The sequence below is a fragment of the Phragmites australis genome, chromosome 10, assembly GCF_958298935.1.
Source record: "Phragmites australis chromosome 10, lpPhrAust1.1, whole genome shotgun sequence".
NCBI lineage: Eukaryota > Viridiplantae > Streptophyta > Magnoliopsida > Poales > Poaceae > Phragmites > Phragmites australis.
Genome location: NC_084930.1, coordinates 32,444,900 through 32,514,448, shown reverse-complemented (window position 1 = coordinate 32,514,448; position 69,549 = coordinate 32,444,900). Strand labels below are relative to the sequence as shown.

Below are 69,549 nucleotides of genomic sequence, written 5' to 3'. Positions count from 1 at the left end.
TGGTTCTTATCTTTTGTGTTACCAGGGACAGAGAGTGGCTACCATACAGAGACATCAAAGGTACTCCCAATGATTCCAAATATAAGTTTATTTGGACCTGTGCACAGGAAATTAAGGTGTACAATGACCAAATTGCCTATCAATCATTCTCATCATTCTACTAAAAAAATCATTCTCATAATTCCGCTAAAAAATCATTATCGTCATTAATGTGGATGGTATGCTTCCTTCATTAACTGGGCTGTATTTAATTAGGGGCAAGACAGGGAAGAGGAAGTGAAAAGGTGCTTTGAAGTTGTTGATGGACTCATATTTTATCCATAGAAAACTACATGGACTTATATTAGTAATCAGAGGGAGTACCAAAGATTCAGATGTCCATTAGAAAAAAAAAGGTTCAGATGTCCAATATGCAATTAACTTTACAAGAGATCAATGCACTGTCGAAGTGGTGTCAACAACAGAATCAGTACCTTCTCATATGCCTTATCGATGCAAAAAAAAAAAGGAGGAAAAAGAACATGAAGCTACAGAATCATGTGAATATTGCACATACACCTAAGAGGGTTGTGTTTTTTTCAATTCATGCGTTTGATCAAGAAACACAATAGGTAACTTGGCAGTAAAGTGAATAGTTTAACAGCAGAAACACTAGCATCAGTAAACGAACACTTCAAATAGCAGCAATAACTTGTTGAGAAAGCCCATCAGCTAACAATACCAAAGATGCATGCCATGAACATTTGCCCAGGAACGGTACTTACAATCCTTTCATCCCGAGGTAGGTTCCTCTCAATAAAGAAGTCAGCCATTAATACATCATAGCCAACCTGCAGAGGGTAGACAAATATATCCAAATCATGTATTCAGAGGTAAAAACAAACCTTTGCAGCTCAAGTCTCCACATATGATGATTTCCGAATTGCATAAAAGTTGACATAGAACATGATTCGAATTTTAGCTAAACAGAGTAACTACCTTTGCTTCCATCGAAGTGACTAGACGCTCAAACTTCAGCTGAGGATAATACCTACAAAATTAAAAACTGTAAATGAACAGATAACATGTGCTATAGTGCTAATGTATGATTCAGGATTTGAATAACCGGAACACATGCAATCAAAGATTTATTCAATTTGACTTTTGATAGCCTACATAATTGAGAATGTGCTGTAACAGAATTCATCTAAACAATTGACCTCCAGCTCTAAGTATATTTGAATATCTATTCTAATTGTGAATCTAATTGCGGAAAATATGCAACAGTGATGTCAAATTTTCAGATCATTTTTCAGTACATTTTGAACTTCAAATCAGATATTGAGGGTTGACATATAACTTTGAACTAAAATTCTTTTCCCTGTCAAAGAGCATTAATATCGTTTTCTAATATTTAGACATTTCATAGCAGTATTTTGAACAAGAAAAGCTCTAAGAAAAAAGGTCTTCTAATCGCAAATTTTTCATATTTGGAGAGCATGTGCATGCGCGCGTGTGTGAGAGAGCTATTCTCTACCTTGGCATTATTTTTGAAATAATTTCAAGCACAGAACTGTCATTAGCTGTCTGGCTCTGGCCAAGGGATGTGCAGAAGTTGCCAGAGAGCTGCCAAGAAAAAATATATATAATTAGTCAAGGTATATTTGACGGCCAAGCCACTAACACCACAAGCATGGACTCAAAATACAACAACCACTCATGGAACAATAAACATTATTTTTTTAAGAAACAAACATTACAGGCACACCTCATTAGCCATTCTGAGAATGTCTGTGGAATCTGTAGGTTGAAACCAGTTATTGAAACAAGCATTCTGCAAAACAGCCTGCGTAAGTTACTACCTTAGTACCGTTGGTAGATTAACCTGCATATTATGCCAGAACGATAGACTTAAAAGGAAAATTGCATAGCTCAGGGTTCTGGAATATAAATATATAATATAGAATCAAAATATGCACAAAACTCTTCTCACTTGAAACAACTCCAAACAAATTGTGGATAAACAGTCAGAAAATTAACAGAGAACATGGTAATTTTTGCCTACAGCATAAGGGCATGCCGGCATAGCATATTAAGCATTGGGTTAAAACAGTACTGTACATACAGTTATGCTACAAAACTATTCTTCTCAAACTCTACAAGTCAATATATGTTTGGAACTCTGGACGTGGAAATAAAACAATCTGAGCAAAGGAAATAAAATAATTTGGTTCCAGTTGAAAAAAGTAACTATCTGATATCTCATATATGACTGAGAAAGAAGGAAATGTACCTTGCATGATATGACTAGTACCATAACAGAAGACTGTATAAATGGATCTTTCCTCAGATCATATACCTGGCCAACAATGGTAGATTCACATCAATAACATTGGTGGGCATACCTGAATTTGTCAACTAATTATATGATCTCCTTTAATGGTCAAATCTGGACATTTGGTAATTCTAAGAGACATTTGTTCAGTAGCTCACAGATCATGCCAAAGTTGGTAGATGACACTAGCAAATCAAGGATGGACCAGATGGCACCTTGAAAGGGGAAATAATGGAAGAAAAGGTACAGAATAGTGTGTCAACTGGTATGGGAAATCTAGGTTTCCTGTACACGTAGGAATTAGAATGTCAAGAGTATGCTAAGCAGTCACGCTAATTTAAAGGGAACGTATTTCACTTCACTTTCCATATTAGATTATCTATCCATACACAGAATGTGTTAGTAAAATACGTTGTTTTTTATGCTGCAATATTTCCCTACAGTTACTGAACTGTATTTTGACTATTAAACGGCAATGCTTCGATACTTCATAAAAATGTCATGGTAGTTATAGAAAACGCTAACTATCATGCATTCATTGCAATACTAATGTTCATTATAGAAAACGCTAACTATCATGCATTCATTGCAATACTAATGTTGCATTAAGACATTCCACTTTTAGAGTGAAGGTAAAAAGGCAGCTAAGCTTCTACTGAAAGCAAGAAGTAATTACACCAGATAAACATTCCTCTTCTATACTAAATTAATTTTATCACAACTGCTACAGTAATTCATTCAAAGAGTTAATCATTGTAGAAACAGCAATTCAGGTCAAATAATTAGCTTCCCAGCACATAATTACCATATCCGTTAGACCACTACTTGAACCGATCAAACATGCAACAATCGAGTATAATTCCCTAAAAAAACAAGAACGAATTGACTCGTAGACGATGAGAGCAAACGGCATTACCTTCCTCAAAGTGTTGGGTATCTCAACGGCCATCTCAGGAACATCACCGGCCGAGAGCGCGAAGTCAATCCCTCTGCAAGCGCAAAGCACGAAGAGTCGGTACGCCGTCGAGGAACAACGCGGCAGCCATAAACCCTAACCACTAGAGGACTCGAAGGGGCGCACGCGCGGGAATGGCAGGTAGCCCTAGGAAACTCCGAAGCGCAGAGGTGGGGTTGGGGAGGCGAACCTGGCGAAAGCGTAGACGAGGTGAGCGAACTGGGCGGCGGGGAGGACGCTCATGCCGCGCAAGTGGGTCCTGATGCGGTCGCCGATCACCTTCAGGCGGAGCGCATTCACGGCCAGCGCCTGCTGCTGCTGGTCCTTGGGCTGCTGCTGCTGCGCCTGCGTAGGCGGTGGCGCCGGGCGAGGCGCCGGAGCGGCGGCGCTCGCCATCACCGGAGGGTTTTGCGCGGGCGCGGAGCGCGAGCGGCGAAGAGCAGAGGTGGAAGGTTGTTGTGTGTTCTGCTGGTGATGATACAACAAGACGGAAAAAAAATCTCCGCGAAAAAGAAAAATAGCTGTGAGAAATTTCCGTGTAGTGTTGGACAGTTGGGCGTAGATGCAGGAAAAGTACGGGTAATTTTAGTTTTTTCTACTTCTACTCGTTAAAATATAGAGTAGCTAATTATTTAATGAAGAAAATAGTTATCCGTGAGTTAATCTAGTGCGGGTGTGAAAAAACTATATATGTATGTGGATATAGACACGAGGGCACACCAAACTTACAGCTACTATCCAAACATACGCCTACGTCACAATCAATCACCAATAAATTGATAGAGATATTCACAATAGTAATCCAAACAAACCCCATAAATATGACATAAGAAAACCCCTACTCCTTTTTTTTCTTTATCTTAAAACCTCCACTTCTAGAATAACATTATTGCAATTTAATTTCAGTTGTTTGCATTGGATATTAGTGGATCTTATGTGATGACCTTTGTTTTACGAGCCTTATTACTATTTAATTATTAGTGTTAGTCAGTTAGTTGTATTAGATACAAACAGTCACGTATAAATCTCATCTTGCTATATAACTTTAACTACTAGTTGCTTTGGGTATCATGGCTTGTGGCTATTTAATTTTCATTGCTCGATGTGTGATATAAGTCGATCAAATGAAGAGCAGTTTAGATGTCTAAAAATTAGATTCCTCTTCTTAAATATGATATGACCTAGCCTTTGACATGCTTTTTTGATTAAAGGGAGATATAGGTGAGTGTGTTCATATCACATGTTTACAAATAAATTTATTAAAAGCATTCACGTGTATATTTAGTGAATACTAGGATTTAAAATCCTAATAAGTAGAGTTATACCATGGCGCCTCATCACCTATTGTTTCCTCTGGCATGCTTCTGTTACTAGATAATTTTTTCCATCGCATTAAATTAACAGGAAGTTCCTTAGGCGAGGTGTCACGAAGGCGAACTCGTGTTTGCACCATGAAGGCAAAGGAGGTAATTGAAGTAGTGCGTGGCTCCAAGTCCATACTCAAAAGGAACTCGTGTTTGCACCATGAAGGCAAAGGAGATAGTTGATCTACTGGTCTTTGTGTCGCTTCCGCCCGGTTTATCTTCCCCTCCGTAGCCGACCTCTCCGCGGCAAGTAACCAAGGAAATGGCTACTCTCTTGCACCAGCACCGATGAGTTCAAGAGTGTCTGACCTCTTCCACAACCCATCTGTGGTTCCACCTCAGGGCGCCATGGCAGCGCCTCCCCGCTCTCTCTCTCTCTCTCTCTCTCTCTCTCTCTCTCTCTCTCTGTATGAAATGGTCGTGTTGCGACGTGCAAGCCGGACAGAGGACGGAGCAACAGAGCCGGTGGATAAAACAGGACAGCAGATACCAAGGAGCACATTGCATGACACCGTACTTCCAAACTTTTTTCTTCTGCGACTCCCACCAGTCAGTCCTCTTAATCGTAAATAAAACACAGGAGTGCTACTAATATCATAATCGACCATACACAAAGGATTGTCAACGACTCCGCATCAACAGCATGGTTTCAATTGCCTATGTAGCTGGTGATTAAAAAAGCACAAACTACTTAACCGCATTTTCAACGTAACAATGACAGAAAGCATCATCATTCTACAAGGAAAAGGACTTTTAACTGTTAGCTGTAAGGAACACCTGTTCAGACGTTTTCTGCCATCAGCACCAGCAAGTAGACATTCACTACAGCTATCCAGTCATTTCCAGAGTCAAACTTTACAGTATAAAATAGCGTACAAAACAAAACATCTACAGAAGACTACAATCTCCACCCCAAGATTGTGTCCGAAATGCTTCCCCATCCATAAACATTTTGCAAGTGCAGAAGAGTAACAGGAAAAAACCACACGGAAGTAAGGTTTCTGTTCCTCAGTATGATCTCCATTTTAGTTGGAATAATGGCAGGATAGATTTGCATCAGACCCCAGACCATTTAAAGACGGAACCCTTTAAAGACAAAAGGTACACGGATTGACATTTCAACATTGTGTTAAGCGTACCTAAAGTCACCATAAACAAGTTTGGGGATGCTTCATCACAAATTCTCAGTTCAGTTTAGAGAAAATCTGGCTAAATGATATTAATTTTTATCTTCCTGGGAGGTGTTCCAGGTTTTGACATGTTCCCCGTTCCTGCTTTTCCTTTCTTTTCAGAAGGCTTTAGAATCTGGAATGAACATGTCAGTGAATCATCAATGCTCATCATAGCACCAGCATTGTCGAACTCGCCACAGTAGTTGGGTGCGGAGAATATGGTTACAAGCTGGCGCTTTGCAAAAAATTCATAACCATCCTCAACGACCTGCGCAGAGAAGATTAGGATATAAAGCAGCACATGGTAATGAAGGCAATGCACAATAATGAGAATTCACAACAGCATAGATCCACTGAGAAATGGTGCTCAAGATGCCTGAGTTAATTCCTCTAGAGCACGTTTGAGCAAACCAAGAATATCCGATTCTCTTATTCGAGAAGGGGAAATACATCGGCATTTTTAGATTAATAGTTAAAGCTCAAACTGCATGAACTAGACCGTAGCATACCAGACCGTTGGATTGAATTTGACCATTTCACTTTAGTCTTAACCAAGTTTACCCATGTCATCTGGTACTTGGTTCAAAGTTTTAGATCCTTAGCAGAAGTGGACTGCCGACACAATAGATAAAAAAACTATTGCCTGCTGTGTCCAATACCAAACAACAAACTCACCCTACAAAAGGTCATGCATGCAGTTTCTTTTTGTCAACAGCAGGGTTACACTTATTTTTACAACAATGAAAAGCATATTTTGCAAATGATGTTGATGCTCTGAAATAATTCACTGATGCAGATTTCTTTAAAAAATTTACGTGTCTGATATAGGTCATTTGTAAATAGAATCTTTTTTTCAAAAAGAAACCAAATTATATAAATCAGAATGTCTTAAATAAAGGCTTCATAATCAAATGGAGAAAAAAAATCAATTCTAAAGAACAGGTTAGTAGTCGTTTAATCAGGGTTCGAATAATTCTTGATATAATAGTTATTTGTTGCAGAAGCATGATCAACTGAATTGTCACATGAAATATGCACTTACTGTTAAAAGATTAACAAAATCAAAGGTGGGACAGCTGTTCTTACTTGCTAGAAAAATGTACCACAAGATCAATATGAATACCTGATGGGCCCTGCAGACCAGATCTAAATCATGTTTCTGAAGAAACTCAGCAACCTTGTCAGCTCCGAAGGTGTAGGATACACCCCTGTCATTCTCACCCCACCCTTCAACTTCTTTATCAGGGTCAGACCATAGCAGATCACAGAGAAGGCCATGGTCAGGCACATCCACAGGACGGGCAATGTTACGTATCTGGTCCATATTCTTCAACTCAGGAGACAAACCCCCATGCATGCACAAGATCTTATCATCAATAAGTGCAGCCACTGGGAGGCAGTTGAAACAATCTGTGAAGGTTTTCCACAGACGAACATTGAATCTCCTCTTGCATTCATCAAAAAATCCATATATTCGGTTGATAGATGCACATTCATGGTTTCCCCTGAGAAGAAAGAAGTTCTCCGGGTACTTTATCTTGTATGCAAGGAGAAGGCATATCGTTTCTATACTCTGTTTTCCTCTATCAACGTAGTCACCCAGAAACAGATAGTTAGCCTCAGGTGGATAGCCACCATACTCGAATAAACGAAGAAGATCAGAATACTGGCCATGGATATCCCCTGACAATGAGTAAAGGAGCTGTTAAATGCTGAACATGATTTCAAATATTATCTCATTGTACATGACAAGTTTACACAGCATATATTGACCTTAAGGCAAAAGTATGAACCTATTCAACAGAAAACATGTGTTATTGGACTTAGCACACTAACAGGACTCGAAATGAGGGGAGTTAATCTTTGCACTTTATTACAGTCTTCACTGTAAAGTTACCAGTCCTTTACAAGACAATACCATCATATACAATGTTATCAACTCGTAAAGTTGAGTCAAGTCCCTGTAGGGGCGACTTGGTCAACTAGGTGGTCTGCTAGTCGCAACTAGTCCACGGCTAGTCAGGAGGGCAATTTCAGCAATCAGCAATTCAGCACACAAATCTATAATCTACATATATATATATATATACTATTTTGCATCAAACAAAGAGAACACATAAAAGACATCATAGAAATTAAGTAGCGTCGCAAGTTAGCTTAGTAACGAGTTATAACGACAAAAATTTAAGATAAGGACATCAAGGTCTAAAGTTCGCCACACTGCACCTAGGTCCAAACTGAAACAGGAGCAACAGAGCAAGTTGGGAGTCTAGCCTCCCCAAGTCATGGATAATCACAATTAGTAGACAAGTCAGGTGACTTGTAAGGAGAGTCGAGTCGAGGTGCTCAAGTGCACTGACTTGTCAATTAATCGTCGATTAGTCGCGTGACTTAATAACATTGATCATATATTGGATAAAGCTAATTCAAAAGGTGGCACAACAAAACAACAAATTACATCCGGTTATCCACTCAACGACCAAATGTACTTTGAACTGAAAACCTCAGCTGTGAATTTCCAAACCATAATCACAGGGGCCGGGGTCGATGTCGCGACCCCAAACGACCCGGATCGCGGGTCCAGTTCACCACCGGACACGTCCCGCGGGACTCCGCTCGCCCGCCCGCCGCCGTGCCGCTCGCCTGCTGCGCTTCCCGCCCGCTCTATTGAATGGATAAGGAGAGAGAGAGAGAGAGAGAGAGAGAGAGAGAGAGAGAGAGAGAGAGAGCAGCTGGTTGGATAAGGGAGAGAGAGAGAGAGAGAGATAAGGGCGGGGGGAGATAAGGAGAGAGAGGTAAGTGAGAGAGATTGTTTGTGTTAAGAAAAAAAGTCAAATATATCAAATATATATTATTTGTGTTAAAAAAAAGGCAAATAAAAATAAAAAAAGCATATTAGCAAAATCAACCTGGGTCGTCGACCCGGATGAATCGGGGTTGCGTTCCGCGTCACTAATTTGTCGTACCGAAGAGGTATACCCCTTTCGTATCACATTTTTGTTAGATGTCGACCCGCGTCCCGTGACCCATTCCTCGACCCGATCAACCCAAATTTCTAGTGACTATGTTCCAAACAGAGAAATCAACTCTGGATTTTGCATTATGGTGTAAACAGTTTGTCCAATCACAACTTGGAATATGTGAAATCCATCATCAGCAGTTTCACATGCCTGAATGGTTCCACAAGGTTGGAACATATTACACGGGTGATTGGGGGTGAAACCCTACCATTTTACACATTTCTGTCTAGTGCATATAGTATATATAGTATGTGATACCCTAAAGGGTCAGTGAGTTAATACAAACCAAACAATCTTTGACAGGTAACAGCAATTCTCTGAATATTTGTTGACTTGTGAAGATCAGATATTGGTCACACTTCTGGCATGCTACACTGCAAATAGCCAAATACAACACGATGTCTCAGAGAGATCTAAGTGAATGGATATCTTAATGCAGTTACCTTCTGTATAACAAATAAATGCCCCTGCCGAAATTACAAAAAGATGAAAAGAAAAGAAGAAAAAAAAACTAGCTGAAGATACTTCCACAACTTACCCCCCCCCCCCCCAAAAAAAAAAAACCCAACCCAAAATAATAATAATAAAATGAAATAAAAAAAAACTGTCCCCTTGACATTATTTTCTTTGCTATTTCACTGTAAAGGGCACACAAACTTAGGAACTAGTCATATCATACTAGCTCTCATGTTAGCAATTGCAATTCCAAACTAATTATTTTCTTCCACTTGCACCCTTGTCTTCACGCTCTCACTTTTCTCTCTGATCAACAATCTCAAGCGTGGTATAATGGCATATGCACATATTAGGAAAACCGCTATTACTCCACTGTCTTTCTATGTTATATATATGCTATCATTAATAGAAAGAAGTAGCAGAGGGGGGAGTTTGCAAGCAGGGCGGGCTTGTGGGGTGTAAATGCCACAAAATAGATTTGGGATGTTTAGGACTGTTTTTTTTGGGGGGGGGGGGAGGGGGGTGTTCAAACTAGTAGTGAAAAGTGGGGGTGCTCTTGCAATTTCCCAAATGTTTCTAAGCAGATTATCCAGAGAATTTTGAATGAGAACATGTGTGCAATCCATGCCAAATCAAGAAGCAATGATACAGAACGTGGTACTGGTACCTTCAGTTGACAATGAAATCACAGGTCTATCCAGAGAGTAAGCAAGGAGCTGATAGCTTTCTGGAAAAGTAAAGCTCATACACACATGACGGTAAGGAGGTTTAAAATGTCGAAGTCGCATATTCTATTATTCTTACGTGGAGGTTGGTTTGAGACAACCTCGCATATTCATGGTTCATTCTTGTTTGATTCTCACTTCGGAACACAATACTAGCCCTCCTGCTAGAATACCTTCGTTTCCCCCGACCTATTTTGTGATTGGTGAATCCCTATCGAGACTGAACAAAAGAATAACAATAGAATCACCGAAACTAGCAGTAATAAGAAATCCAAACAGAGCGGTTCATAAGGCAATCATACATTTTCTTTGAAGTTCCTACCCGCGTTACTCATTCCAGTTACTAATAGAGCATGTCGACACGCTACGGGATTCCAAGAACATCAAATCCAGAGAGCCCATCCCAATAGCAACAATTTCTCAGACGAAGAAGACGAAGGCCTGATAGGCTACTAAGACGCCAATCAGGGTTGCTTGGAGGCCGCCCTTACCGCATATCTTGATGGGGGCCTCGAGCTCGAGGAGGTTGGGCTGGGAGAGGAACACATCCTTGGCGGCGGCGCAGAGCCTCCGGATCTCCGCGTCCGTCACCTGCGCGTTGCGCGGCGTCCGCCCGCCGCGGGCCTCGAGGAGCCGCCGGATCACGTCGTCGACCGCCGCCGCGTCCATCGCCTCGCCGCGCCGGGGAGGGAAGGGAAACCCTAGCTCAGCTGCCGCCGCGCCTCGCCGAAAAACCCCCGCCCGAAATCGGGGACCGCTAAAACCCTAGCTCTCTCTTAAAGCCTCCTGCGCCGATCGACGAAGACGACACGGAAAGGGAGGGAGGGAGGAGGGGTGGACGTGCAGAGCGGCGAGCCGGAGTGGTGGGTCGCAGAGATTATTGCGTCGAGTCCCCCTCGGGTTGCCCCAGGAACAGGTGTGTAACTTGCGAGATGCAACACGTATAATTTATCTTAGTTATTTATCTATCTGATCTAATATTTATCTATCTCTTTATTTTTCTCACATATCCTAATAACTCTTACCACCTACCTCTAATACAAGTCTCAACGCAAACGAACGGTTCAGATAAGACATGTGAGTAAAGGTTAGTGAAAATTTCACATTCGTATAACTTGGTTGATTTACATTTAGATTGGGTTTGATCAAGCAGGACTGACCTATTAAAGTGGTTAGAGGATTGATCCATCAAGACTAGTCAAAGTAGTTGGAGGTTTTAGTCCAAACTAAAAAAGTTGTTAGAGACTCCCATTCTAATTCATTGAGGAAGATTTTGAATTTGCAATTTGCATTGTTCTCTAATGCAACCTGTAGATAAAAAATTCGAAAAAGTAGCATCGAGCACCGGTGTCATTGTGACTGCTCTTGGGAATACATTATTAGTTACTGATTCCAATTGTAATATATACTTCAACATGACACGTTTAATCTAGATATTCATAATAGTAGGTTGGCCAAAGTTAAATGGATGCAATCAACCTTTTCAACGCATGAGAGTGTTCCGTTACTTTATAATTGCTAACTCTGGCCAATAATAATCCAATTTTACATGAAAAGTTCCTGGGTATATAACATATATTTTCTGCAAAAAAATGGGGTTGATAGCGCTATTATGTTGTACAACAATATATGATGTGGATTGAAATTAAAGTGACAATTCTTCGGAGTTGCTCCTAACTTTTTAGGCGTGTATAAGAACTAATAGTCACGCACACTATTAGAGACATGTTTCTAGCCATATAGACATGCATTTGGCACGAATGCAATCAACCAAGCCCAAAGAAAGTGCACGTTAGAATGACGAATTGTGTAATAATAACAAGATACCATATTGTAGAAAACATGTGAGAGGACGTCAAGCAGATGGTCGAGGAGATCTAGAGAAGGATAGGAGAAGATGGCAAGCTTCAAACTATTTACAATATTCAAGTTTACAGCTCGGTCTTTTGAGATACATGCGAGTAGTTTAGCTAGGTTAGGTTTGGTCCATTTGATTTTTTAGGTAAATTCTAATACTCTATCTTGGCTTATGTCTTATATATTCAATATATGTTCATGTAAGATGAAGTCTGATGTGGCAAGTGATTAAATAGGAAACGAGAAGGAGCAAGTGTTTTATGGAAGAAATAAGCTAGGTTTGAAATAAAAAAACAAGAAACGAGCATAGATAATATGTATTAAAAGTTTGTTTCTTATCATATGTTTCTTGTATTCTCTTATAAGAAATAGTTATAGACGTCATGCATTGGGTTAGGTTGCCATCCTATCTTTTGATGTACATGTCACCGGAACTTGCAGCCTCAACGCATCACCTGTTGGCTATAAATACTTGTCATGGTGTCACTTATATATAACAAACATTGTTTCTTTCACCAAAGTCTCCAATCGAGCATCATAGATGTGTTTAGTGAAATGTTTTCTCCCCTCTCCACCGCCGTTTCTTTGGTGCTACAAAAGAGGTGGACTGTTGTAGTGTGTGGTTCAATGTTTTTTGCTGGTTCTCTTAGATCTAGTTGTTCTGTATCACACGAGGAATTTTAGGAATCAGAGTGCTAGAGCCATTTGTATACGTGATATTGTCTTTAGAACCCAGGGCGGATCCAAAGTGGCTGGGTGAGCTCAAGTCCCCTACTTGCTAGAACACCATTGAAAAAAGAGACGGATGAGGAGAGAGGTAAAGAAGGAAAAAGAAGATGAGAGCCTGTACAATTCACTCCACGTGCGCCAGTGTTTGGAAGCATGCCAAATCGTAGTGTTAGCGTAGGCACACTTGTATCTCCTTTTGGTTTAAACTCGTGTATAACACGAATCCTAGCGTAAGCACATTTGTGTTTTCTTATGGCTTAAACTTCAAATCTGAGATTCAGGGGAGACAAAAAAAGAACAAACGAGAGAAGAAGAAGACGCTCCACCACAAAGACAGGGACGCAGAAATCGACAGTGCTGAACTCAGAAACCCAAGCCCACACACAACTGAAAGCCAACATAAATGCACACCCGCTGCACGGGCCCCAGAGAGAGGGATGAAATCATGAAAGCGACCAGGCCGCGCTAGGCGCTCGCTAGCTGATACGGCGCGGCGGGAGGGCGAACCGGCGAACCCCCAACCCCACGCTGCACGAGCCGCGCACGGGAAAAAGACGCCAAAACCCCGGTAAAAGTCTCGAAAAAACAAGCCCAAAGCGGGCGGGCGCGGGCGGGCAAGCAACCGGCCACCCACCGAGCTCGGCTCCGCTCAGCAGCAGCAGCAAGGCATGGGCGCAACACTAAAAAGAAGGAAGCGGCCGCGCTTCCAACCCAAACCCACCATCTTCTCTCTCTCCTCGCTTCCTCCCCCGGCTCTTCCACCCCCTCCTTCTCATCGCGGTGACGCTGCGCCGCGCTTGGCCTTGGCGTTTGCGGTTGCGAGGCGCGGGCAGGAAGGATGGATGAGCGGGGGCTGGGTGGGTTCGGCGGGCGCCGCGCGGCGGTGCAGGACCACGACCACCACGGGCGGGAGGCGATGCTGCTCCTGCAGCATCAGCAACAGCGGCGGCGGCAGCTGGAGGAGGAGGAGGAGGAGGTGCGGCGCCAGATGTTCGGCGAGGTGGCGGCGTTCCCGGCGGCGCTGGGCCACGGCCAGCTCGTGGACTGCGGGGAGGAGTCGGGCGGCCTCGGCGACAGCGACGTGGGCGGGTCGGAACCAGAGCCGGCGCCGGCGCGGCCGCGCGGGGGGTCCGGCAGCAAGCGGAGCCGCGCCGCCGAGGTGCACAACCTCTCCGAGAAGGTGGTGGCGCTGCCATTTCTCAAGTGTTCCTCTTGCTTTCGCGCTGATTTCTCAGTGCAAGTGCTAAAAATCGTAGCTTGGTTTCGTTGGCAGAGGAGGAGAAGCAGGATCAACGAGAAGATGAAGGCGCTGCAGAGCCTGATACCGAACTCCAACAAGGTCAGTAGAAAGCGAGAAGGCCTATATCTTTCGCCATGAATTGAGGCTTATTGAGTTGTGGTTCGTTCTGGAATCGAACTTATGGGTTTGCTTTCTGGTGGATTTTTTTTTTCGGGGGGGGGGGGGGGGGTGCAGACTGACAAGGCATCCATGCTGGACGAGGCCATTGAGTATCTGAAGCAACTGCAGGTCCAAGTGCAGGTGAGCAAATAGCACATGTCTGCATGATGCGAATGCATCTGTCCGATGCAAACTAGGAACATTAATATAGAGTTGCCATATTATGGCCTGATCCTTCACCCAACCCGTGACAGACTTGGATGATGCGTGATGCTGGTCGTGTTATTATACCTAGCAGGTGGCCTTTGCATGATGCGTGATAGATGCTCCATTAAGTTGCATATACCCTTCATTTTTATTTGTTCACCCATGATTTGGTTGACGGGATGCTTTGTCTTTTTAGGTGTTAGACTGTTACTCCACCATGGTCAAATTATTCATCAATGCCAAACTTGCTTGTTGTTTTGTCAAGTAAAAGCGTGTCACTGTCTACTATGTTGGATGGCAATTTGGGCACTAGATTCTTGTCAAGATATATACTTTTCTAACACATAATCTCATCAGGTTGTGGGACCCCAAGAATAAATTATATTAGTAGTGGACTGGAAGGACTGCCATATGTCACAAATCCATATTATGCTGCAATACATGTAGAGAAAAGATGGGCACAAAGATGGTCTGCAACAGCCTAAATTGCTAAATAATCAATATGCTAAAGCGGTTCTGGGATAGTGTCCGTGATAGACTGACAATATGCAGCAATGTATGTGGTTAGTGTTAAGCCAAGAATGCTGCCTATTTCCTATACTCCACATTGTCCACAATAACATTATACTATTTGTGGTAGTGAGCACCTAGTATCAAGCCAAATATTAATATGCTATATTACTAATTTCCTAGGGTGAATGCATTTTGTGATGCGCATGCCAGTTGAGTAGTTGACATACTATTCTAGTTGTACTCTAATTATAGGCATTAATTGCTGAACTGTAATTACAATTTTGATTTTTTTTTTCCTACGGATTTGTTACAGATGCTGTCTATGAGAAATGGTGTTTACTTGAACCCACCGTATTTATCTGGAGCACTTGAGCCTGCGCAAGCATCACAAATGTTTGCTGCACTTGGCGGGGGCAACATCACAGCATCAAACTCTGGGGCAGTGATGCCACCTGTAAACCAAAGTTCAGGAGCTCATCAGGCATTTGACCCATTAAATCCTGCTCCACAAAATCAACCTCTATCTCTTATCTTACCAAGTGTTCCTGACAAAACCATTCCAGAGACTCCATTTCAATTGGAATCATCACAGTCCCATCTTCGATCGTTTCAGATGCCTGAATCTTCTGAGGTAATCCTCTTGTTGGCTCCCAACAGAGCAGAATGTTGATCCAAACCTTACTGTCTTTTAATATCGCATTGCAGTTTCACAGGTTTTTTCTTAACTTGCATTTTTTCTTTGCAAGATGATGCTCCGGGGGGAGATAATGGCAAAGCATCAGCTAACTTCAGCTCAAGCAAGAGTTAATCTGCCAGGTTTGTGACAATTTACTTCCAGCGTGCTCCACACTCTCTTCTCATCCTTGCCATTTTGCTGACATTTCCCTTTGACCTCTTATAGGAAACGATGTGAACCCAATTAGGCAAGAACCATCCATCGTGAACGCTGATCATTTTGATGGTTGCTCACGTAGCAAAGAGTGATCACATGATATGGTACCAAAAAATACAGGACATGCGTAAGTAAGCTTCTCATTTCAAGTTCGAAGAGATATGTGAATCCTACCATGGTCAAGTTTAAAATAGGTGGAAACAGATGATTTGAGTATGATCACAAGTTCCCAACATAGCATTACTCTGACACCTTAACCTTTTTTTTAATCTAAGAAGTTGGGTTGTGGTTCATTATTGGTTTGAGCTGGATTCATCATATTTATTGGCGTTCTATCTCATGTTTGTTTAGATTAAATATGTTTGAAAACTGTTGATGTTTCAAGTCTGAGTCCTGAATTTAATGTCAAAAATAGTAGTTCGAGGGTGAAATTGATGTGATGTTTAGAAATGAAGTAGGTCGACAAGAGTTCATTGGCCTTGCAATTACAAGTTAATTTGTTCCATGGCTTCAGACATAGCATGAAAAAGCATATTCCTTCATATAGATGAATTAAGTGAACTAACCACTCTAGCTCCATATCGTGAAGTTTATAGACACTCTCTACTATTACTTCCATGGATATGCCTGCTTCGATTGGCAAGTTAGATTAATAAGAACAAAGCACGCCAGTAGCGTACTTTCTTCCTGACCCAAATTGGTATTTTTCCGGTGTTTCTGCTGGTATTGTTATCATTTCTTTTTGTTTCAATCTTGGACAGCTTAGGAAATGGCGGCTGATGAGATTGAAGTCAGGTCTGAAGGCAGGATGACATAGTTCAGGAACCCAACTGCAATGCAGGCTTTCCAAATTATTTACCTCCGTGACCACAATAGTAACTTTTTATTTTTGAAGCGGCCTGGATGCTTCACTTAGCAGGGCAGTATTGACAGTAGAAAACCATGTAACGTTATTGCTGCACATTTCGTGGTGTTCTCCCACAACCCTGAGTTAACTACGACAGAAGCATACGAATGACGAAAGACGGAAACGACCTCTGTTATTGTTTGCACCACACAGGGGTTGTTAGCGCACGGCAAACCAACAACATAGACTACTACAGAAGCATACGAAAGACGAAACAACCTCGACAACTGCTCAGAAAACACAACTACAAGTTTACAACTACTCCCGAAACCCTGAGTCCCTCCTGGCTTCCATTACCACCACCAGGATCATCACCGTACTTAGCCAAAAAGAGTACTTGGCTCATCACCGTACTTAGTCACAAAGAGTACTTGGCTAAGTACCTGTTTGGTTTGCTACCACTCTTTGCCAGACTTTCTATGGTAACTGTTTAGTTCGTTGTCACAGTTTTGACACGCTATAGTTTTTCAGCCTTACTCTACCAAGAATTCTTCATCAGTAAGAAATCTGCCTAGAGGGGCAGCCGAACCGAGTGATTCTTAGAGACTGTCCCCAGGTAGAGACCTGAGTACGATCCCTAGCTCCCACCCCCGTAGGCATCCCTCAGCTTCTTTGTGACTGGAGGTGTGGGCTTCCTTTGTGAAAAAAAAGTAAGAAATCTGCCTCTCAGGTGCAGGGATCTTGGCATCAGCCGGTGCTCGGGAAGCCTGGCATCGAAGAGTAGTCTCTTCCCGCCGCCATCCACCAGTCTCATTTGGCAACCCTGGCATCGAAGAGCAGGCTCCAAGGTAGAAGCGCTCGAGAATCCTCAAGCACGAGCAAAGCATGCTACGTTAGAATGCAGATTACATAGCTTCAGTAGGGAAAAACATGCTGGACGCCCTCTACAGACACCTTGTGGCCGCACCATGGTAGTCTCTGGCAAGTTCTCATGTTGAACACCCACAATCACGGAAAGGGTTAGCACCAAAATTTTCCTAATCATAGTCACGCATGAGGTAGATGCAATCCTCTTGAGCTCTACATTGAGAAGCAGGGCCAACAAAGAGTGCTTGGCCTGACAAAGTATTGACCCTTCCCCATAGACCACGAGAATCGGCGACCAAGTCTGCCTCAAAGACTTCAAATGAAAACGTATGTGTATGTTCGGCTCAGCTGGCACAGTGGACAAGTGAAGATCAACAATCCTAATATAGGGTTAATACATTTTAGTGATTAACGCAAAAATAATGAATGTGACTAACACGGTTTGCTAGTGTGCAAATGTTTAGTTTTATGGATGCTATATGATATAATTAGGGTATCAAACACCATAAAGAATTAAACATGAAAGTTAAATAAGAATCTATTATTTAGACAAGTGATCATGTTGTTAAGAGTATCACTTGTGTTGAAATGTTTATTTTATATGGTCGTACTACAAACAGAGATTTGAGTTTAGTAGCTCGATATAGTATCTTTAGGTCAGTTATCTAATAGTGACGTAAACAAGACTTAACTAAGTTCTAATAGATCAAAAGAAGACCCAAAACATCCAGGAAAAAAGCTATCAAAGTTAGGATAAAGTTAGATTAAAATGGACAAAGTTTCTATTATATTACACTTACCGGATGATTTAATGTGAACATCAGAAGTTCTGATGTACACCGAAAGATTATACTGGAATAAATTTCTAGACAGAGATGACGTGAAGAAGTTGTTTGACGATATTTTGTTCACAGCCTTCAAATATGAGCATATGTGTTGATATGAGCTCATATGTGCTATTCACGAGGCAAGAAAGAAAGGCAAGCAGCTGCATGAGCCTTCACGTACATGTATTATAAGCCAAGCAAGACCACGTGCCTGCATATGCACTCAAAAGCCATTTATTTTCCTCTCTCTCTCTCTCAAATACATACATGCATACGTATAGCTTGATTGGGCTGCAGGATACCTTACTATGATGCTCCGGGTACAGATAAGCATGAAGCAGTTCACAGAGCACGGCTACTCGTCGCGCGCGGAACGCTCGACGGTATTTTCTCCTTCACGTGTTGAGCAAACTGACTGGTGGGCTTCCATCGGAGTAACCCCACACTTCAGTGAGCACGGGCCAGCGGGAGCACGACGTGAAGAAAAGCATATATAAGCAGTAGCCAGGAAGGAGATGGAGGTCACGTCGGCCATGGGTGAGAATGTGTTTTGATGTTTTCTATCTTTCTTTCTCCCTCAGATAGCATGCATGGAACCACGGCCTGCCCTTCGCCACCATGATGCCAAGTCCACCATGGAGGACGCCGTCGAGAGCCTGAGCCGCGCTGATGTCTAGCTGGCCGCCCTCCTAGTGAAGGATATCATTGTGCTCGCGGCTTGGGCCGCCACAATCATTCCTAGAGGTGCTACTGGAGTTCGCCCTCATGCTGACCATGGTGAAGTCCTCCACTACTGCAACCTGTTCGTCACATGAGACGTCAACACTCGCCGTCCAACCTACCGCGTTCATCGCCAAGTACAAGATGGTGCCATCCGACGGAACAGCCGACATCACCAAGACCGTTTCCAGGAGATCACCGAGATCGATGTCGAGGCCGCCAAAGATGTCACCAAGACCGTCAAGGTTACCCGCAAGTCGCCGCCGACGGCGCTGAAACCACGACACTACCCCGTCACTTATATCACCTCACCTCTCAGTATCAGTTATATACTCGTCATAGATAACAAATAATATGTGACAGATCTAATATTACCTGTCACCTATAACATAAGTAACAGGTAATAACTAAATCCGTCACTTATGATTTAATTATAAGTAACATGTCTTTTTGCATCAGTTGTAAGTGACAGATCATGTTACGACCTGCCACTTATAACAAATAATAAGTGACGGGTAATATTATCACCGTCACCTATTACTTAGCTCTGTTTAAAGAGTTGGCCAGCCACTATGTAGGCGAATAGTTACTCAATAGTTCTGCCAGCACAGAGCTAGCAGTTTTCACCGGTTTTGATAGAGATTTTCTAATATCTTGTTTATTTGAATTTTGAATTGGTGCTAGGTCTTTCAAGGTTTGCATCTTCCTTTTTCTTCTCATTTCCTTCTCTAATCCTTATTTGGTAGATTTGTTGTGCTTTAAGTTGTAATCGACCATTTTACATCTTTATCCAAAATCTTAGTACCAGCGAGTTGTATTTATGTTATATTTGATACTAGGTTTACCCGATCTACCGTGATATGCAACAGATCTAGTATATTTGTATGGATTTTTTAATCGCATGCTGAACCACGAAATTAAGGTAATTGTTAATGAAGAATGAATGTTTTTATATTAATTGTATATGACAAACAAAAGTTGGATGTACCTTGAGACCCGGACTTGTTCAGAGTACCTGAGCGGGGTGAAACATTTCATGAGTGCTACCTTGGCGGATATGAAAGATCGTGGTAAAACGACAATGTATTATCCATGTCACGACTGCAGGAATGATAAGAAGTTCTCGAAACTAGATAATATCCATACACACTTGGACATACGTGGATTTAAAGAGAATTATACATGTTAGAACAACACATGGCGAGGGAGGCCTTAACGAGAGAGAGTTGGAAACCCGCGCATGCCCCATCCTTTTACCCATAAGGCCATAATCATGGGGGAGCGAAACCGCTCCCCACAACCCTCCTACGACGAGGCGCCACATGCCCCCTATCACCTAACAAGGCGCCACCGCCTACTAACTGTAGGTCACATTTAATACCCCTTTCACAGGAGTCATCGGACGGTCAAATTCCAAACTAGCTGGGCGGGACCTTCCAAACGATTTGCATGAAGACAAAGAGCCGCAAGCCATTGACTGTAGAGCCAGGGACCGCCAGGGGCCTTGCTCCAAAAAACTGTGGGGTTGGCCGCTTTGCTGGTCGTCCTCGCCAGGGGCTACTGTTAGGGTCGTCATTAAGTACCCCCGATGCTCCTAGTCCTGCTAGCCTGCGCTTGCGGACAAATAGGTCTTCGGAGGCTTTGCAAATCAACTGGTTCGAGAACCCTCCAGAGCCCTGGCCTTCTAGAGCCCCAGTCTTCGGAGCCCCTACCCGTTGGAGTCTGGGTAGGCTTTTTGAAGCCCTGGGGTGAGTCATCAGAGCTTGGAGAAAGATCAACCGAGGGGGCTCACCAGCCGTCCTACATCTGCAAGGAAATGACATACATTTAATATGAGACAAGTGAAGGTCATTATGACATCCTCGATGTAAGTAGAGGCCATCCTAACATCTTGGCAGTGCGGCGCCACAAAAGGCGACCGGCTATGCACCACGCCCTGACCACTTGCACTACTGTGTTGCTGTAGTAGAGAATATCTTCCGATTAGGAGTAAGTGCATCCCACCTAGACCCATGCTATGTGATTCGACCGGGTCTAGACCTGTGCAACATGACGATATTTGTATCGCTATCTTTGTAGAAGTATAATTGTATATTTCTCACCCTACTAGTACTATAACTACATATCCTTGACCATCAGACCAAGGACCGATTCTTTTTACCATCAACATATTTAGTGTTCATCCATCTCTACTTATTCTCCAAGTTCGAACCATTCCTATAAGTGAGCTCTCGCTGCACTAGTTCATGCAAGATATCTTCTTGTGCCAACAGAACTATAATCGAAGAGTGGCTCAGGACCTACTTCTGTGAAACACGTTGACTTTTATGGATGCTTGAAACAAAAGTGTCTCTGTAGTTTAGAGAAAATTACCCGCAAATACCACTGATATACCCCTTCATCCGCCTACACCCCACATGCACACCTCAGACTCACCGACTCCACGCCTCCTACCCTGCCGCGCCTCCACATTGCGCAATGGCTAGATCTTGGTTATTGCCCACCGCGTTATGGCTGGATCCGACCGCCTGCGACGGTGCCACAGTTGAATCCAGCGTCCAGGGTTCCACTCCATCCCCTCTCCCTCTCCCTCTCTCCTCTCTTGACGGCTCGATTCAGGCATATTTGGGCTAAAGGGCCGCTGTTATTTCAGATCTAGCAATGTTGGGTGCTGATGCAACTAGCAGCTCTGCCCACCCGGGAGCGTCAGATCCGCACCTCTGGCCAAGATCTATAGCTCCGACCGCTAGGGACCGGATCGAGATCCCCTGACTTCAACGTCACCGTGACTTCGTCACTGACGTGTGAGCCTGTTCCCACGCACCAATGATGAGCAGTGAAGTCAGGGGATCCTCATCCTAAGGACCACCAGCTCAATCACCTCCAGGCGTGGGCTTCGTTGTAGTCGTGGCTAGGAACGGCTCCTCCTCTGAACGCCGCTGGAGACGATGCTAGGGACCACCAGCTCAGTCAACCCTTATTTGATTTGCCAAATGGATCTCTTGTATGAATGTTGTGTAAGAACTGGAGATGAAAATGTGTATGGACAAGTGCCTTCGATCGTCTAGCTGCCGAGACTCTATTAAGGGTTGTTTATTCTTATTCTCTTGTAAAGATGCTGATTATCTTCTGTAAGGGGAAGGTGCCTACCTTGAGTTGCTGGTCCTTGTGCTTGAAAGGAAGAAGCTCTTGCTGCAGTTCCTGATGGAAGTGCGCAGCTCGGTTTGGAGAAGAGAAGTGACGTGGATGAAGGTGTAGTAGTTGCAGCAAAAACACTTCACTTTTTTTTTTGTTGCCTTTAGGATGAATATTCAGCTTTAGGTGATTACCCGTTGGGGTATTCTCTTAAACTTGTGTAGTTATTCAATATAGAAACAACGATATCTACATTAATCAGTATATAGACAAGTAATCATACTATTTAGGGGGTACATACTCATGGTAGACAATATCTTCAAAGAAAATCAGGATACTCAAACAGCTAGCTTCACTGGCTAACAAATTCTCCAAACATCTGTTTTAAAAAAGCCAATTTATCAGAAAATCTCTTTAGAGAAAAGCTGAACTAAACAGAGCCTATATAAAGGTAGCATAGCTGCTTGTCTAGATTTCTAGAATCATCTTTTTTAAATAATACAAATATAACTTTCAATTTTTACACCAATAAGACGTTCACGATACATGTAACTGTTTTTTTAAAAAAAAATAGTCACTTAAATTTGAGTATGAGAGAACTTAAACTTGAACATCTAAATGTACATCTACTCAACCAATTTAGCTAGACTCAACTCCTTCTAAAATCAATCTAGTACAACCAAACTTGGCCATGAACATAGCCTCTTCTCGACAGGGGAGAAGCTCTTAGAATACAGGGCGATCAGCCCTTGTCTCGCTGTATTATCTGTTACCACAATATTTTTTAGTAGAAAATTACCTAATTGTTATCTGCTGCACATTCTAGAGGCTACTGGGAAGCTAGCTGGTAATGAGACTGTAGTGCGCTGTGATGATTTGCAACTAGCAGGCTCAAACAGTCAAGCCATGCTGCGTCATACGTGCAAGCAACTGCCTACTATTGCCCCCTTTACATGAGGGCTGAGGCAAGTTAGGCCAGCTATACTACCAAAATTTCACTAGATCAAAGACTCAGAATATAGTCTGCTGAAAGCAACCTGATATTGTAAAGGCTTCATGCTTTTGTTTTGTCGAATATAAAAAAAGACGGCATGCGTCTGAATTTTGTCTACTTCGCATTCAAATTTTCTTTGAACTCCCCTCCCCATACCCGTAGAATTGGATCCGGGCGAGACTCAGATTTGGGCAATCTATATTCTAGGGCTGAAAGCCATGGCCAGTGAATATACGTTTGTCCATAAAGCTGAATTTTGCATTTTACGGAATATATTCGCAGGAATCTTATTGTGAACAGTAAATCCTCCTTTGCACCCAGCTGAAACTGAAAATTTCGCAAGGTTTTCTATATATCTATACTTCTATAAAATATATAGACTACGATAAATCTTATATTAATTAAACAGGCACCGTATAAAATTAAATCTCATTCTTATTTTAAATATACATTTAATCTTCTATTATTTATTTTTTATACCCTAATCGCTGAGTTTTAAAAGATACACCATCTCCCCCTCCCCCCACCACTTCGTTTACATCGCCGAGTTTCTCCGAATGGTGCTAGTTTCTGAAGAAATCCATCAGTTTATGGTGAAATGAAACCGGCCCAAAGGGACCGAACGCGAGTGACCGTGGACGAAAGCGGCATCATCGCTGTCGCGTCACGGCGATCGCCTCCCCTCCAAACGAAATCCTCCCGTCTTTTGCAAGACCGACGGCTCAACCACCGCACCACCACCACCACCATGCGGCATGCGCTCCAACAGCACCCGCGCCTCTCCATGACGCCCCCGCCCGCGCCGCTCCTCCTCCTCACCACCCACTCCGCCGCCGCCGCCGCGCTCCTCCTCTTCCTCCTCGACCCAGCCGCCGCCCGCGCGCGCAAGCGCAGGCGCCGCGACGCCGACCACGACGCGGACGACCCCGTCCCTCCGGCTCCCCCGCCCCCGGAGCAGCCGCCGCCGCCGCCGCCGCCGCTGCCGCTGCCGCCCACGAGCCCGGACCACTTCCCGCTCGCGTTCCGCGTCTCGGCACCCACCTTCCACTTCCTCGCTGGCCTCCTCGACCCGCTCCTCTCCCACCCCTCCCTCCCGTCCCCGGTGCTCCTCGCGCTCGCGCTCGCGCGCCTCGCGTCGGGCCTACCCTACCCGGCGCTCGCGGCGCTCTTCCGCGTGCCGCCCTCGGCCCCTCGCGCCGCCTCCCGCCGCCTCCGCCGCGTGCTCCTCGCCAACTTCCGATTCTGGCTCGCCTTCCCCTCCGAGCCGAGCAGCGCCTCCTCCGCCCCGCTCCCCTCTTGCCGCGGCGCGCTCGGATGCGCGCGCTTCGCCGGCCCGACGGGCCCGCTCGCCGCGCAGCTCGTGGCGGGCGCCTCCTCCCGTGTCCTCTCCCTTGCTGCCGGTTTCCGCGGCGATCGCACGGACCTCGAGGTGCTGAGGCTGTCGTCTTTGTACCAGGAGGTCGAGCAGGGGAGGGTGCTTGACTCCGCGCAGTACTTGGTTGCGGATGGGGGCGGGTACCCGCTGCTGCTCTGGCTCATGGTGCCGTTCCCAGGACCGGTGGTGCCTGGCTCCCCGGAGGCGGAGTTCAACGCTGCGCACAAGGCAATGTGCCGCCCGGTGAGACGCGCTGTCCGGAGCTTGATGGGGTGGGGGGCCATCGCGCGGCTCCACGAGGAGGAGAGCCCTCGTGCGGCTGTGGCGTGCATTGGGACGTGCGCCATGCTCCACAACGTGTTGCTGACAAGGGAGGATTACTCTGCATTGGCACCGGAAGAGGAGGCAGAGAGTGTTTTGGGGGGAATGCAGAGCCAGGGAGATGACACTGGTGCTGGAGCAGAAGGATTCGAGGTTGATGGGCGTGCATTAGCGTTGCGGAGCGCATTGGCAGCAACAATGAGGGACCTTCAAGCGCCTGATTAGCAATGGTGATTGTTTTACAATTTCTGTCATTGCTGATTCTTTTAATCATATAGTTTGTATAGTGATGAATACTTTGATTCCATTGGGTTCTTCACTCTTCAGTTTGTTGCTTGCTCAATAAATCAAGTACGAAAGAAATTAGACTATCACTTGACACATCTTACTAGTGTTGACTTGTTTGCAGTAGTTATCTTATATGCACTCATCTAGTTTGTTGAAATCCAACTCTAGGCATTTTTTCACCAAATAATGTAAAGATACAGTACAAGTGGATGCATTTTATGTAGAATAATTTATCCAAATATTTATACTGAAGGAAATACTATTACTCCTTGTTAAAGAGATTGGATCTTCATACATTTTATTAGGCTTACACAAGATAGGGACAAGGCTCCCAGTAACTATTCTGTGCAACAGCACACCGTTATTCACTCTCACAGTAGGCACATCAGCTAGCCAGAAGGGAAAAAAGCAATTACATTACTCGACACTATTCCACTAGTGAAATCAGAGTTTCAAGGACATGGCTTATGCTAGGTCTTTTGCTCCTCTCCTCTTCCAAACAAGACACCACTATCTTTAACATCATGGCTGCTTGTAAGTAGTTGAATTCTCCATCCAGTCTGCAGTCAACAAACTCCAGGAGCCACAACTGATCTTTGCTCGCCAATTTCTCTTTGAGAATATCAGCAGAGCATTGAACAGACATTTCCTCCTCCCCCCCATCCTCAACCACCCAACGGGAAATCCGAACCCCTTTCACTAACTCCAGGAGCACTACACCATAGCTGTAAACATCGACTTTGCCGGTGATCGGAAGATTTAGAGGCCCTCTCTGGTGCAATGTACCCTCTAGTCCCATGCACTCTTGACAATATTTGTGCTTCTGCTCCTCGACTTAGTAGTTTTACCAATCCAAAATCTGCAATCTTTGGCTCGAAGTCTTTGTCTAACAATATGTTCTCTGGTTCGACATCACAATGCATGATCATTCATGGTGGAGATAGGCCAGTCCTTTTGCTACCCCAAGTGCAATATTGTACCTTTGGCTCCACTGCAACACAGAAGTTAAGTCCTGACAATCAAACATAAATCTCTCTAACGAACCATTCTCAACAAACTCGGAACCAAGAGTTCGTGAGTCTGCTCAGCACAAAACCCCCAAATTCTCACCATATTCATATGATAAATTCGTCCAATGACACTAAGCTCAGATCTGAACTCTTTCTCTCCTTGCATCACAGCACTTAGCTTCTTCACTGCAACCTTCCTTCCATTATCGAGGACTCCCTTGTCAACCTCTCCTGACGTGCCACTTCCGAGCTCTTCCTGGAAACACTTGGTCGCCTTCTATAATTCGTTGTAGCTGAAGCTTCAGAACTGGCTGGAAATGATCATGTAGCCTTTGTCCATAATCTCCGGTCTTCTCTCCCATTTGTAAACAATCCAACGCCCAGCTATGATTAAAGTCACTTCAATGACGAGCAATGTCAATGCAGAAGATAGGAAGTATCCAAACCTGAACTTGGAATTGCCACCCATGAACATTTGTGATGAGGAGTATGCTTCTTTTTCAGTAACTTCACAAGCATGGGTTAATCCATCAGCCAATTCTGGCGAAGGCAATGCTACCTTGGGAACTTTCAGATAGATATCACTGTAAGGATCTGGGAAGTTCCTGCCATTGAAAAGCAAGACCTTTGGATAACATTCACCTGTTCCCTTCCGGTAAACAAAAGCTTGGCAATCAGTATTGTTCAAGCACATCTTCTAGAAGTACCACAATGGCACCAATTCGGAGTAGTTGAAGTCATACCCCCATAAGTCCGTTCCAAGAAGCTTTCTGAATGAAAAGTCCTGGTTGGCAGTGGTATTAGTCTTGCGCCTGCACCCTTTGCTTTAGATGCTTGGTTCAATCATCTCAAAGCCTTCAAGGCAAGAACATGACTCCAGCTCTGGTCTGTATCTGCAGTCTGTTTGCTCTGCACAATCCATGTATATTGCAGATTCGAGGGAATTCCATCCAAGAGACCGATTAATTGCTACTGGTTGTGTTTAGGCTATACAACCTACGATCACCGTCATAGTCAAGAGTCAATCTCCTCATGACCTCATCACCAAGATCAGATGCTTCAAATTCAAGTTGGTCACTAGCTACAAAATAGCCCTTCTGGTCAAGAAGCCCGTATCGGCTACTGTTATAAGTAGTCCTACCGTTATCCCATGGCAGGTGGTATGGATCAGGCCAATTTATGCTACTAATCTCAGGACCATTGTAAATAAGAGTTAGTATATTGTTACTGGCAAAGTAGAAGGCATAGAAGCCTGAATAGAGCAAACCCGTGGCAGATGCAGATACCAATCTAGTATTCCGAGTCATCGGTTGCAACGACAGAAGCGTGTCGGTTGGCAAGTCAATGCTCCTCCAGAGGTGATGACCGTTTAGATCCAAGACGACAAGGTTGCTAGTGTTGAGAAGCATTGCACAGGTGGCATGAGTCGCCGTTTTGTTGGTGCTGCATACAGACGTGTCATTGTAGTCGAGAAGCACCAAGCTCCCATCCTTCCGGAAGGTGAGTTTGGTGCCTTTTCCGTTCACCAGAGCGTCACGGTTGGCTGTTCAAGCGACAGTCTTGTCGGCTGACCAGTAGAACCAGATGGAAAAGGTGAAGGCGTTGGTTGCCACCTTGTAGAAGCCACATGAGAAAGCGCCATCAGGTGACACTAGGATGCTGGTGGTGTCATCTCGGGTGGAGATGGAAGAGCCTCTAGCAAGGTAGCTTTGGTCTTTTGCAACAGCAATGGAGGACATGAGAATGAAGGAGATGAATCTGGTGAAAATGAGGATGTCCCTCATGGTCATGGCTACTTGGCAAGCATGCACAAGGAAACCAATATGGACGAGAATTATCAATAGCACGTGTGTAGATCAAGAGCCAATAGATGCCCTGGCGGCTTCAGGTGGCCTCCATTTCTGACTTTCTGTTTCCTTCAAAATTTCTGACTTTCTGTAGCATGTACGTGAGTACTAGTAGCTAATAACGGGACTAATCGGTCAATCTTTTAACCCGTCGAGGACTGTGAGGCCAAATGTAGCAGTCTTGCAGACAATAAACACGGTTGGCTATGTGATCCGAGTTCTGTTGATGGTGATGGATCTTGCAGACAATCCAGTTGCACGGAGCTTCTGGAACAAAAACTCCTGGCTGGCCGTACTGTTTACCTTGCCTCTGCTCCCTTTGCTCCACTTCCGATCGATTCTCATGTTCGCCTAGCGCTTGCATCCTTTGCTCCAGTCGCTTGGTTCAATCATCTCGAACCCTTCGACGCAAGAACATTCAAGCTTCGGTATGTATGTGCAAAGGCCGTATATGCCGCACACACCATGCATTTTACAGACTTGTCTGAATACCATCCAAGAGACCGACCAACTGCCATCCCTCGCATTTAGGCTATACAATCTAAGGTTGCCATCATAGTCCAGGGTCAACCTCTTCATCACCAAGATCAGAGGCTTTAGAGTGAAATGTGCCACTTGCTACAAATTGACCCTTCTGGTCAAGAACCCCATATTGGCTACTGTTATAAGTAGTCCTACGAATCTGCCACTGTTTGTAGTAAGGACTAGCCAATACATGCTACTAATGTCAGGGCTATTGGTATGTAAGAATCAGCACATTGTTACTGTCAAAGTAAAAGGTGTAAGAACCTGAATAGAGCAAACCCCTGGCAGATGCAGATACCAACTTTGTTCCCCGAGTAATCGGTTGCAATGGCAGAGGCGTGTCGATTGGCGAGTCGAAGCTTCTCCAGAGGCGCTTACCTTCTGGATCCATGACGACCAGGTTGCCAGTGTTAAGAAGCATTGCACGGTCGGCTTGAGTTGCAGTTGTGTTGGTGCTCCATACGGCCGTGCCATCGTAGTCACGAAGGGCCAATCTCCCGTCCATCCGGAAGATGAGCCTGGAGCCCTTGCCATTCACCGGAGCATCACGGTTGGCTGTCCAAGCGACCGTCTCGCCGGACGACCAGGAGAACCAGATGGAGAAGGTGAAGGCATTGTTGGCCACCTTGTAGAAGCCACAGGAGAAGGCGCCATTGGGTGACACCAGGATGGTGGTGGTGTTATCCTGGGCGGAGATGGAGGACCCTCTAGGTTGTTAGGTTTGGCCGTTTGCCAGAGCGATGGAGGACATGACAGGGACTACAAACGAACACCACCTCAGCGTTGGTCAAAATAAGGACGATGCTATTTTTCAATCTTCTGAAATCAGAGTAGTTTCAGTCGATCTAATCAACCGTAGGATCCTACCGGCCACGAGAGCTTTTTTATTTATATATTTTATTTTTAAATATTTATAAAAATATATATTTATTTTAATATTACATATTTAGATTACCGCCGGTCGTTAGATAAGTGATAACTTATAATACATATGATGTAACGATCAAAAATTAAATACCTACCATGATACCTCCGGATCGGATTCCTCTGACTTCAACATCATCATAACTTTATCACTAACATATAGAACACTATATATCAATGACAAAATTAGATAATATTGAAATTAGAGGATCCTGATCCGGTACCTCCCGGGCCAAGTGACAAGCCGTATCTGTTCTCCGGCGACGGCGGCGCGGGTCCCCCTGTGCGCCCGGCAAGTAGAGCGCGGTAGGGCCGCCTCCAAGCTCCAACACGTTAGCCTCGCGTACGGACACGGTCTCGAAAGCCGCAGCAGCGCCTTTTGTCGTGAGCAACTGGTCACCGTTTCCTCTGATGTCAGGCCATCTCCAACAGGATCTGCAAATCTGAAAATTTCAGTGCTACAGTACTTTGCGGTGTACTGATACAGTATTGCTACAGTGTTAGAGATAGGGGATACTGTAATAGTGATAAGGGATGCTGTAATAGTATTTTGAGGATGAAAATTTGAGGTAGCTGTTCAAAGAAGCGAAATACGTTTGGCGAAGATGAGGTCAACCGTTGCACTGAGCAGAGCCAGAAGGGGCATTTTCGGTTTTAAACCACATTTCCCGTGTCAGATTGGCAAATTACGGTTCAAATGCCAGACATACTTGTCGTAGTTCCAAACCAAGCTAGATTTTTTGCGGGACACAATCAGTTGACCAAGGCACATGCGACATTATCCTACTAGCAACTACATACATATTTCGGTAGGTGAAATTAACCTAGAATATAACAATCTAAAAACATAAAAAATATAATATAACAAAAGAGAAATTTTATATATACGATGATTAAATCTAAATGGTTGTGCGGTGTAGAGATTGATGGATTTGAGGAGATGGTCGTCATCAATCAATGGATGTGGTTGGCATTTATGAGGTGGGTGCGAGCTGATGAGCGGAGGTGATCAATATGTGAGTGGAGTTGAGGTTGTTGCCCATCGATCTATGTAGACGGTAGTAGGAACCGGAGATTGTGATCGGTTTTTAGAAATAGACTAAAAGAAGGAAAGAGAGTATAATCGTTGAAGAATCTTGTTGTAGTTTTGAAAAAGAGGAAGAAAATAACACACTTTGGCTTTGGCCTTCATTATGCGATGATCATTGATGTTAATTTAAGTTTTGGAAATAGAGTGATAGAAGGAAAGAGAACACGTTGCAATAAAGAAAGATGATCCAGAACGACACATAGAGAGTAGCATGATTGTTAATCGGCAAATTGATCGTGACTTTTCATATTATAGGAGACAATAAGCCAATTTTAATTATAGTTTGTTTGATGTATAAGAAGTATCATGGAGATTATTTGAATCTACCATAACTTGTCTATTTTACACGAGTATGATGATAAACCAAACTTCATGTCTCTGCAAACACAACTTCATTTCATCAGCTTCGAACGAGACTTTGCCACCAACCGACATCTCTTTTTTAAGAATGTATCAAACACTAATTCCAGCTTAGCACCACTAAGCTGAGACATCATTCCATATCTCAGCATCCAACCGTAGCCCCAAAGAATTGTAACGCAGCGAATTTATTAGGCTGCAAATCCACTCCGTCCCTCCAACCATGATCAACCGATGAATGGATGAATGATACACGAAAAAGCGGCAGGCACCAATTGGGGGCTTCCGCCAACCACCTCCCTCTCCCATTCTCCCCGCAGCGACCATCCCGTGCAGAGTAGAGTAGCCAAGGAAGTCTAGCCAGTCCCGGTCAACCCTATCATTTTCCCACCAACTCTACCCATTCTCCCCATGGACGCGGCCCACGCAGCACCACCGTCCCGAGAAGGGAGGGGAGGCGACGAACATGGATCGTCTGTAGTACTGTAGAGTGTATTAAAAGTTATTGATATATAGGTTTTTAGATTATAAGTAAGTGACTCTGTAGTACTGCAGATGATCCTGATCTGAAGGTGAGGTGAAACTGACCAAACGCAGCCAGCAAGCCCACACCACATTCCTACCCGCTTCCGAGCATGGCGGGCTCACCAATCGGCCCCATTGTCCTGGTCACCCATAAACAAGGGATAATTCTTTATATACCATTTAATTTTTTGGAAATTTTTAATGTGCCATAAAAAAGTTCGTATCATTTATATATCATTACATGAAATTTTTCTTCCTTTATGTACCACTTAGGGATGAAAACGGACGAAAATGATCGGAAAAATCCTATAACTATTTTTACTTTCACATTTTCTCTGCCGAACAAAAACGAAAACAGGAAAGCTGGAATAAAAAACGATCACGGGATTGTCGATCATTTGGAAACAAACCGATCAAAACAGAAATATAACGGTAACAATCAGGAAATGATAATTCAAATCGTGAACATTGAACCATAAAACCATGACATCAAATATTGAAGTATTTGACGTAGCACAAGTATACATATTCATAGAAGCACACCTGCAAGCATATATGAGCTAAGATAGATGCATCATCCATGCATAACAACAATATGTATAAGTTTAATCACATAAACAATAAGTCTCAACTCAAACAATACAAAATATGAATAAATAACCACATAAGCCTTACCTCGATACTCAGGCATGCAATAAACATAAGTGATAACTCTCAACTAAAGATATAAGTGAACGATAGTACAAGTGTCCATACAATCACACAATCTTAACATAATAACATTGAACCACTAGTCCACCACGGCATCAACATATGACAATAATAAGACAACAAAACACGAACATAAACATTCTTCAATCACTGTTGGCGTACAACTGCTCATCATCCTTCATCACATCTGAATCACTTGCTATTTCTTCTTCTTTCTCATGCAATTTTGCAATGCATAAAAAGAGGGCAATTTAGATAGGATGTACATGAAGAAACACTTATGAAGATTGAGGGGCATCCTATTTAAATTGTCATTTAAATTGTCATCTTATGCATCAGTTTATTAGAGATGGTCTCTAGAACCTCAAGATCATCCACAATTGAAGGAAAATTCTTAAAATATAAAAAATCAAACAAAGACACATACATCAGTCAAAGAAAATAACCAATTATTGCACAATTACAAATGGAAAACTATTTAAAGTATCATCTTTTCTTGCTCTAGCTACCCAATATTTAGTGCAAATTAATGCTTGTACCATCTTAGGATCAAGATGGCTGCGATAAGGATAATGACACGACCACCAGCACTAAAAGCAAACTATGAAGCAACTGTTGACACTTGTATGGCCATCATATCATGATAAATTTGTGAAAGAATAGGGTATTCTTCTGTATGGTTCTTCCAATATGCTAAAATATCAAATTCGCTCTGCTTCAAAAGTGGCTATGCCATGTACTTCTCCAATTCATTTAGGCCATCTCTACGAAGGCTAGAATCATCATATAAGAATCTTTCATGTTCATCATTTCTATTTCCCATGAACACATCTACTGGGTTAGTAGGTTCATTTACATTACTCTTTGCCTTTGAAGATGCTAGTGCAAAACTAGCATAAAATTGATACACTTTTTTACAACACTAACAAACCCTTCAAGGTGAACTTGATATAAATCACCATAGAACTTTCTCATATGGAATTCTACAAGCTTTTTCTTGTACCTAGGATCAAGAAAAGCATGTCACTGCAAGTAGGGGTGAAAATGGGTCAGATTTTTTCCGCCCGTTCGATCGTCTGTTTCGATTTATATGCTAATCGGATCTTGGATGTCGGATATCCAAAAGATATCTTGGATAGTTGTATCGGATATCAGATTCGGATATAGAGAGTCGGGCATCCATCGGATATTGGATATTCGGGAATAATATATCCGAAGATGATCTGACAGCTATCCGAATCTATCTTCTGGAGCTTTTTCATACGAAGTCAGATGGAGACAATCTTTATATGAAATGTTATCTCTCGATGAGATGTACAATTTTCTAGTTGATTTTTTTTTCATTTGAAGCTATTAATACGTTCAAATAATTAATAGAAACTTCAACCAGCATATTATACACTCATAATTTCTCCAATTTTGTTGTAACATAACTCCTTTCATGGAAGTATATTGTTGATTTTCTTGTTGTACCTCTAATGTAGTTGAGTTATGGATACATGGAATGGTCAAACAATCATAATATTTGTGATATATATGATTATTGCTTTTAAACAATATCCGAATAAATATTCATGATCGATATTGTCTGCATCGGACACGTCACATATTCGATCCATATCGATATGTATCCGTGATCGAGACTATCTGTATCTGTACCTGTATTCGGCACAATCCGTATCCGACTCTGAACCCGAGGAGAAAATATAGGATAGGTAATAGGATCAAGGATATCCATCCGTATCCGATCCGTTTTCACCCATAACTGCAAGAGCAGTACTAGACTTGTTCATAACTGCAAGAGCAGTACTAGACTTGTTCCAATATGTTTCAAACTTTGCACTCATAGCAGTCATCATTTCACTAATAATGAAATCTCCACTAACTTTCCATTCATCAAGCAATTCATTTATCTCACATAAACTTTTATAAAACAAATTTGTAGTTGGATATGAAGTAACAAAGAGAAGTTCAATAAGATCATAGAATTTTATCAAGCACTGAAAAAATAGTTATAGACATGTTCCATTCATCAGAATATAGAGATTTTTTCTCATACCTACGGCGATCCAAGGACTTAAGCCTCACAAAAGCAGACTGGTAGTACAAGACATCCCTCAGCATCAGATATGTTGAATTCCACCTCGTTGAAACATCAAGTGAGAGACCTTTTGTTGTATTCAACCCACACTCAATGGCACGCTTCATGAGTTCCTCCCACTGCAACGGAGAGTTCTTTACAACTAGTACAAGTGTTTTAATCTTTTCAATTGTTTATAAAATTACACTCAGATCATCTCTAGCAACTAAATTGAGTATGTAATAGGAACATCTCACATGAAAAAATATACCATTACAAACTAAAGAATCATGAACACCCTTGAGATCAGTAATTATGTCGTTGACTGCCACTTCATTTGCACTAGCATTGTCCAAAGTTAAAGTAAACAATTTCTTCTCAATGTACCACTTGACCATAAGTTCAAAGAAGATCTATGTCAACTTTTTACCAGTATATCGCCCTTCTACATGAAAGAAACTAGCAATTCTCTTTTGAATATGTAATCATCATCTATCCAATAAATGGTGACAAACATGTATAATTTGTTTTGACATGATATCCATATGTCCATGATTGTACTAAAGTGGCAATGGACAGTTTTAAATTATGCATATATTTTCTCTTTTTTTTCCAAATATATGTCCATAATTTCCTTTCTAACAGTTACACGAGACTTGATTGGAAAGCTAGAGCGCAATAATTTAATAAACTCAACAAAATAATCATGCTCAACTATATTTAAAGGATACTCATACATGATTATTGTCAAATATAATTTCTTGAGACTAGCTTCCTGATCATACATGTAAGTCTTAACAACAGTAATGTCTTTTACATGATCCTTTTCTACTTTGAGTTGTTGCTACCTTTTTACTATACTATGAGATGGTTTCAAAATGGTTTCGAAATCCATTTGTTCCATGATGGCTCTCAACCCTATATTTGGTCTTGCAATTTGGAAAGTTGCAATATCCCAACAGCTGCTCATATTTTTTCCCATCCACCTCTCCATCTCTGTTTTCTTGGTAAAGTACGACCAGACATCAGATGCGCACTTCTTCTGCCTCTTGCAGTCGTCTGAGATTATGGTTCATCATCAATAATAATAACATTAGGATTTGTAGCTACATCACCTTGCTCCTGTATGTGTGCCACTGCCATCAATGTAAATAGAAACCCTCTCAATTGCAGTTATTGAAGATGATGCTGACACACCAAGATGTACACTCTGACTAACACTTTGAACTTCACTTGCCTTTCTCTTTAATCTCGACAAGAGTCAACAATACAGAGATGTTTAGAGCTACTGTAGTTTTCTTTGAACTAGAGAATATAAGCATTGATAAAAGGTTTTTACAATTCTTTTTGGAGAGTTTGGAGACTTGGAGTGGAGGTGTACCTGCAGTAGAGCTGTCAATTTTGGTGTCGATTGGAGGCTATGGCGGCGACGGCGCTAGGAGCAAGTGACCCAAACCCATGTACTTCTCCAGTGGCCTCAAACCAGAAGGGGCTTCTTCGGTTGGTGGCATCGTGAGATTACCGGAGAAGGGGGAGGCTGGGAGGGTGTTGGAGGCTCTAGAGCACTGAGCACACGAGCTGAGGAGCAGGGTGGGAGGGGGCTGGGAGGGTGTCGCTGCACGCATGCGTTTGCAGGCCACTACCGACGACCATGCTACACACAGGCTCAGAGAGGACGGCACGCAGGCTTGGTGTCCTCGTTGACAGTGACTGGGAAGGGGCCACCAGCAAGTGGATCCGTGGCGAAACGGCTTGATCCAGATGGGCAGCACACAGGGGAGCGGGCGATTGGCAGGCCTTGATTGCAGGAGAGCAGACAGTCAGTGGGTGGCAAGCACAGGAGAGCGGGCAACGAGCATAGGAGAGCAGGCGTTGGCACCTAGGCGAGTGGACGGTGGCGGCATTTTGGGGAGATGAGTGGACGGTGGTGGCGTCTCGTTCCGTTCGGGAGGGGGGCAGCCAGAGACTTGAGAGGGAGAGGGAGACACTTAGACAAGGAGTAGGCGTTGGGCCTTAGTGGGGCCTAGGGTTGCGGGGAGATGAGGTATTGGGCTTAATCCCATGAGTGGAAACGGGAGCCCAAACGAGAATATCCCACATAAAAATGAAAAACCGAAGAAACACACGGAAATGGTCCAAACCATTTTCGATCATATTTTCTCCAGCTCTATACAGTTTCCATCTCACTTTCGGGTAAGACCTAAAAATACGAAATTAGATGAAAAAAATAGGATACGACATCAGAACGGGACGGGATTTTCCCATTCCGTTTTCATCCCAGTACCACTGTCATTATAATGGAGCTAATAACAGTGATGCATGTGGTAAGGAAAATTAAGTTTTTTCATTTTTTATGTATCATTAGAATTAACATTATTACAATAATAGTGGCACACATGCTAAGGATAATTTTAAACAGTGTCACATGATTGATGAGAGTTTTTAGTGGCAGATTAATATTTTAATAACTTTCAATAGCATACAATTATCTGTAGACAACCCCACCCCACCAACTCACACCGACCGCGTCCACCCGCCGACGCGCCGGCCCCGTCCACCCCATCCCGTCGCACGATTGCTCCTCTCCTCTCCTCTCCTCGAGTAGTAGTAGTGTCGAACTGGTCATCGCGCATCCTACCTGGCTGGCTCACAAGCCTCGCCTCGTCAACCCACTGCGGCTGCAGCACGTTATATAGCCCGGCCCGCCAGCCTCGTCCCGGCAGGCAAGGTCTATCATCAGGCAAGCTACTACCCAGATCTCCTCGGCACATCTCCCGCGGCGGTAACAGAGAGCAAGGAGCAGGTCAGCTGTCAGCAATGGCAACCACGTCAGCCGACGCGACGGCGCAGCCGGCCAACGGCAACGGCGAGCAGAAGACGCGCCACTCCGAGGTCGGCCACAAGAGCCTGCTCAAGAGCGACGACCTCTACCAGGTACTACTACTACTTGTCCGTCTCGATCTCTAACCAGTGTTGCCTGGATAGATCTTGGTGTTCGCTTGCTTCACGTGAACCGGAATTGGGAATTGACTGGCTACGCACGCGCAGTACATCCTGGAGACGAGCGTGTACCCGCGCGAGCCGGAGAGCATGAAGGAGCTCCGCGAGATCACCGCCAAGCACCCATGGTGTGCATCGATCTCAGCCCATTTCGTGGTCCTTCCTCGTTTGATGTGAATCCGGCGTGATCTGATCTGAAAGATGATATCTTGGGGGCTTCAGGAACCTGATGACGACGTCGGCGGACGAGGGGCAGTTCCTCAACATGCTGCTCAAGCTCATCGGCGCCAAGAAGACCATGGAGATCGGCGTCTACACCGGCTACTCCCTCCTCGCCACCGCCCTCGCCATCCCCGAGGACGGCACGGTCAGTTGGTCGCCTACTCCACCACGCTTCCTCCTCCCCAGATCTGGGAGGCAGTCCACTGATGAAAAAAGAAATTGGTTCTTTTGGGTTTGCAGGTCTTGGCCATGGACATCAACCGCGAGAACTACGAGCTCGGCCTGCCCTGCATCGAGAAGGCCGGCGTCGCCCACAAGATCGACTTCCGCGAGGGCCCCGCCCTCCCCCTCCTCGACCAGCTCCTCGAAGACGTAAGCACTCGAAATGCATGCTCGATTCGCCCATCCAAATCCCAAACCGATCACCCGTGACCTGTTCTTGCAGGAGGCGAACCACGGGTCGTTCGACTTCGTGTTCGTGGACGCGGACAAGGACAACTACCTCAACTACCACGAGCGGCTGATGAAGCTGGTGAAGCTGGGTGGCCTCGTCGGCTACGATAACACGCTGTGGAACGGCTCCGTCGTGCTCCCCGCCGACGCGCCCATGCGCAAGTACATCCGCTACTACCGCGACTTCGTGCTCGAGCTCAACAAGGCGCTCGCCGCCGACGACCGCGTCGAGATCTGCCAGCTCCCCGTCGGCGACGGAATCACCCTCTGTCGCCGCGTCAAGTGAAAAACAATCCCCCGTTTGCTCGCCGCCAACGGCGCCGCCGCCGCCGCCGCCACTCTACTCCAATCATAGGCGCGAAGAATCAATTAATCACCGTTTTCCCCCCTTTCTTTGCTTGGTCTTGTATCTTCTTCGAAATTGTCACCATTTCATACGTAAATGTCGAAACGATTGTTGATGAAGATATAATTTTTTCATGTTTTCGTGCATTTTTTCTGAAATGCATCGGCTGGCCCATTGGCATGTGAGCTGCCCTGACCCATTGCGATAAGGGTACTTGAACTGGATTTGGATCAGTGGCCGGTGCGGCGTTAGCTAGGGAAGAGAGAGGAGCGACGGCGGTAGTGGCGTAACTATCTTCTTGATCCCTTCCGAGATTAGGTGGGGCTGGATGATGTAGCGGTATCTATTTGTAGACCTTTTTCTTCCTTAGTACGGATTGGAAAATCCTCTCTATCTATTTGATTCCTACTGTTCTTCTTTTGGTTTGTGATCGTTGAGCTCATGGGCGGACCCACCATGATGCATGGGTATTCAATTGAATACCTAACTTTTTTGCAAAAAAATTGAGTATATATATCTTTGCTGTTTCAATCCATCAGACCACTCAACAAATCGTAAATTAATTGTTTTAGTAAACTAATAAAAGTGGTTTCACTAATTTTGGGGGTGTTATGGATTAGTTATGAATTAATCTATCTGCAACACATTTACTCAATCCTGCATGTTACAATAACTATTTCAAGATTTCATGTATTTTTACAAGATAGAGGATCATGTAAGAAGACTAAAAAATTTTGTTTCATAATTTTTGGATTAGTAAATAATTAACTATGCATTTAACTCGAATTAACAAATGAGTTGCATGTTTTTCTTTTTTTTTCAAACTTACTCTCCATGTAATATGATGCAAAGGATATTATTTTTGAAAACAAATTTCACAAAAGGTCTTATAATTGTCTCTAGTATTTTTTAGAATTTTTTGTGATTTTTTTAAATTTTTTAAATTTTTGGGCGTGTTTTTGCAACAAAATCAAACCTTTGGGGTTTTTTTTTTGCAACAAAATAATTTTTGGAGGGGAAAGTTAAAATCCAAGTGACTTTTGGGGGGGGGGGGGTTTGCATTTTTTCCTAACTGAAAAGAGCCCACATAGCAACAAACATCAGGTATTTATGATCTTTATGTTGTGACTGCCCAGTTCGGCAATCAGCAGTTGAGCGTGATTTTTTTTATGCAAGTTAAAGATAGTGACATCATTAAACGCTTACAAGCCATAAAGTAACACAAAGTTAAATTGTAATTTTCTTTAAATGCTTTGTAATTTCTTTTAATTAGTTGAAACTTCTCTACTATGAACAATTTATACTTTAAAATTTACGCTACTATAGACTTCTCGTATTTTAGATTGAATATTTTTTTTTAATATTGAATACCCAATCGCTAAATCATGGGTCCGCCACTGGTTGAGCTCGGGACTTGGTTTGGAGAATTAGAGTAGGAAGGGCCGGCTATTCTTACCGGTGGCGGTGGTGATCTTGTGTTGGTTCCCGTCAGAGCTGTTAGTGTCGAGGTTGCTGTAGTACGGTGAGGTTTTGTATCTTCGTCTTTCTCGCTGGTAGTAATGGTGGCAAATAGGATTTTTTAGAACAACAGCTTTATTGTCGTGCCTCGCCTCTATTGTATTTTGCTTTTAAGCAAAGCTCATTGTGAGTATTTTGTTTTTTTCTTTCTAAATTCTGAACAGTGCAAGGTATATACGGTATTGGCTAGATGATGAATAGAATTAGTGATCTGTCACTGCTATTTTGAGTGTGTGCTCTTATACTTGGCACTGTAGTACTGTCTAAGGTGTTTTCTTGATTCTGAAGAACTAAGTACAGGTTCTTTAACTAGTTGATGGTTAGAAACATTGTCTAATTAATAATGAGTTCAGGATAATTAGGAAGTAGGAACATTTAAGTCCTGTGGGGGCAATTATTACTCATTGTCTGAGAGCAATTCGTTCTTTAAATACCTGATGTTTAGTACTTTATATTATATTTACATGATGAATATTGCTCTTTCCTATTATCTCTTGGCACATTCTTGTAATAGCATGTTTATTTCTTTTATGGTGCTCAGTTCTTGTTATTTTATTTATAAGATATTAGTATTGATGTTTATATTGTCGTATTATATACCACAACAATACTATTAAATTTTCCTATACGATGAATGATGATTCCGTGTTTTGTAGCTTGCGTTGCGTTGATGGTTCGAATGTTCGTTCCATTTTGTTTTCTTTGTACATGTTAAAATTCGATCTCGGACTCTGTAGTCTGTTCTTCTTCATACTCCAGTGCTCGAGACGTCAAAATTTGGCGACTCTGTTGAAGCTGCCGAATTTGCCATCTTTTGCCATCACCTAGAGTCGATTCTTCGTGATTGTTGCCGGGAAAGAGTTGATATGTCGATATTTCCATGTTCTGACAGAGATAGTATTCAGTTCGATTCAGTTCCTCACGAGCTCATCGACAACGACGAAGATATTTGCCGCCATCTATTTTATAAGCAGCTTGCTGAACGACTTAATTATGAACAGACCCTTCTTTGTCAGAATTCAGATGCATAGTTGGAAGCCCATGTGGCCATGTGTCACTGTGGATAGAAAAAGAAAATCATATTGCCCAGAGTCCCTGACATGTCGAGCTGCCGGTAGAGCTGGACAAATGGATTTACACGTGGCCCGTAATATGGGCACGGCTCAAGCACAATATGGTCTGTTTATAATTAGGTCAAACCGGCACGGTACTATAGATTAGGTTGTACTTGGGCTAAAATCATGACACATCGCCGGCACGGTAGAACATGTTATGGATTGAGCTAGCACTGCTTGACACATCGGCAACAGTCAGCACAGCTTTGAGCCTTCAGCACTCGGGCCTCAACAATGCTGCAATGCAACAGTCTCCCATGGGCCCCACATCACACTTTGTAGGCTAGAAGCATCAGCAAAGCGTAATAGGGGGCCTTGTAGTGCTTGCCGTCTCTCACTCTCCCTCACATACAAGTTGCAATACACGTAATTTCACATGCAAATGATAAGCTACATATTTTTTATTCACTAACGCACTGTGACCCATGACCATAAGCCACCCTTCGTTGACATGGGAACTCAGAGTAGATGCATACGTGCGATGAGCAGCCTCCACATATTTATTTATTTATTTTGATTTTTTTCACATGCTAACAGGTTTAATGGGTAAAAAAAAGCCTATCAAACCTATAGTGTCATGGACCGGTAGCCCACTTGGCTAACGGGTTGAATCAGGTTGTGCCATTACCGAGCTCGGACCGTGTCATGTGGGCCACCCATTTGGCTAGCACTAGCTACCGGTGGCAACCATGCCCTGACGTGCCAATACAACTCCGTTGTTGTCTGAATTAAGTACTTCTATCGGTTTCCTCTCAATATCTCAAGCCCATAGGACCCAACCCTGCTCATCTGACAAAGAGAAAATTTCTTACTGGTCATCAGAAAATAAGGTAATTTCTTATTTATCATCTTACAAAATAAACTTTTTTAATTTATTGTTGCTTCTAATTTGCATTACTTTCTCACACATCGTTGTCCATTTAATCCATAGAAAAGACACATTTATCCTTACAAGTTTTATATTTTTATACTATGTGGATAATAAGTTGTTTAACATATATGGTGGGACAACAATGTGTTTAACATGTTTGCACGAGGCCACCGTCCCCCTCTTCAAAGGAAAATGTGTTTTTTCTATTGGTTAAATGGACGACAATAGGGAGAAAAGAATGAAAATTAGAAAACATGGTAAATAAGAAAGTTTATTTCGTGGGATAGTAAATAGAGAATTAATTTATATTCTGATGGCAAATAATCACTCAACAAATACTTATACATTCATCCAACACATTATCTTCATAAAAAAATTCTCATAAGCGAACATGAAAAACAACTTGTTTTGTTGGAGGGAGAACAATCACAACTATGGAGGCATCAGCGTGTAGTCATAGTTGTCGGATAGCAACAGTTTCATCCAGTAAGGATGCGTTTTTTTAGGATCCAGCTTCTTTGACTTTACTAAGTAAAGGCAGAGGAGAACAGTATTGCCAACAATAACTTAAGAGAGAGGGAACAGTAGGTCAAAGCAAAATACTAGAGACGAGTACTGTTTATGACATATTGGTCTGATTCCACTATAACACACGTACTGTAGCACTAAATCTGTATGGTCCATTTCTAATCCAACGGATCATAGAGGGGGCAAAGTCATTGTACTGTTCACCTCTGACTTTGCTAAGGAGTCGGTTCCATTTTTCTGATGATGATTCAGGTGTCTAGTGTGATTATAGTAGTGGAGAACTGTTAGAATATATGAGTTTGATATATTATATTTGAGTAATTCTAAATAATCTTAAAGGTATAACTAAGTAAAGATGATGTATCTTTTAGTCTACTTTATTAGTGGAGGTGGAAAGTGAACAATTTATAAATAATTATCTTTTTCATCCGCTTAGCATGTGTGGATGAGAGGACTAGGAGAACATGCCCATGCTCGCATCGCCAAGCCATAGCCGAGGAGAAGGGCGCGACGCACGACACTTGTATGAATGATCCACCAAAATCGGGTATAGTTGCTTGCACATGTGTGGCCTCCTTTTGCTGCGTGGGCAAACAAATATTTATATATAGAAATCGTGTCAGTAAATAATTCGATCGTGTCACGTAATTGAGTTCGTAATTAGGGTTTTGTCTCTTCTCTCTGTTATGCCACCATACGTAGTCTGCTTCATCCCGCTGTGCCGGCGTATATCGACGAACGGAAGAGTAGGTCTCTGAAACCCATCACTCTTGGGATATTGCACTGAGAGAGAGCGAATAATTTTTTTAGTAAGTACTCGTCGCGACTTCCTCTACATCATCACGGACTGCTACATCTACTTCCTTCGTCATCATCATGGGGGCATCTGCATCTTGCACTACTGACAGGTACGTTCACTGTGATCTGTCATGTTTAGCATGCATGCTTCCTGTTGCTTTGTCATGGAATATATTAGAGAGATATATGTCTAGAATAGATTCTTACAGTACGTTGATGATTATCGATCTGTTCCTATTCATATTATATTTAGAAATTAAATTAAATCTGAAGTATGCATTTATTCAACAAAACCCTAGTCGAATCGTCATTCTTTTCATTTCCGTTTTGGTGAACTCTGTAAGAATCTCTTCTGCTGCCGGTTTCGCTAATCGAAATTGGGGACATCCCCATATCTAAAAAGAAGAAAACATGAAGGATAATTATATTTGGACTTTAGGGGGCTAATCCTTTGTATTTCAGGCTCGGACGGAGGTATTCATCCTCAGGTCTGGATTAGCCTTGCCCCAGCCCAAGGGTGTAATAAGTTTATCACCGGTACTCAAACTTATAAGGGTGTGTCATGTAGGTTCATGAACTTTGAAACGGTATAGTTGGGTCTCTAAACTTGTTAAATTGTTGAGAACTAAATCTTGACTTGGATGGTTAGTGAAGGTGTTTGTACCTCTTGTATATCAAAGATCAAACCTTAGGGTTTTTTTTTTGTTTCACCAAAGTGAAATTTTTTTTAGTGATAGACGACATATCTATCGTAACTTTATTAATCTTCAAGCTCCGTATTCCTAATCTCTAGTAGCTGTTGTATGAGTGTACGTGTTTCTATGAGTTATACTAGTGTTTTAAAAAAACTTGTAAAGTTGTTCACCACGGTCTAGTGACCTAATTCTGCAGTTTCAAAGTTAATGGATGTAGATGAAGCAACTTACAAGTTGACTGCCGGTGCATTTAACTCTTTACTCAAAAACTAAGAAGCGATTTAATTTGAAGAACATCTCCGCTCTAAGAAACTCACATGTGCTTTAGTCTTTAACTCACTACTAACTAGATGTGTTGGTCCGGTCCGGTACGGTAGCACCTCGATCATGTGTTTATGGCGTGCAGGGGAATCAACCCATCATCACAGTTAGTTCGAGTACAGTTAGGCCGAGCCGGTTGCCGGAGTTGGGTTCGTGTCATTGTCTCACGGGTTGGTGAGACTTTTACGTCTGCAAGGTTATCTTGATGGAAACCTTCATGGTCTCCAAGACTGTAGACAATTCATCTGTAAGTTTTCTTAAAAATAAAATATAGAGAATGATCGTAACAGCTAGTAATGTGATTTCTTTTCCGAAGCAAACACCGTACATTCTTTTTCCAAGAAAATAGTAACATGCAGTCTTAGTTAACCAATTTATTTTAATCAAATCACCCATCGAAATGAATGGCAGCAGTTTGAGACGTAAATTTGTAGAGTATCTTTACATAGCACACAAAACACACGCCTTTCCTGCCACTATCTGTTGTGGTACAAATTATTATTCTGTGTAGCACACTGATGAGACTGTACAGGTAATATCCACGAGATATATAGTCAAGGCAACAATTCAAGAAACGTGTCAAGGCACCAACACAAACAACAGCACGTATCTATTCCCTTCGTGAATATCCTTTTATCAGAGCAAGAGTTCTTTCCATGCAGTTACCAGTGAACCATGGCAAGCTTTGGTAATCCTTCTGCTTCATGAGACTTGCACACTGGCGTTGAGGATCTGCGGGATGGACCTGATCTGCAGGGCGGGGCTGATGGAGAGCAGGCCGACGAAGCTCTCCGGTGGCACCCGCATCCCGCCGACGTTGATGCACTCCAGCCTCCGGCACTTGTTCACCAGCGCCACCAGCCCGGCCTCTGTCACGTACCGGCAGCTCCACAGGATTATGCTCTGCACATGGAAGCTACCCCCACTGTAAGCACCGAGTCAACTGCATTTCTCAGCTTTTGTAGCTTTTGTTTCAGCCTTTGAGGTGATCTGAACTTGCAGATGACCATCAAGTTGCAATTTTGTATGTTTTTTTACTAAGTTCATGATATACGACAGCATAAGTGTGATAGAGATAGTTCAGTTCTGAATATGATTCTATTTTCGAAAAAGTTCTGAATCTGGTGGAAAGTTATCTACTTTGTGCAGAACAGTAAAGCTAATGCCACATGTGAACTGAGCCATTCATATTTCTCAGATCAAATTACCCCTTGAGATTAAAATTCCCTGCAGGCTCGTAACTATGAAATTCGTTAGTTCGCTTACTTTGCTCCAGTTTTGAAACTGCACAAATAGGATGCCCGTGTATGATCAATTGAGGGTGGGACCTTCTAAAACCCATGGCCTTCTATTATAGTGCTCTCTCTCTCTCTCTCTCTCTCTCTCTCTCTCTCTCTCTCTCTCTCTCAGGAACCAAGATATCTTCTAGAACAATTCCAATCAACAACCCAAGCTATTCCACTGAAAGTTAGCTGAACTCCACAAAGCTCTAGAGAACCTTACTGTTCTCTCATATTAAACTGCAAAATTCAACTAGAATGAAAGTAATGGCCTCTGTTCATTAATCTATTTAAGCATGTATTCACGAATCTATCTTCACCAAAGAGGCTGAGCTTAAAATTGAAAAGATAAATAAATTACTAGCACAACACAAGTAGTTATGCAGAGTAAGAACCAGAACATCAGGGTCATATTTATTGCTATATCCTTGTAAGGATCATAGACCCACTGGCCACTGCATCCCCCTCTTTGTGCTAAAGAAGTGGTTGTCTGAATTCTGAAAGCCACCGTACAGAAAGACCAGCAGCATCACGGTCACTAATGCGATTACTGTATGCATATCCTGATCACTTGAACAATGGAAAAAGAAATCTCAGCCACTAGCGAGCACCATTTATCAACTCAATGCACATGACAAGTCATAGCCAATCTGCCCCAGCTGATGGACCACGGACCTGAGTTAAATGGATCACTGTTCTGTGATAAGTCCAGTGAACCAAGTTCATTAATTTGTTCCACGTTTTTCTTTTCCTTATCAGCTAGTACATCTCAATGTACCCGAAGAATGTCATAATTTAAACATCGTCTACTAGAGGTATCATCAAACTACAGATCGGACAGTTCCTAGACCCATTTTTCCTGTGGTGTTTTGTCAGGTTTTTAGTTTGCACAAACATGAGATCTGTCACAAACAGAAGAACTTGAAGTTCAGAAAAGAGAGGCACACCTTCAGATTTGTACAGCTATTTGCAACTGCATACAAAGATTCATCTGTGATAAATGTCCCACCAATATTCAGGTGCTTCAAAGAATAAGCCCTTGAAACCTGCAGGGACGTTTAACAAAAGCATAGTTGTAATGATGGCAATTAACACCTTAAGAAAATCCTTAGTGGTATGGATCAAATTTGGCAGACAATTTTTGTCTTGCACATAAAGATGTGAGTTCATGGGTAGTATTTCCTTAATATCCTCAAAACATGGATCATTCTGAATATGTCGTTCGGAAAGTTACATGGCCAAGAAAAAAAATGAAGACAATTGTATGGACAAACCTCAAGAAACCTGCAGGGAAGTTTGACAAAAGCACATTTGTTATAATGGCAAGTAACACCTCAAGGGCACGCTTACTGGTGCAGATTAAATTGTCAATTAACTTTTTTTTCTCGCTGATAAAGAGGCGACTTCATGAAGAGTACTAAATGCTTTTACCAAAAAATTCACATGGATCATATCGTTGAAAGTAACAACCTAATTACATGGGTACATGGCCAAGAAAAACAATGAAGACAATTGTATGGACAAACGATGAGAAAGCAAAGCAAGATACGTTATGTAATATTGTGAAGTGAATCAACTTTTTCTGAAGCATAAAGTCAACATCTAACCAAATAACATATAAATCTCTACATAATTTCAATGGCCAACAAAATGCCCAAAAACTGTTCTTTTGTATTAAAAAAAAAGAAAAAGAAAAGGGTAAAGCGAAGCTAATGACTTCAATATGATAAGTGAGAAGACATCATCTACGAGCTAATCAGACGTTTCCCGTCCTCACCAGATGAACAACGCCCTTATCGGTGATCCCGGCCAATCCCCACAGCGATATGGACGTCAAATTCCCGACGCAATCCGCGGAGGAAATCTTGATCAACCCTTCGTCGGTAATTTGGCAGCCCCAGCAGCTTCGTGAACTCCAAGAACGGGGAGACAGCGTTAGAAAAAGATTGAATTCTTAGCACGAAACCTCCGCCCGGTCGATTGGTCGATCGGTCGAGGAAGAGGCGGAGGCGGAGGCGAGAGGCGGTCAACTCACATGTCCAGGTCGCGGATGTTGACGGCGGCGCGGACGAGTCGCGCGGCGGTGTCGTCGCCCGTCCGCTGCCCCGCGAAGCTCAGCCGCCGCCGGGACGCCAGCGACTGCTCCACCGCAAGGCGCCACCTCCGGCTCACTCCCCCCGCCCTGACGCAACAAAGCAGAGCAAAACAGCAAAGCAAAACCGTATGACGACGTGTGCAGCAGCTTGCCGGGCCGGGCAGAATCGAAATCGATTGATCAGAGGGCGGCGCGCCGCTTGTACATGGACAGGTCGCGGAAGGAGGGGAGGAGGAAGAGGACGTGCGCGAGGAGGTCGGCGGGGAGCCGCTCGATGTCCGCCTCCGCCGCCACGCCGCCGCCATCGCCGTCGTGCTGCCCCTCCATCTCTCGCTCGCCTCGCTCGCTCGCCGCGCAAAGAAACTGAGAAAGGCGGGCGGGCGCGGGCGGGTTCTTGTACCGCCAAGTCGCCATCGTCACGTGAAGCCGATGCGTGCAGCGCCACGCGAGCGGACGGGGGGGCGCGGCGTGGAATTTGGCTGCGCGGCGGTGAGCTGATCATGTGGACACCGTCGCGACATTTCGAAGGAAAAAAAAGAAGGCTTCAGCTGGACTCCTCGGGAATCGGGAAAGATACACTCCATATGGAGCATACACCTCAACTACAGTCACAGCATGTACAACTATTGTAAAGATGTGGTCAGAGAGATATTATATTCCTTTCTAACTAAAAAAAGCTAAGTTTACTAAAAAAAATAGAATTTGAACAGGGTCTATGCCCTCCTTCTGGGTCCGCCCCTGCAATTCCAACGGCGAAATTTAAACTATCGTATAAGTACAGTTCTACTTTATAAAATGTAAAGGTAAATCAAATCTGATTTACTTCACAATCTAAATTAATGGTTGTCGATAAATTCAAGGAGATGCAGCTGCTAGTGAAATTGGGTACAAGACAATACGCATACGTCCATTTCAGGAAAAGTGCAGTGAAATCCGGTTTGCTTTACACAATCTAACCTAAATGCTACTCTCTCTTATTATAAATGTAGCTTATTTTAACCTACTCAACTATTTTTTAAATATAAGTTATTTTTGAACTTTTATATATTTTATCTCTTATTGTACTTGTTTAATAAATATTATCACTCTCGTAGATTAATGAGTTATCTTTTCCAATACAGAATAAATAAAAAGCAATAAGATAATTGGATCTACTTTCTTAATCTTTATGTATAAATCTAAAATGATCTATATTTGTAATTGATGAGAGTATTCATACATATGACAGTTGCATACTAGTACAGTTCATGGCCAATGTATGGTTGTATTATTGATGACTGAATTATATTGGGAACAGGAGGACGTGTTCCAGCCGATCCATCAATTCATCGCTTCTACTTCGATGTCCATTATCTAAGTCCAATATAGGCTATTTTTTAGAGAGAGAAAGTATAACATGAACTCTAGGAATATTTTCTTTTGGGTTTGAGAGCAGTACAGTTTTTATTTATTTATTTATTACTAACAGAGGAGTACAGATTTTGGATAGCTAATAGATAGCATAAATTCGGGCATTTGTATTCCAAGTAGGCCCAGTTCTAATGCGATTTGGTCAACAACAACTGATGACTCTTGCTTCTCCAACATCAAATTTGATTCTCTATCTGATGACACCATTTTGATGTGGACTAGGCAGGAACTAGAGTTTATCGGGTTTGAAATTAATACATCGAGCTGAACCTAGTTTGACATAAATTTGTCGAGCCTTCTTTTCTTTTGGCTTTGGGGATACAGTAAACAGGAGCTCCAGTATTTGGTATACAACTTTTTGCTTCAAAATCACTCTAATCGTACTCCACAAGAATCTGGCTCTAAAGGAGTATACGCAACCTATCAGTCAGCTCATGTTACATCAGATCAGCCGCCCGCCAGCTAAATCTACGGATGGCAGGACCAGCAGCCATGGTGAATTCATAACAATAAATCACAAAATATTCAAGTTGCATTGACAAGTATCCGACTAAATCAGTGGCCTAGGAATGGCAGGCTTCCATCAGTCGGAATGACTACCAAATTTTAGGCTCTCCAATGAAAGAATCAGAATCAAGCTCTAGTGTTTTGGGCAAGCTTCTTTGCGCGCCCATTGGACGGTTGCCCGTCGTCCTTTCCTCCAGCCTCAGGCTTCCGAGCCCAGGCAGGGGCTCGGTCAGGCTCGTAGCGGTAATCATAGAACAGCTCCTCGCCAGCGTTGATCCGTTCTTTGGCAAATATGCCTACCCTATGATCACCTGCTACCATGATAACCTTGGCGTAGCAATTTGGATCAGGGGAATGGTTGGCAAATTTCAACTTGTCACCCATTCTGTACGCATCAAGAACGAACTGCGTTCAAAAGAGTTTAAGTCAGCATGTGGCAGTGACCAAATGCAGATCAAATATAATATGCAGGATGTTGGACAAAGTGACTCGTCCAGTCCAAAAACTTGGTTCATGCAAAGGAACAGTACAGGGCTGGTCACATCTGGTGGTCAGCCAAGTATACAAAAACAAAATTCTTGCAGCCCGTCACCAGGATAATTTTGCACACGTACCTCATTATTCAAATTGAAAAGGAATGATGAATTTTCACGGTCGTATATCTTTCCCCGCTTATCTGCTTCCTTGTGGGAGATAAGTTCCCCAGTGTACTCGCCGAGATATTCATGTTTGCCAACACTATTCTGAAGATTTAAGAAAAGACATAAGATGGGATGAAGGGAAAGAGGAAGATAGAGACGAATGGACGAAGGGAAAGGATCAAACGAATAGTTTTACCTTAAGGAACGCTCCCCAGCCAGAAACATCAGATCTTCCAAGTAAGACCTGAGAAGACACAGGAACTCAAGACTAAGCAAAGACCATTGATCAAATATTTATCAAAATGGAAAGAGGAAATTCTAAGTAAAATGTAGCAAGACGCGTGTTTCATGATGTAAAACTACAATTCCATGCATTCTTTTAGTTTTACACTTCATAATCTCTTCCAACTAATGAGAAGAATGGTCTCCATCTCGAACTTCACTTTTACTTGACTTTATATTTTTGTATGTACCACAATGCCTGCTTTACATTAACTTTTCTGACCAAGTATGAACACAGGTTTTGTTTTGATATCCTAATTGGCCCAGAATTAGCTGGGAACAGACCATAAAAAAGAAAAGATACTGTTAAAGGGTTTTGACTTTCAGCTGAATTTGCTGCTAAACCAATACCAGCTTCAACAGTAATGACAACTAGCTCAAATAGAGTGAGACCGTTGCACTTAAATCACGTGTACATCACATTTTAGGCTGTACTAGATAAACAAAGCTATTAACAAGTGCAACTGTGGAATTAATTGACCTCAGACTCAAGAGACCCCTGTAAAAGGACTCGCCGATCTTTTTTCTTAGTAAATGACAGAAGGAACAGACAAATCAATTATCGTCTCAATGGAATTATAACCAAGATGCCAATAGCATGGGATATATCAAAGCAAAACTTTCTACCCTTTGTTGTTGTTTAAGAAGCAATTTCATGTTCCGGCATTCATAATTATCTCCTCTCTGGTTTGGGACTCCCAATGTACCATCACCACACCTGCAAGTTAGAAAATATAAGTGGAAAGGAGTAGTTCAATGTACTGATGATTTATTCCAGAAAAAAATGGATTTGAACGAGATTACACTAGGTTGAAGTTTGAATAAACCAGCAAATCACTTAGGCAAGGCTCTAGTAGCGAACCTTTTGAGCTAAACATGTATAAATCGTTATTTGCCTTTTACTCAACTGCATGTCATGTCAAAATCTTCCCTATTAAATTTTTGGTCGACGCGTAGCAAATTCAAATGAAACCACAAGAGATTTCATATAAATGCCACAGACCGCTGATAGTGAAGTTTTTTTTTAATACCTGAAAGTGAAGTTGTACACAATATGAAGCCTACCATTTTGTAAAGCCACCTGTATAAATCGGATATGTTCCCACAAATTTGCACAAAGCCTACCATTTTGTATTGTTAAAGGCACATATTAACTAGCATTCAATCCAGTATTTTAGCATAAGGTATGGCAAGATAATTCCAAATTACTACAATTGATGATTGTGAGGTGTAACTGATGACCAAACCTATTAATTTAGTTATCTTCAATCCAAACAGCTTGTGTAGACTTTTATATGCAGAATTCAGTATATCGAGGTACTACAATATAAACAGTCAATATTCTTATTCCACTTCCCAGCCACCAACGTTCCACATGAATTGATGAAGAAACTGCTACTTCAAGGTATGGAAACCCGCATAATGAAATTTGGCATTACAACCACTGCCTAATCCCAAGATCTCAGGTGATAAAATATGAGAAACATATGAAAGTTTCATGATACAGGTTACCAACTTCTAACGTACAGTTGTGAGAAGAAATAATTTTGAGGTATCACCAGTGCAATTTTCTCTAAATAGATAGCAATGAACTAACAAACAAAAAACCCCAAGAATTTCTCAGATTTTCAAATACATACCCGACCCAGCAGTTTCTGCAAACATCAGGATCGCATTCCCTGTCAGCAGCAAAGCATGGACATTGGCGGCTGCGACACTGACTCTTTGCACAATGACAACCTCGAAAACGATTCTTGCATATTTTTGGACATCTGGAATGCAGAAGGGAAGGGATAAACTTTCACACAAAGGACATAGTGAATCACTAAATTAATAAAGCAGGACTATGGTAACAGGTTGAACAAATGCTAATTTCCTTTCCAATCGAAATTAAGATTTCTCGAACTAAGAAAAAGTCAGCAAAGTAAAACTGGTATGCAATATCTTTGAACTCAAATGTTTCTAGGAGAAAAGGGTGCTAACAAGACAGCAAGTCAATGGGCAGCATTAGAAAAACATTGAATTATTCATGTATTCTAGCGAATTATGTAATAACATGCGAAAGCATAGTACGCATGTACATACACTACAGTTTTTTCATAAAAAAACACTATTAATATCCAGAAGGGCAACCATTCTTCATTTACATTCCGTCCGCAATAAGAGTAAAATAGCAGTATAAACTCTAAAAAAGGCAAAGTATCTGGCAGAATGGATAAATTTTTTCTGGTACCAGCAAAAGGTTGGTAAAAACATAATAGATATTGGTGCATAGTCAATAACTAAGCAAAACCCATACCAAACATACCAAGAATATACTTCCCATACATAGAAACTTACACGTGTGAATTTAAGTTGATGCAAAGGAAAACAAGTAACTCACCCACAGTATTTCTCACAGCATGTCCCATTTGTGAGACATGGACACTGCTTCCCACATGCAGATTGACACCCACAAGGATTATACTGTCGACAGGGCTGATCCTTCCTTTCTGTAATCCTTTTCCTTATGAAATGGTAACCTGCAGATTTCCAGGTGTATTTCAAACGACGGACTTTACCTCGCCTTCTAAAAAACCTTGATCTCGCACGCAACTCATTACCCTGGGATGTCAACATGGAAAACAACAAAATAAGTTGTGAACTGGAGGAAAAGTATCAATGAGGAATACAGTGAATCCAACCTTTATATATCCTTTAACAAGAGAATCAACACCACTAAGAGCTCCAGATGCACTACTGTTTTCAATATAATTCATATACTGAGAAACATCTCTGCATGTTTTCATTCCACCAAGAAGGTTTCGAGCAATTAAACAACTGCGTGCAAGACAAACCATGGGTTCAGTGTGACTATAGAGATTAGTTAATCCAAGATTAAATTGTTTTTACAATAACATTAGGAAGATCTCCAAGAAAAAGGAAAACTGAGGGCAAATATTATAATGGCACAGATTTATTAGAGCTGTTACAGAACTGCAGATTAATAATAGTGCATACCACTTCTTTTGGTGGGCTATATTATAAATGTGCTTCTTAACTATAGTTGTTAGAGTTGTATACATCATTTTTATGCAGACAGCTTATAACGGTGTGGATTAATTAGAGGTGTTGCAGTATTACACACATAGTTTGTGGGAACAAGATTATATCGTTATAACAGTGTAGATTAGTTAGAGTTATTATAGTTGTGTAGCAAATACATTTATTCTTTGAATCATTGGTATCACAGATGCATAAAAGCGAACACAACTGTATAATTAACCTGTGCCATCACGAGGGTTATTAAGAGTTGAATATCAGGAGAAAGAACCAACCTGTTCCTTCCAAAAATCTCTAATCCTTTCACCAGAAGTCCCTGCTCAATCACCTTCCAGGATCTACAGTTATCGTCCTGCTTGCATATATTCTCGTCAACAAATTCTTCTTTCCTTGAACTATCGTAACCAGCTGTTGCCGAATGTTGGTTGTTTGTTTCCTCCATTGAATCATTCTGAGCTTCAGCAAAAACTGAGTTATTCCCAATTTGATGTGTGCTCTTCTTTCTAGAACTTCTTGTGCTTGGAGAATTGGATTGAGAAGATACAAATGAATCCTTATTTCCGTTTCGTGTATCGGATCTAAGTTTCATGTCCCTTGCCCAAAGGGATCCACTAAGAGAACTAGAGTCCGATTGTGGCATTTCCCTTTGTCCTTTTTTCACACTCATAAGAATTCGTTCAGCAATTCTTCTATTGGTAACTTTCCTGATTCCACCTTTTGAGCCAATTTTAACTTTTGAGGGACTAGGAGAGTGTTGTGGAGATTTACTGCTTATTGGATGTATTTCTGAGTCACTGCTTTCTGAGGCAACTCTTGCAGTTGAAGAGCTTTCACTTTGTTGAGATTTGGTTTTTCTTCCACTGGAACCATGCTTTTTCCTTTTTAGGCCTGGCTGGTTTGTTGCATTGTCTGATGAGTGAGTTGGCTCCTCAGCATCAACAAGCATGTGAGAATCTGTTGCAGCTACAGAATTTAGTTTGGAGACCTGCAAAAATATGGTTAGCAAAATAAATATAAGGCAAAATCGTGTGCTTATGCTTCAGAAGGCTAAATGGTCACGCCACACAAGCCACTTTTTGGAAGTCATAGACTATAAATACAAACCATTTTATAACAATGAATGCCACAAGGTATACCATCATCCATGCCACTCCAAGCTGGTTGTTTTTCTGTCTGCGTATAGAAGACACAGATCAGTTAAAGTTAAATACACAATTTTAGAAATAACTTTTTCGACTTGAAAACTTACAGGAAATACTAAATCTTGAGAACACCCATGTAGTTTGCAATCGAAAACCTGTCAGCATCACAATGAGAAGAATGTTCATCAGCACAAAGGTCTTAGACAAAAAGATTATGAAAGCTAACAGTTGAGCATACTAGACATCGTCGACAAAAGAGATTGTCAAAGGAATCCAATGCTGCGTCCAAATCCTTGTCACAGTACAAATGTTCCACTTTGGCATTATATTCAATCATTTTCTTAGAAGAATCCTCAGTTTTCTCACCGTGTAGGATCTCATACCTAGCCTGTAAAATAGGACCGTATGTTCTATATGTCAGATCTGATAGATGAACTGGAAAAGGAAGGACCAAATAAACATGAAGCCAACGTGAGATTAATGAGTCATATGAACATAAAACTAGCCTTTATATCATCAGCAGCCCTCACAAAATGTTGAGCTAGCGCTTCCAGCACAGCATCAGATAGGCCACATTCTTGAATTGTCATCCTAACAAAAAGCAGCAGAGAAACTCGTTAGATGATATCACTATCAAGTGGAAAGCGACCACGTAGCAGAATCCAAAGTCTATGGTTGATCCATCCTTCCAAAGAAGCAATTAATTTAATATTTTAGATAGTTGAATAATATGCTAGAACAAAGTCTGCTTCCAAAGCAAACTTAACTTCCAAATTAAGATATCACTTTCTCCAGATCTACATCGTTAGACAAAGCAAAGTATATGAGCTGTACACAAGCTACAATAGGAAAATATTTATGAAAATAACGTAACTTTTAATTTAATCATGACAGATAACTGGAGGACACCTTGAATAACTCAATCAAACTTTTCATTGTTTTTGAAGGAATAGCAATTAAACAACAGATAAAACAGCCTTAATTAAACAAAGTAGAGTGCCTCCAAAGTGCTCTAATGTATTTATTAGCTATGGGAGTCCTCTACTGCATGAAAAGCAAAATGAATCCTCTCAAATAAAAAAGCAAAATGAAGCTACGCCTGCCATAATATTAACTGAACAGGGAAAGCTACACATACAAATGAACTTGTTACCAATGCTATACGAACAGAGAATGGCACATGATCTGTGGTATTTACGAAAAGAGAGGACCCATCCGTGATTCCAGATGGTAACTGGTAACTGATTTCACATGCCACTTCTTTACAAGCGCATTTGTATAAACTTTTCGTACACATACCGCCTCTCCTAGACTGTTTGCATTACTTTATGAATACTGAAATGAATCTTTTTCCAGAGAAAAATATGGCAAACCTTTACTTAGTAAAGTGTGTGCAATAGTATTTCTTCTAGAAATTATGTATTGTAAAATCAACAGATTTTTTTAATCCCAAGTCAGTGCAGAAATTAAAAAGAAGAGATTGCAGGCATGAAGGCAGAAAAAATCATCAGATTAACTATCTCAAGCTTCTGTACCAAATAATAAAACCATTGGCACCTGCAAACTCTTTTTTTCCATCTCTATTCTCCACAACACAATATTCAGTATTGGTGCAAATTAAAAGTGATAGCTGCTAGGCAATTTATACCCATGAAAGTTCTCCACTACACAGAGGGAAAGACCATGAATACCATGATATTTATTCAACTATTGTACTTGTATTTAGTAGATATCTCAAGATTCTTTACCGAAAAATAAAATCTTCAGCATCTGTGAACTCTTTCTTTTGTTCCTTATCCTTCAAAACACCAACACCATCTTCACTAGGGCTGCAAATTGAAAAAAAAAATGCTAGGCTATTTATACCTAGGAAAGCTCTCTACCAAAAGGAGGCGAATATATTAACCATATGATTTTTACTTTGGAATTTTAGAATAGCCGTTAAGGTAGCCCAGTGATCATTAATGGTATTAACCAAAACAGTTCTGTGAATTAACAAGATTACGAGAGTCTCAGACAATTAGTCGGCCAATTCAAAATTGGCGGTGGCTAAACCATCACATGTAGCGTATCAGAGAGCATTTAGCAAGATTAATCTGTCATTTTCTTCAACTGGTCGGCAAATTTCAAAATTAGCTTGTTGACTAAAATTCACTATCCAATAATATACTGCAAAGATGTAGACCGTGTATAGTGTAGATTAAGTTATGATCAATTGTGCCTAAAATAGTGTTACCTTAACAATCTGAATAAATTTATTCTTATTAATTTTAAACATGAGTGCATATATCGTTGAGGACATTTTTCTAGTCATCCATATTTTCCGATTGTCAGCCGGACAATTAGTCGCTTGGCGGTACTCATTCGTCCGATGACATTTCGTCATCCAAAATAGTGATCCAAAGTATATTTAGCGGACTTAAAAGATTAGTTGGCTGATAAATCCAATAAGTCTGCTGTTTTCTCAAAGGGTGGCTTTTTTTCCCTGACTAGTTGTGCAATCAATGCACTTATAACCACCATGTAGAATTTGTTAGTTTTTAGTCTGAGTGGAATGGAGTGCAATCAATGGAGTATGTAGTAAAACATTCAGACTTTATTAATGCTTGGAGGTACCATACTTTCTAACAGGTGCATAATGTTTTTTACTGCAGATGATTTACATAACTATCGCACTTGTATTATGTAGTTATGTACCTCAAGATATTGCTTCTTAAAAGGAAAATGTAACTTTTACCTTAATGAAATATAAGTGCAATAGCATTTCTTCATTAAACTATGTTTGCAAATCATCACATCCATCAGTTAATAGGCAAAAAAACAATAACTCAGGCTCCTTTACCGAATAATGCAATCTTCAGAATGTTTGAATCCATTTTTCTCTTCTTCGTCCTCAATGGCTTCATCTTCACTATCGCTGCAAATTAAGGCTTCGCCACAACTTGCATCATAGTAAATCCTTCGCCGACCAAGTACAGATTGGTCCTCTGTCATCCTCTGGTTCCTGCATAAAACCCCAGAAAACCTTAGATCTCAAGAGACCTTATGAGACTTTAGTCTTGAACATTAGGAAAAATGGGTTGTGATCTCATGCATGCATGTTTGCGTTCATGCGTTCAATTTTCAGCGGGGGCAAAAAAAACACTTCTTGAAAGCAAACTCTCAATTTATCAATATACCTTCAGACTCATGATTCTGTACTATGCAGACATGCAAGTAAATTCTTCATCAACTTTGAAAGAATAGGGCAAAGGCAGTAAAAGTCACCAAGCAAACATCCAGATTACTCACAAGACACTAACTTCGTCGTTCATGTAACAAAAATATGCAATCATTATAAAATATTCAGATTTTAACTTGTGGTTGTAACGGAATAGACACTTCCACTAGAACCGTCACTTATTCCAGTATAATAAGTGTAATAGCTTCAGAACTGCATCAATCAATAGTGCATTTTGTAGTTAATATTACCACCACATATCCCATTATCATAGACTGCCGATGATACAACTACAACAAGATCAGGTAAAAATATTGTAACATGTCGTTTCCTAAATGTATAGTAGGAAATGAATCTTATATGGCATTATTGCAATATATATATATATATATATATATATATATATATATATATATATATTAGCTAAATTTCTTATAATCAAAATACAATCAGCAAAGGCAGAAATTTAATGACTAGAAAAAAATATTACCGATACCAAATGATCACTAGAATAATCCAACCTCAACCACTCAAACTAAGATTGAACACAAAATTGTGCTGCTGTTAACTGTGTTTCAAGGTGTCTACGCATTATTTACTGTCAGCACCTAGTAGAAATATTCAAGGATTTGGGAATGTTGAGAAAAGCCTATGATTATAAACCGACCTGTCCAAAAATATCCATGTCGTGTAAGGTGGAAGCTTTGGCACTTCTGGTAGTTTGATCGGTCGAATGGCATTCCTTGCACCAAGATTTCCACCCAAAACAGCATTCGATGTGGAGAAAGAATTTTCTTCTTGGCAATTGTCACCATCTTTGTCAGCAGGACAAATTTCAGGACTATGCAAGGTGCTCAGTGCATCATCTTGCCTTTTCGTGAGAAAATTCGATACAACATCAGTACCATTTGATGTATTATTTTGCCTAGTTTTTGACAAATTGTAAGCATTCTGCGTAAAGGTGCTGAGATTAATCTTGTTCTGCTCTATCCTATTCTGGAAGAACAAAAAGTAAAATCAGCAACATAAATATCTGGCAAATATTTAGTAAAAGGACCAAATATGTAATTTCTTCGAAGCACCTTAATGTAAGTAAATCGATTTGCTGTAATTCTTTTCTTCAATGAGTCAATAACAGATAAAACATAGCGAGAGACAACATTTTCTTCTTCAGATCTCACAGCCGTAATACTGGGAGCCTAAAAAACATAAGCAGCAACTTTATCACAACTGGCGCACTGCAAACTCATATAGTTATATGATTGAATGACACACAGGTCAAGACCAAAAACATGGCCACTATCAGAAGTTCAGAACCCAACAACTAGTTTTTCTCAATGTGCGCAGCTCCAGCATTCTTAATAAAAGGCGGTGCACAACAGATAAGCGGATGACCATTTTGTAAATAATTCTTAACTGTTTAGCACAACCAAGACATAAGTTAAGCTAGTAAATAAACAAATGCACTACAGAGAAAACAATTAATCCAAAGGAACACATATCCAGCAAACCCTGTATGCATTCTTCAGATGAGCAGAATTTAGGGTTAGGCATGTACTTCTTTTTGAGTCCAATAAAGTTTTGACTTCAGATCAAAGGGTTAGCTAGTATTAAAACATAACTTCATTCTTGATAAAGCCAGTTATGGTCCATATTCCAATCATCTTATGTAACCGTACTTTATAGAATGAGCAAAATTGTTTGCATGAAAGATTGTGCAAACATCATTCATTTAGCTCTGTATTCTAACACAAGCAAGCTACTAAAATGTATGCCATGACCTTTTTATTTCTTAAATGAAAAGGGCATAAATGGATCAGAAAGACAAGATAGTAGAAATAAATAGCACAAAATTTCGCAGTCATTGGGTACTGCTACGACCAAGAAAATGCACGATGTCCTTCTATTTCATTAGTAAAATTTAGATAAATAATAATGGCATCACAGTTGCTGATTAGCACATGATGTCAGAGTACCATAGAGAACCAACAACTGTTTAAGAACATGAGAAGAGATTTTGTTATAATCTAATGTTCCTTATTGTTTTTCGTCAAAAAAGTGTTCCTTATTGTGCAGTTTGGTACCTCCACAATGGTTGTACTCCAGAATTCCCTTCTATGTGCAAAATGCAATAAGTTCAACAAAATATAAGGCAATACGTCAGATTCAGAAACGAAAAGAACGGAATCTGGGATGTAACCTGTCAAGCCACATTCTCTGGATACGATAAAATACATCACGGTAAATACAACAGTACAGAGTAGATGTGAGCTGGAACACACCAGCATTCAAGCTGAAGATGTTGTAGCTAGTCACATTCCATTCAACATTTTGCTAAAATGCAGTCTACAGACGGGGCAAAATGTTGACCAATCCGCTATCTCATCTCTGCAAATCACCCGAAATAAACCAAGTCGTCTCAGAAACACCAAGACAACCCTACCTACCGCCGCCACAAACACCATAGCCACCCCCGTCTGAACGCGCACACGACCGCAGCAAAAACCAAACAGGCAGCACAGAGTCCCGCCCCCAAAATCCGGCGCCCTCGCTTCCAGCCCCGCACGAACAGCGCCAGATATCTTCCCAAACGCCCCGAAACCCACCGATCGCCGCCGCAACAACCCCAAATTATACCCGCATTGCACATTTGCACCCTCGACCCAAGACGCGAGCCACCCACCGAACCGCGCGCACGGAACCTCAGCGTCGCAGGAGGGAGGTGCGGACCTGGGCGGCGCTGGTAGATGGGTGCGACCGGCCCGCAGACGCCGAGGCAGACGCGGACAACGCCGCCGCCGCCTCCATGGCGCGCGAAACCCTAGCCCTCGAGCGCACGCTCCCGCCTCCCCCACGAGTTGGGCGCCGAGTCGCTTGGTGGGGGAGAGGAGGGAGGCGAGGTGACGAGGGGGGATGGATGATTTTGAAATGGGCGGCTCGTGAGGCTGGCTGCCTGCCAACCGGACTACCGGTGGTCAACCCCATGGCGCCAGCGGATGTGGGACCGGGATTTGGTGGAATTTCCGTCACTGAGATGTGGGGTCAAGATTTGGTAGGGCCGAATGTCAGTGGGTGTGGGATAGGCCGTTCTGAACTTTGCGTAGGGGGGAGGCGTGGGGTCGGGTCAGGTAGGGTTGGTAGAGCGTGAGCTGTATACAGTAGGTTTTATGGAAACTAATGCGTTCATCTTTCTCTTTTCTCAAAAAAACTTCTACTGTATAGCTGATGCTTCTTCTTTTTCTGCACGAGCATGAAATATAGAGTACGTGTACATGTAGATAAAATATAGCCCGGAGATAAAAGCATATTGTCCATCGTAAGCTTGAGCCTAAAAACCTAGAACGAGAATATGATAGATTAGGTCATATTTTAATTTCACAATGGTAGCTAACCGAGACCCGAGGGAATGCAGTCCCAAATGTTCAGTTAGACCATCTTTAACCGATTTCCGTCAGGGTCTAGAATCAATTCGTGAAGGAATTTTCGTTTCCTTCATCACTTCAACGGTTTCTCTTCACAGTTTCCATCACGAAGATATTATCAAGGTCATTCCCTTCATGATGTGATTTTCTCATTTCACTTTATAAATATCTTCGAATGGAAGCTGTTGGAGATGAGAGAAAAAAAAAGAGAATGGGAATGCGGAGGAGAATCGGGAAAAGAATAAAATGAAGGGAATATGGTTGGAGATGATCTTAACTACGCATGTTAGGCTAGAAAACAATCGAGATCCCGCTGGAATGCAACACCAAATACAGTGATTAAAATTAAATGTTGCCATAGGTTGGAACAGCTACGACTGTAACTCTGCAAGGGAATGTAGTACTAACTAGGGTTTCATTTACCGGTAAATAAGATTTATCAGAGGTCATCGGTAAACATACTTATCGAATATATCATAGCAAATTCAAACAATTTCAAAAATTCAAAAAAAAGCATGGATTGGCTAGAAATTGTCCCTAATCAATTAATCACCACAAATTGCATATAACAAAAAAAGAAATAAGACAATATCATAAATCAATAGCACGTTAGATAGATTCATTACACCGAACGTAATAATGTCATCCAAAATGCCTATGAGAGAGTAATTATAAAGTTAGCCAACTAATTATAGAAAATAAATAGAGGACTTCTTTTAAAAAGGTATTGCAGGAAGAGTCTTGGAGGGTTGCAAATGGGATGCTGAGAGCCTAATACTGATGGAGTTATAACATAATTCCTCTTTATATTTGTCATTCTAATTGTGCCAAGTGGGATCAGATTATGAAATACACAGTTAAGAGAGCAAATTATGAGCTGAAATTCAAATGGATACAGAGTTTCATCTAGCATCAATGAGATTACGGCAAAAATTAAGCAATGTAAGTGCTTAATGCAACATCCACAATAGATAAATTAGGAAAAATTATATATTTTTTCTATGTTCGAGGACAACCAATTTCGCTTAATCTGCTGCTGCAAACAAGTGGATAAAAGCAAACAATTTATCCCCCACCAATATTAACAAACAAAACCATTGCAATGATCTTGGATCATGACGCTCTTCGAGCACAATATAAGTTTCAATCCCAATCAAGAAAGCGTGCACTAACTTAAAGATCATGACTGAATAACAGCAAAATCAAGCAAATTCCAGCGTGCCATCAACACATTGCATCGACTCAAAATGAATAATACAGCCTACAGCTATAAATGCATTTTTCACCATAAAAGATGCACCAAAAGTTGCATTTTTTTAGCATACCTGCAGCCTGGATCCACCAAATCAAGAAAACAACTCACCGGCCTCCTCCGCTTTGCACCAAGCAATATCGATGTTCCTCCATGACCCACCATTTCGCCACCTCCTCCTCCTGTGTCGCCGCCTCCTTCCTTAAGCAGCCGCATCACGTCCTCCACGACAACGTGTGCAGCCAACTCTGTCTGGAGCTAGACCAAAGCCACAAGGGGTGAGTAGGGCACTTCAAGTGGTAATAATTTTAAACCATCCAATATATACATAACAGTTTCTACAAATGAGCTATCTTAATAGTACAACATACCAAAGGTAACAACTTCTCAAATGATTCGATGATTTAAAATAGCAGCTTCTACAAATAAATATCTTAACAGAACAACATACCTTAGATAATAGCTTCTCAAAATGATAAAATAAAAATAACAACATCTACAAATGAACTATCTTAACAGAACAACATACATTAGCTAACAGCTTCTCAAAATGATAAAATAACAACTTCTAATTAACCAAAGGTAACTATCTTATACATAACAACATGAATGGTTCTACGGGCAACAAAACAATTAGTTGGTTTAAAACAATGAACTAGATCGGAATTTAGCAAGTATATCAGGCATTCAGAAAATTAGTATACTATATATCACCTAAGGATATTGGTATGTTGCTGAAGATCAGTAATCATATATCACAACAGTAAAGTTAGGAGTAATGTAAAGCAAAATAGTTGTAATCAACAGAAAAAAACTAAATAACTCATGATATTTTCCATTCCACAATTCAGCCAATAAAATCTCACAACCATATAACACAGGAGAATGGTAGAAACAATATAGCACAACCATATAATCATATATAATAATAATAATAATAATAAATAAACAATATAACCACTCCATGAGGAATTTAATTAGCAAATGTAAAAAGGTATTTCCGGTTGCAGATGGATAAGAAAATGCAGCAACCACACAACAAACAAATGAGTAATAACTTGCCTTCAAATCAAGGACCAGACTTGCATGTCCAGCAGCTAAAAAATTGAAACAAACAAATGGCCACACCAATAAATCTGTGAGACGGCACATATCCATATAGATATATAAGCACTTTATCCCATATAGATCTAAGCACTTTATCTTATACAGACCTGCAACTATTTCTAATCACATCAAAACTTTGCAGCTTTTGCCAAAAATGTATGCACAGACCATCACATATATATTCTATCCATTAATCGGTTGGCTACTTATCTCATTTGTTCATACCAAAAAGAGAAGAGGAAAAATCACATGCAAATAGTCTAGATCTGAGATGTTTTGCTCACCTCCTGTACGTGCGGCGTGGTGTTGGACAAGGGGATCGGAGCTAGGATGGCTGGAGTCAGTGGAGAAGGGCCCGATTTGGTGGAGAATGGCATTGACGGTGAGCTTGGGATGGTCGTGAGGTCGACACAGAGGCGGACAACGGTGACCTCTGGATGTGCACGTCGTGTCTGCTATTTGAGGAACAAGGACAGGGGTGGCAGAGAGATAGCCAGATTCAACCCTGTGTGGTGGCAGAGGTCGGTTTGTAGCCACTGCCTAGGGTTTTTTTGAGAGAGAGGCGACGCAGGAGAGCAGTCAGGAGAGAACAACTTGGGAGGGAGAGGGGGAGTAGGTGACCCATGGTTAGAGGCTATATCTAGTGGTAAAAGTGGGTAATTTTCTCTGAACTTTATGGGTTCTTCGGTTTCTAATAGAGTGGCTCCACAAGTGAAGCAACTTTTTGCCCGCTTTACCGATGTGTACAGGAAAGAGAGATGCTCCACGGATCGGTCTGCTCCGAAAAATAGAGTTACTTCGTTTGGCAGGTTTTGCTTCAGATCTAGTGTGGATTTCGGATCTGAAGTTCTGTCAAACACCCCTTAAACTAACTTACCCAAAAGCTAGAGATTAGATTTCATGTTGGATGTGAGGGAGACTCTCGTTTTCCACTATTTCGTATGTAACTTCAAGTTTTTAAAGTAACAAGGGCACGCCTAAATCCAGTTCATGTAGGAACTGAAAAAAAAATCCCAAAAGTCTGCTGGGTGGGCTTGCAGGGGGAAAGATACATGGGACTGGAATTTGGAAATTGAAAAAGAAGAAGAAGGGAATGGAGAGTGTGCTTGAATTCTCAAAACGATAAGGAAGCTGAAGGGCAGGGGCAGTGCATAGAAAAAAAATAGAGAATTTTGTTCTGCTAAGTCTGATTAATTGTAATTCACAAAAATATCAAAACACTGTCTACCAAAACTTTGGCTACAATTGTATATTTGACAAGTAAGCTAGGAGGCTAAGAAGTTAAGCTGTACTAAGTTGTGGCAGAAACCAAACATTATCTAAGCAATCATCCAAATAGATCCTTAGTTAGAAAAAAGTCTAGCATGCCTAATTTGTAGCAAAGAACCAAACGATACCCCAAACTCGCCTAAAATTTAGCGAAGTTTGGTACGTAACCAAACAAATTCTGAAGAGACCCGGAAGGGAGAAGGCAGGGGCACCCAAAACAAATTGGGAAGTTTGCTTTTGCAGATTGTGAACAGTAAGTAATTCACCACAAAATCATATGTTACCTCAATCTCACAAATTGGCAATTTGTAAATTCCACGAGATTTCGAACCTGCACAAACTCAAACGCGAATATCTCTTGAAGAAGAAAGAAAAATATTCCTCGCAGAAAAAATGTAAATAAAAAGCTTATCCCGTATTGTCCAATTCAAACATCCATCGTCTTCGCTCCTCACTCCCTTTCTTTCCGTCAGCTCGACTCTCCCCTTCTCCTGCCTCTGCGAGCGCGACCATTCCCGCCGCCGCCATGCCGCTTGCCCTCTCCTTCCTCCACCTCTCCCCTAACCCCGCACCCCTCCACCCCTTACCGATCCAACGCAGCCGCCACCTCTCCCTCCGCGCAGACCCCCTGCCCCGACGCGCTGCGGTGGCGACGGCGGCGACCGAAGCAGAGAACCCGTCTGCGGCGCCCGCGGCGGCGGACGTTGAGATGGTCCGCGGGACGGATGGCGTGTGGACGGCACGGTCCCCGACGGTGGTGGTCCTGTAGGACCTCGACAACAAGCCCCCGCGCGGGCCGCCGTTCCCGGCCGCCGCCTCGCTCATCGCCGCGGCCTCCCTCCTCGGTCGCGTCGTCTCTGTCTCCGCCTTTGCCAACCGCCACGCCTTCTCCTACCTCCCCTCCTGGGTCTCCGCCGATCGCCGCGACCGCCGCGCCCTGGACCTCGCCGAGCGTGCCGGCGTCGCGGCGCCGCCCGTGCCCTACTCATGCGCCGTCTGCGGCCGCCGCTTCCCCACCCGCCCCGACCTCACTCGCCACTTCCGCCAGCTCCACGAGCGCGAGCGCAACAAGAAGCTCTCCCGCCTCCACTGCCTCAAGGGCAAGAAGCGGCAGAAGTTCCGCGAGCGGTTCATCTCCGGCAACACCAAGTACAACGACGCCGCCCGGGAGCTCCTCACCCCCAAGGTCGGCTACGGGCTCGCCTCCGAGCTCCGGCGCGCGGGCGTTGACGTCCGCACCTTCTCCGACAAGCCGCAGGCCGCGGACCAGGCGCTCAAGCGCCAGGTGAAGCACTCCGTCGCCTGTGGCGTCGATTGGTTGGTGCTAGCCTCCGACGATTCCGACTTCACCGATGCAGTGCGCAAGGCACGCGATGCCGACCTGAGGACGGTGGTGGTCGGTGACGGCTGCCGCACACTTGGCAACATTGCTGACATTTGGTTGCCATGGGATCGAGTCGAGAATGGGGAGGTCGTTGATGAGGAGATGCTGCGGAACTGCACACTTCCAGAGTTCGGAAACGAACGGGAAGATGAGCGGGGTGAGGAGTTCACAGTGGACTGGGATTCCAGTGACTTGGATGATGCTGTTGATGGCATTGTTGGCGCGAGGACCAGTTTGCTTGGAGCTGCGACATCGTCTGCATTTGCCGATGAGGACATTACCGACGGTATATTTGGAGGTAGCGATGACGAGGATGAGGATGGTTACTTGTGAGTTTCATGTGGGGATTGACAGGTAAACACTTGGATGGATACATTTCTTTTGTTTTTTGTACTGTTGTACATGTGACATGATCAATTGATCATGTAGGAATTAGCAAACTATCATACAACTAGTAACAAGATTATCTTCCTTAGAAAAATAACCGGGTGATGAATATTGCGCCTGTTTTCTTCAGTCAACTAAACTGAACTAATCCACCTCTCTAGTGTTAATTTGGGGGCTTGGAAGCAGACTAATTAATTAATTTTAGTGATTGTGCACAATTGCAACATTCTCCAGAAAATTGGGGATCTCATATCTAGTTTATAAAATTTATGAAGGCAAAGAAAATCATATGTGATAAAACATAAAATAAATTGTTATATGTCTATGAATTAGGTTAGACTCTAAATGCATAAGACTAGTCTCGTAAGGTTGTATCCTGTTGATTGGTTGGGTTGCTGTATAGACCTATCAGCAGTAATATAAAGGCAAAACCCAGAACCTTTGATTCTGGAAGCTGAAAAAACGCACTGAACAGCAAATGAAGCTGCCAGTTGCCCACAAGTAGGATTTAGCTGTCTAATAAGGAAAATAATCATATGAGATCGGTTCTTTTGCGTTTGCAGTCTGTATATAATTTATGGTGTGGTACATGATAATTTATTTTCTTTTTTATTTTATTACATATAATTTTCTATTTTTATAATAAGTTTTATGGGAAATTTTATCACGTGTCACGCTACGAATTAGATTCAGATCTTAAATACGTAATATCAGATATCATATAATTATATCTGATCAAATAATCCTACATCTCTGTATGCTTATGGTCTCCTAGTTGATGTTCCTCTTCCTCCTACATCTCTGTATGCGCCGTTCGGTCTTCAAGGTGCTAGCTTCTTCATGATAGGTAACATTCTTAATTGGAGTGTGCTAGGCCTCAAGCTGAAGATCAGCTTGTGAATAAGTGGTGAGCGTGTGTCTTATAAAAGTAAATTTTATAGAATCTGATCTTATAAAAAAAATTCTCCTGCAATGATATGTGTCTACTCTCTCTCCTCTTCAATACAATCATTATAAAATTTGTTTTCATGTCCGGTAGCTGGTCGGGAGGAAGTGGGGGTGCTGGGCTGGAGGACGGATAGCCAACGTCAACTGATTTCACGAGATAGGTCGTGCGTCTACAGATACACGTGAAGTTGTATTTCCTCTAATTTCGTCGGCAAGCTGTTCTCATGAGAATGCGCATGTGATCGAGCGGCGCGCGTAACCTTCGTACGATTTCTTGCTGCAGATCGACTGCCCAAGTAATTTAAACTGGATTAATTTCATCCCTCGAATGCAAGGACCATGGTCCTTTCAGCTGACGTGTTTACACTACGGTAGACTCAGTACCTTCACAACAATATATAGCAGTACCGGTGTATGCCATACATGTATAGGTTCAGCAATACCAGTAGCTAGGGGCTATTTGGTTTTTTGCCCTAACAGTCCAAGCTAAAATTTGATCGGATGTTAAATTAGTACGGTGTTAAATTTTGATCATTAAAATGACGTTTGGTTTGAGATCAAGTAAATTTTTTTTACAAGAGTAGACTAGGGAATGTGAATCGATTGCACCCACTATGTATCACAAGTGTGTGATTTAGCAGTAACTAATGAAATCTTTCTCTTTAATTAATTTTTTTTAAATCTTATCAGGACACATTGTCATACAAACCAGGGGTGAATCTTAAGGGGAGGAGGAGGTGCTCAAAGCCCCTTAACGGCTGCTACTCCCCTTAACCCTCTCATGCCCCATTTTGTGCAAGAGAAGGAGGAGAAGAGAAAAAAGATGAGGTGGAAGAGGAGAAAGAAGATCAATTCCCCTTCACGACTAGTTGCATCCGCCAGGGAAACACAGAGGAGGCATGGGGGCGCAGGTGTTTTTTGTGAGTCTTAGGGCATATCCGATGGTTATAGATAGCTACCATCTTTTAGCTGAGAGAGTATATTTCTTAAAATTTATACGGGTCTTACTGTTTATAATTTTTCATATCTCACAGAGAAGAGATGTTGAGATGACTTACAAGTCCTAGCTCTTCGTCTCTACTAGCTGAGAGAGCTAGTGCTTACTTATCTATCCCTTCTACTATCTTCGTTATCTTTTAGATATTATTTTAGTCTTTGGCATACAGAACAATGTTACAATAAATTCTTTTATATATGACATGTTTAACCTTCTTGAATTCTCAAACATTCAATTAATGACACATAAGTCATCAGTCCACAACATTTATTAAATTAAAACTCTACTTTTCAATGGCCTTTAACATGGATACTCTAGTAAAATATCACTTGAAAAACTAAAACAACATTTATTTAAAAATAAAATTAAATCCCTAAAACAACATCTATTTGAAAACGAACTTAGTATAAGATATAAAAAATCCGATTAGTCACAACTTAAAAAAATATACTTTCTTAATTAAGAGATATTTCCTCCGTTTCACAATATTTGTCTATGACCTTAGGAGTATCTGTCTCAAATTATTTGTCTATTGCGGTAATTAATGATGTTTTATGGTTCATTTTTCTACTATACTTTTGAGTGCATGCATACATATATTTTAACGTTGTTAAGTTACTTGCTCTCATCCTTACATTGATTAGGAGTAATATAGTTATCTCACTATATTAGTTTGTGTGGATAAACATTACTAAAAAGATGCCGCTATGACAGGAATATGATGTGCTCCTCGTACTCCAGGCGGCCCCCCTGCATGCCACCAAGTCAAGAGCAGATCAGCAGAACCAACCACTGCCAGTAGGCTCTGTCACTTAGCCCACTCCAGTGTCACTCGCCCATCGATCTGCATTCATGGGCCGCCGGGCACCACCCCCTTCCCCATGCCTCGGCGTATTGTAGCAAGACGCAGTAAATTTTTCTGCAGGTTTCAGTGCCTGGCAATCGCGTCCGTGATTTTTTATCGTTCACTTGCGTGCAGTTTGGACGGACACGTAGGTGGTTTTGGTCTGCGTTACGTCTCCACTAGAAAAAAGCGAGTGCTGTCTGATACTGGACCGAATGCTACGCGAGCCGTACATTTGGTTCATGCCAAAACAAAGGGTTTCCGTGTACCAACACCGGTGGACAGACACGACACGACGACATCTCTCGGCGTTGCCGGCGAAGGAAACCTGGCATGAAAGAGCTGGTCACTTTACGACTCGCGATTCCAGCGCCAGGTTTCGTACGTGCCTCAGTGAGGTTTTC

The 69,549-nt window shown here is 42.2% G+C and overlaps 7 protein-coding genes and 2 pseudogenes across 20 annotated transcripts in view; 4 read left to right on the top strand and 5 right to left on the bottom strand.

The window, feature by feature from the left end:
* The window catches only part of LOC133930805 (E4 SUMO-protein ligase PIAL2), a 9,059-nt gene extending 5,286 nt beyond the window's left edge, over positions 1–3,773 (bottom strand). For 2 of the 5 annotated variants that reach the window (XM_062377554.1, XM_062377555.1), the window contains exons 1-7: positions 3,460–3,771; positions 3,231–3,303; positions 2,273–2,338; positions 1,748–1,825; positions 1,517–1,605; positions 979–1,030; positions 765–830 (exon numbers count right to left, since the gene is read on the bottom strand). In XM_062377554.1, the coding sequence (XP_062233538.1) occupies positions 765–830; positions 979–1,030; positions 1,517–1,605; positions 1,748–1,825; positions 2,273–2,338; positions 3,231–3,303; positions 3,460–3,665 (630 nt within the window). In that variant the 5' untranslated portion in view covers positions 3,666–3,771. Of the gene's footprint in view, positions 1–764; positions 831–978; positions 1,031–1,516; positions 1,606–1,747; positions 1,826–2,272; positions 2,339–3,230; positions 3,304–3,459 lie in introns of all 5 variants that reach the window. The other 3 variants (XM_062377558.1, XM_062377556.1, XM_062377557.1) reach the window with 3 other exon arrangements.
* A 1,672-nt stretch (positions 3,774–5,445) lies between these two features.
* LOC133930807 (serine/threonine-protein phosphatase PP1) lies at positions 5,446–10,898 on the bottom strand. The gene is made up of 3 exons (XM_062377560.1): positions 10,498–10,898; positions 6,929–7,488; positions 5,446–6,073 (listed from the first exon to the last, which is right to left on the bottom strand). The coding sequence occupies exons 1-3, from the start codon at positions 10,673–10,675 to the stop codon at positions 5,843–5,845; spliced, it is 969 nt and encodes a 322-aa protein (XP_062233544.1). The 5' UTR covers positions 10,676–10,898; the 3' UTR covers positions 5,446–5,842.
* A 2,230-nt stretch (positions 10,899–13,128) lies between these two features.
* Positions 13,129–16,598, top strand: LOC133930804 (transcription factor SPATULA-like). Of its 3 annotated transcripts, none has more exons than XM_062377553.1 (7): positions 13,129–13,772; positions 13,866–13,931; positions 14,067–14,132; positions 15,025–15,175; positions 15,275–15,342; positions 15,458–15,527; positions 15,613–16,598. In XM_062377553.1, exons 1-7 carry the CDS (start codon positions 13,431–13,433, stop codon positions 15,693–15,695), a joined length of 846 nt encoding a protein of 281 aa, XP_062233537.1. In that variant the 5' UTR covers positions 13,129–13,430; the 3' UTR covers positions 15,696–16,598. The 3 variants fall into 3 exon arrangements, with proteins under 3 accessions (XP_062233537.1, XP_062233536.1, XP_062233535.1); XM_062377552.1 differs by having other exon boundaries at positions 13,150–13,772; positions 15,025–15,342; positions 15,613–15,734; positions 16,365–16,598; XM_062377551.1 differs by having other exon boundaries at positions 13,152–13,772; positions 15,025–15,342; positions 15,613–15,730; positions 16,365–16,598.
* Positions 16,599–23,541: 6,943 nt separating this feature from the next.
* On the top strand, positions 23,542–25,063 carry LOC133930803 (protein ALP1-like). The gene has a single exon (XM_062377550.1). The coding sequence runs from the start codon at positions 23,592–23,594 to the stop codon at positions 24,912–24,914; it is 1,323 nt and encodes a 440-aa protein (XP_062233534.1). The 5' UTR covers positions 23,542–23,591; the 3' UTR covers positions 24,915–25,063.
* Positions 25,064–25,267: 204 nt separating this feature from the next.
* On the bottom strand, positions 25,268–34,447 carry LOC133930259 (putative receptor protein kinase ZmPK1; annotated as a pseudogene).
* A 2,227-nt stretch (positions 34,448–36,674) lies between these two features.
* On the top strand, positions 36,675–38,210 carry LOC133930802 (caffeoyl-CoA O-methyltransferase 1-like). The gene is made up of 5 exons (XM_062377549.1): positions 36,675–36,983; positions 37,098–37,177; positions 37,272–37,416; positions 37,512–37,643; positions 37,717–38,210. Exons 1-5 carry the CDS (start codon positions 36,867–36,869, stop codon positions 38,008–38,010), a joined length of 768 nt encoding a protein of 255 aa, XP_062233533.1. The 5' UTR covers positions 36,675–36,866; the 3' UTR covers positions 38,011–38,210.
* A 6,067-nt stretch (positions 38,211–44,277) lies between these two features.
* Positions 44,278–47,784, bottom strand: LOC133930801 (F-box protein At5g67140). Of its 4 annotated transcripts, none has more exons than XM_062377546.1 (5): positions 47,497–47,784; positions 47,232–47,378; positions 46,974–47,100; positions 46,144–46,242; positions 44,278–44,832 (listed from the first exon to the last, which is right to left on the bottom strand). In XM_062377546.1, exons 1-5 carry the CDS (start codon positions 47,703–47,705, stop codon positions 44,527–44,529), a joined length of 888 nt encoding a protein of 295 aa, XP_062233530.1. In that variant the 5' UTR covers positions 47,706–47,784; the 3' UTR covers positions 44,278–44,526. The 4 variants fall into 4 exon arrangements, with proteins under 4 accessions (XP_062233530.1, XP_062233528.1, XP_062233532.1 ...); XM_062377544.1 differs by having other exon boundaries at positions 46,974–47,109; positions 47,497–47,781; XM_062377548.1 differs by having other exon boundaries at positions 44,278–44,819; positions 47,497–47,775.
* A 1,191-nt stretch (positions 47,785–48,975) lies between these two features.
* Positions 48,976–60,476, bottom strand: LOC133930799 (histone-lysine N-methyltransferase EZ1-like). 5 transcript variants are annotated; one of them, XM_062377539.1, is made up of 17 exons: positions 60,266–60,475; positions 58,618–58,734; positions 58,203–58,531; positions 57,158–57,319; positions 56,064–56,144; positions 54,822–54,906; positions 54,554–54,703; positions 54,423–54,470; positions 54,278–54,346; positions 53,449–54,158; positions 52,816–52,951; positions 52,515–52,735; positions 51,772–51,903; positions 50,759–50,849; positions 50,046–50,093; positions 49,823–49,951; positions 48,976–49,613 (listed from the first exon to the last, which is right to left on the bottom strand). In XM_062377539.1, exons 1-17 carry the CDS (start codon positions 60,341–60,343, stop codon positions 49,335–49,337), a joined length of 2,865 nt encoding a protein of 954 aa, XP_062233523.1. In that variant the 5' UTR covers positions 60,344–60,475; the 3' UTR covers positions 48,976–49,334. The 5 variants fall into 5 exon arrangements, with proteins under 5 accessions (XP_062233523.1, XP_062233527.1, XP_062233524.1 ...); XM_062377543.1 differs by having other exon boundaries at positions 60,219–60,281; XM_062377540.1 differs by lacking the exon at positions 60,266–60,475 and adding an exon at positions 59,818–59,904.
* A 4,590-nt stretch (positions 60,477–65,066) lies between these two features.
* LOC133930797 (uncharacterized) lies at positions 65,067–68,458 on the top strand (annotated as a pseudogene).
* Positions 68,459–69,549: the final 1,091 nt, after the last annotated feature.

Excerpts from the sequence above, each read along its gene's own strand:
- LOC133930807 (XM_062377560.1), bottom strand. The coding sequence starts at position 10,675 with ATGGACGCGGCGGCGGTCGACGACGTGATCCGGCGGCTCCTCGAGGCC. Across the intron at positions 7,489-10,497 it reads GGCCCCCATCAAGATATGCG|GGGATATCCATGGCCAGTAT; the intron begins GTAAGGGCGGCC and ends ACTCATTGTCAG. Across the intron at positions 6,074-6,928 it reads TGGTCTGCAGGGCCCATCAG|GTCGTTGAGGATGGTTATGA; the intron begins GTATTCATATTG and ends TTCTCTGCGCAG.
- LOC133930804 (XM_062377552.1), top strand. The coding sequence starts at position 13,431 with ATGGATGAGCGGGGGCTGGGTGGGTTCGGCGGGCGCCGCGCGGCGGTG. Across the intron at positions 15,343-15,457 it reads AGATGCCTGAATCTTCTGAG|ATGATGCTCCGGGGGGAGAT; the intron begins GTAATCCTCTTG and ends TTTCTTTGCAAG. Across the intron at positions 15,528-15,612 it reads AGCAAGAGTTAATCTGCCAG|GAAACGATGTGAACCCAATT; the intron begins GTTTGTGACAAT and ends GACCTCTTATAG.
- LOC133930803 (XM_062377550.1), top strand. The coding sequence starts at position 23,592 with ATGAAACCGGCCCAAAGGGACCGAACGCGAGTGACCGTGGACGAAAGC.
- LOC133930802 (XM_062377549.1), top strand. The coding sequence starts at position 36,867 with ATGGCAACCACGTCAGCCGACGCGACGGCGCAGCCGGCCAACGGCAAC. Across the intron at positions 37,417-37,511 it reads CCATCCCCGAGGACGGCACG|GTCTTGGCCATGGACATCAA; the intron begins GTCAGTTGGTCG and ends TTGGGTTTGCAG. Across the intron at positions 37,644-37,716 it reads TCGACCAGCTCCTCGAAGAC|GAGGCGAACCACGGGTCGTT; the intron begins GTAAGCACTCGA and ends CTGTTCTTGCAG.
- LOC133930801 (XM_062377544.1), bottom strand. The coding sequence starts at position 47,705 with ATGGCGACTTGGCGGTACAAGAACCCGCCCGCGCCCGCCCGCCTTTCT. Across the intron at positions 47,110-47,231 it reads AACATCCGCGACCTGGACAT|TTCACGAAGCTGCTGGGGCT; the intron begins GTGAGTTGACCG and ends CCGTTCTTGGAG. Across the intron at positions 44,833-46,143 it reads ATAGCTGTACAAATCTGAAG|CTTCCATGTGCAGAGCATAA; the intron begins GTGTGCCTCTCT and ends CAGTGGGGGTAG.
- LOC133930799 (XM_062377539.1), bottom strand. The coding sequence starts at position 60,343 with ATGGAGGCGGCGGCGGCGTTGTCCGCGTCTGCCTCGGCGTCTGCGGGC. Across the intron at positions 54,471-54,553 it reads TCTTTTGTCGACGATGTCTA|GTTTTCGATTGCAAACTACA; the intron begins GTATGCTCAACT and ends TGATGCTGACAG. Across the intron at positions 50,094-50,758 it reads TTCTTAAACAACAACAAAGG|GTCTTACTTGGAAGATCTGA; the intron begins GTAGAAAGTTTT and ends GTGTCTTCTCAG.